At 44.2% G+C, this 72,089-nt stretch overlaps 1 long non-coding RNA gene across 1 annotated transcript; it reads right to left on the bottom strand.

Moving 5' to 3' along the window:
* Positions 1-17,013: 17,013 nt before the first annotated feature.
* On the bottom strand, positions 17,014-66,382 carry LOC115080398. The gene is made up of 3 exons (XR_003853559.1): positions 66,299-66,382; positions 64,506-64,664; positions 17,014-17,122 (listed from the first exon to the last, which is right to left on the bottom strand). It is a non-coding gene; the product is annotated as an uncharacterized LOC115080398 (long non-coding RNA).
* Positions 66,383-72,089: the final 5,707 nt, after the last annotated feature.

Here is a 72,089-nt window from a genome sequence, read left to right as displayed (position 1 = left end):
CCTTCACACAATGTGCACGGCTCCTTCCAAGCTAGCATTCCTCTTGGTGATTGCATGTACCCCGACTCAGTTGCACCCTACTATACCTAGGTAGGGTATGTATAAATGATAATGTGCAAATGGTGAGGGCCTTGCCTTTGGTGATGTCATGTAGGTCACATATTATTCTCATGGAGCCTACACCCGGATGCACGTAGGATTCTGTGAAGGCAGGATTGGCAATCATATAGTGTCCTGCCTTCTCTTGTGTTTTCTTATCACCGGCTGCCTGAAAGGGGTGCCGCCTCCTCTTTCGGAGAGGTATACTCCCTTTCCTCACTCTCCGTCCTGCTCCCCTCTCCCATCCCTTCTTCCCCCTCCGCCCCTGCCCTGACAACTCACCTCCCTTCTGCCCTCTCTGAGTATCCCTAGCCTGCTGTCCTCCTCCCTCCATACTCACCTACCTATCACCTTCCCCTACCCCCTCCTCCTATCCCTTCCATCCTGCCTATCCCTACTTCTGCTCTTACACCTACTCCTCCTTCCCCTGGCACTCCTGCTCTCCTTCACCCACCTCTTCTCCTGCCTCCTCCCCTCCTGTCCTCATGGCTCTTCTCGCCTTTCTTCCAACACCTGTCACGCTCCATCCTCTCACAAACCCCACTCCTCTCCACACCTCTGCACTCCTCCACACACAACTCCTGCACACATACACACGCCTCGTGCACACCCATATATGCCTCCTCCTCTACCACCACCACTCCTTTTCCACCACCACTCCTCCACACAAAATGACAGACAGGCAAACTGTACTAACAAACACTTTCACTCCAACAAATAACACAAACAACAAAGTTTAAGGGAAACAGATGACAACAGAAAACAAGACAATTTCCATCTGTAATCGCAAATTGCTCTTCTAAACTCCTCTACTAACATTAACCTCCTCTCCGCTCACTCCAACACCTGACAACCCCTGAAAGAGGTACGTGCAGGAAGCCAGTATATATTCAGGGAAAAATTAATGCAGCATGCAATATTTAATGCTTGCCGCGATGGAGCAATGTCGCGCAGGATGGCACAATGCTGCATGCATTATTTTGCTATGCTATGCAGCAGGTTGCTCATTATCATAAACACACCCCTTTTTATTTATTACGGGTGCTATTTCTGCTATTTTTATAGCAGTTTGATGAATACGCCAAAATTAGGTGCCAAATCCTTTGAAAATGGACTCCTAAGTCTATAGTTGTTATGATGTTTTAGTGTACATATTAAAGCCTTTTGGGTTTTAATGAATCAATCCCTAAATGTACTAATGGAAGGGTGATGTTAAAGAGTACTTTTCTGAAGTATGGATACCATGGCAACACTCTGCTGACCAAAGGCCAACCTAGGAAATAATTTATTAAGCTTGATGCCACCCATATTTTGTAGTTACTAGCTGTTGAGCAGTTAGATAGGGCAGGAACTATAGTCTCTAATTTGTAAGCTTTACCTACCATATGCTAAACTTATTTTATTTTTACATGACCTATAATATTTTTCAGATCTTTTTATTTTATATTTCTCCTGTCACATTCATAAGCCATTCATTATGCATATGTAACATTTAAACAACACAATAGCGTTTACAAATAAAACAAGACTATTCCACTTCAATTCTACATATTCCATAATATTTCTTTAAAATTATGTATAAAATCTGTGACATAGAGATTCCAGATTTCAGTATACAAGAACTATTTGTTCTTAATATAGAGAAAAAGTAGCAGCAGCAACAAAGCTTGATCCAACAAAAATATTTTCAGGATTCATTTCTGAATTTAATTTATCTGTTATATATCTTAAAGTTACAAGAAAATGAAGTCTGCTATATAACTTCTGAACCTTTGAGAAATGCAATAAAAAAAATACTGCTTTTACTAATAACAAATATAAACAAACTAAATTGTAGACATTTATTAAAGTGTTCTGGTATATATTTATCTTCGGTGGGTAGAATCATCTTACTTGTCTTGATATTACTATGAAAAGTCATCAAGCCTTCTTATATGAATGTATCAATTTATTGTGCTTCTTTTACCTGTATTTACCCAGTGCTGTATATTTTTTAAATTTTTTATTTCTTAATATTATAGAGATCAATATTCTATGCTACTTAGTTGAATAAGTAAGGAGTAGCTTATCCAGTTAACATAGTTGGATAAACAGCAATATTCAACCTTATCTAGCTTTATTAACTGGATAAGTTAGGCCTGCTCAATAGCCACAAAAGACTGAACAGGTGCCCCTTTGTTTCTGAGACTTAAAGTCCCAGCTGAAGGCAAAGGTGGCAAGAAGGGGAGGTATGAAATGGAGACAGGAGGAGCATTGTGCCCCATAATCCTGATGGCAATGGAGCAGCAGCTGATTAAACAACTGGAGCCTGATGTTTTGAGAACATGAAAGAGATTTTGGACAGTGCACAAGAACTCATAGGTAAGCTTCACAAATACATACAGGAATATTTGGGATACCAGATAAGAATGTTTTCATAGGATGATCAGATTTGGAGCTCTATATGTGAATCTTATGGAAAAATAACTGTTATCTATAATATTAGATACTTATGCATCCTTTTATTATTTTTCATAGACCCTGGCACTCACTCAGGCCCCAGGTTTGAGAATCTGGCAGAAGCAACTCCAAGAATCAGAGCATACTTCAGAGGAGGAAGACAAAGATGTGCAGAGGCATGCACTCGACAGAGGAGAAACATCCCAGACCTTGAGAGGAGCCACAAGATGATGAGGAGGTTGAGTTTGTGGAGCCCCTACTACTGGTCCCTCCTTAAACCTGGCCACATTAATAGATAATAATGGCATTCAGTGGTCTGACGTAGAGACAGAGGAACCACTAACTGGTAGCAACCACAAGACATAGTGTAGTCAACCTAGAAGCATCCCTGAGGCCATCTGGAGTGGTGACCCAGGTAACACCCCCACCAGATGCTGGAGCACAGCTGGCATCTGATGTAGTTACCATCCATGGGTTGCTAGATAAACTTGCGGGACATCATGCTGTTCAAATGTGAAATATCTGGGAAGAGCTTATTCAGCTGAGTTGGAACCAGCAGAAGCAGATACAAGCCATTAGACAGCAGACCTTCAGAATCTCAGAAGGTTTCAATTTCATGGCAGCAACCCTTAACCATATCAGTATGACTCTAATGCAGGTGTTGCAGTCATCCTAGCAGGCAGCCCCAAGACCAGCTTCTTCTCAGACCTTCTCAACATTTAGAAGCAGTCCATGTCTGCGAGGAAAAACCAGGGGCCATGGCAGAGGGGAGATACCACCACCTAGTAAAAAATATCAAGGAGTGAAAAGGCACCTGAAGGCCTAACTAGTGATATGTAACAACATTGGTTGCCCAGAAAGTCACCATTCAGCTAGGTCTGTTCTGACTGAAGAGTCCCTATGCCAGTCATATGGAAGACTGCCTGAACTGAAGAGTCCCTGTCCTGGTCAGAGAGGAGGCTGTCTGCTGGGCTGGTTCAGGCTGAAGAGACCCTGTGCTGGGGTACTGCCTTGTACTCTTAACCTTCAGAGTGTTCAGTCCTTCCTGATGCTGCTGCTGAGGGTAAATACATCTAATGTATGTATATCACATCAATGTATGGGGTGTTACTATAGAAACAGAAGGTTTCCATTCTCTAAATGGCCTAACCTTATGTCTGCTGTAATTGGCCTTCTACTTAATGCCTCCAGCCTCTTGCCTGCTGTCTTCAGTCATCGGGCTCCTATCTCCAGCCTCTTGGCAGCTGTATTTAGCCTTCATTTAAAATTGACTGCCTGCTCCCCTTCAGTGTACATTAGCAACATGAATTATCTTGGGTCTTGAAAGACTTTGCTGCCTGCTGTCCTTCAGTGAACTTCTCAAAATGGATTATCATAGGTCTTTAAAGACAGTGCTTCATGGCCCAGCTTCAGTGTATTTTGCCAACATGTACTGTCTTCGGCCTTGATAGACAGTAATGCTTGCTCCCCTTCAGAGTACTTTCTCAACATGAATTGTCTTAGACCTTGAAAGACAGTGCTGCCAGGCCCAGCTTCAGTGCACTTTCTCAACATGGACTGTCTAAGGCCTTACACTGCAGAGTTTTTAACTTTCCTTTTCTGAGGGATTGTTATATAGGTTGCCACTTCCACAGTCTGTGCACTTTGCTGTAATCACTAGTTTGAATAAGGATAACATATTCTGAATGCCTAGGTACATGTGCCTTTTATGATATTGGGGGTTTTTTATGTTTTTTATAAAGACAATAAATGTCACTTTTGTATAACTTCTAAAATATTTTGTCCTTGTAATATTGTGATTAGCAAAAATGCACTCATTGTATCATCTGTCCAACTACAAGTTGATGCATATATATATATATATATATATATATATATATATATATTGTGATGGCTCACCGTCCGTGAGGCCTCGAGCACCACTCTTCCGTCTCCAGTCCTGAGTCGCCACCAGTTGCCCCGGTTCCTGGAGTTCGATATGTTCACATAACTCCCTGAGTCCGTGCCTCTGCTGGCCCTGGTTTCGCTGGGCTTTTGGGTACCTTTCAGGCAGGGTTGGGGGTACACAGTCCCCCCAATCCCCAGAGACAACACAAAGAGCAGGATAGTTCCTTCAAAGCAGTTTAATAAGTAACAACTGGAGGCATTACATGGGGTTTGTCCCCTCCAGCCCTCTGATTCCCTTATAAGCAGTGCTAGTTCAGAGCACTCATTTACCTCCTCTGTTCAACCCTATTACAAGCCCTAACCCCACAGGCTCCTTTAGGGGAAAGAGTATCCCTCACCCAGCCACCTGGATTACCCCGTATCCATGCCTGAACTGGAGGACTCCTCTATCCCTGAACCTACCTCCATCTCCTCCTCCTCTGACTCTGAAGCGCTGGCTTTTTGTGGCCAGTCCCACCAAGGGGGCACGCCCTCTTCCTCCACCTCCATGGACTCATCGGTGTCTGCCTCATTAGCGTCTATGCCCTTCACCTGTTCGCCTTCAGGCTTTCCTCCCCTGTCTGGTGGTGTTTCAGGGAAGCTGGGATTCGTAGTTCTTCTCTTCTTCCCTTGTGCCCCCTGCTGTCTGGCTCTGGTACTCTTGCTGCTCTTATGGCAGCTTGTCAGCTCCTGCCTGCGGCCGGGCTGCGCTACATCACACACACCCCCCCCTTTTAAAAACCCTGGAACTCTTGGGTACAGGAGTTCCAGCTCCCTCCCCCAGGCGCGAAAGAAAGTCCGCATTCACGTGTTCCCTGCCCGCCCTGTGACGAACCTCAAAACAGTACGGCTGTAGCGCCAAGTACCATCTGGTCAGCCGTGCGTTGGATTCTTTCATGACATGGAGCCATTTCAAGGGCGCGTGATCCGTAACTAGGACAAAGGGACGCCCAGCCAAATAATACTTCAGTGAATCAATCGCCCACTTCACCGCCAAGCATTCTTTTTCAATGGTGGCGTATTTGCGTTCATGCTCATGCAGCCTACGACTAAGGTACAATACCGGGTGTTCTTCCCCGTATTCACTTTGTGAGAGAACGGCCCCTAATCCCGTCCCGGATGCATCTGTCTGCAATATGAAGGGCAGGGCAAAATCAACGGCTTTTAATACCGGATCCCGGCATAGGGCTCTCTTAAGGTACTCGAATGTGGCAGCCGCGGGGTGCGCCCAGCCTAACTGATTCGGCGTTCCTTTCCTGAGCATGTCATTTAGGGGACATGCTAGGTCAGCGAACCGTGGTATGAAGCGTCTGTAATAGCCTACCAGACCCAGGAAGGCCCTCAACTGCTTCTGCGTCTCAGGTCTAGGGTAGTCCTGAATACACTGGACCTTGTCCAGCAAGGGTTTAACCACCCCCTTCCCCACTACATGCCCCAAGTACTTGACCTCTCTTTGGGCCAGGCGACATTTCGCTGGGTTGACCGTCAAACCGGCTTCCCGTAACGATTGGAGGACCGCTTTGACTTTAACGAGATGGGAGGCCCAATCAATAGAGTGAATTATGACATCATCCATGTACGCAGCGGCATAGTTCATGTGGGGACGTAGCACTATATTCAAAAGGCGGTGACAGCTGGCAGCAGCGCCCTGCAACCCAAAAGGCATGCGCACGAATTGATACAGGCCCGCCGGGGTGGCAAATGCTGTTTTTTCCCGTGACTCCTGATCTAAAGGTATTTGCCAATACCCTTTTGTGAGGTCCAGGGTGGTTAGGTAGTGGGCTGTCCCCAGCCTTTCCACTAGCTTGTCCACTCGGGGCATAGGGTATGCGTCAAAACTAGAGATGGCATTTACGAGTCTAAAATCTATGCAGAAGCGCAAGGTCCCATCGGGCTTGGGTACCAGGACTATGGGGCTACACCATGCGCTGCTAGATTCCTCAATAACCCCTAACTGCAACATCTCCTCTACTTGCTTTGTGACCTCTGCCTGCATAGCCTCAGGCAACCGATAAGGCCTCCTCCTGACCACCTTCCCCGTTTGAGTTTGTATGGTGTGGGTGACTAATGTTGTACGGCCTGGTAATGGGGAAAACACATCCCCCGCCTGGCTCACTATCTTCTCCATTTGGGCCCTTTGTAATGGGGTCAAGTCTACCCCTATTTTTACTCCCTCCTTAAGATCCAGATCCCGTACCTGGGGGCCCAGCTCGCCTTCATCCTCGGGTACCCGACCTGCTGACAGACTCTCCCTCTCTATCCAGGGCTTGAGCAAATTGACGTGATAGACCTGCGGGCGTTTGTGACCAACCCTGACCTGATAGTTCAGGGGTCCCAAACGTCTTACTATGACCCCTGGGCCTTTCCACTTGGCAAGGAGCTTATTGGGGGACGTGGGTACCAGTATCAGGACTTGATCCCCTTCCTGGAATTCCCGCTCCCTTGCTCCTCGGTCATAGTATTGCTTCTGCTTCTCTTGGGCTTGCCTTAAGTTATCTCGAGCCATACGTAAAGCAACCTCTGCATGCTGCCTCAAACCATCTACGTAACTTATTACGTCTTGGGGCTCTGCCTCTTCCCCACTCCATTTCTCCTGAACGACATCCAACATACCCCTGGGTTGTCGCCCAAAGATTAGTTCAAATGGGGAGAACCCAGTAGAGGCCTGGGGTACCTCCCGCGAGGCGAACAATAAGAAGGGGATAAGCCTGTCCCAATCCCCCAAATCCCTCTCCAAACAAGCCCGCATCATAGCTTTCAAAGTTTGATTATATCGTTCAACCAAGCCATCAGTCTGGGGATGATATGCAGCGGTGCGCGTGTGCTTTATGCCAAACTGGTTCCACAAGTTCGCCAACTCCCGGGACATAAAGTTAGTTCCTCGATCTGTTAATACTTCCCTGGGAAACCCAAACTCACAGAAGATTTTTACTAGCTCGGGTGCCACCACTGAGGCTCTTGTGGACCTCAAGGGGACGGCCCAGGGATACCTGGTTGCGTAATCCAGCACCACTAGAATGTACTGGTGTCCCCTCTTGGTCTTTTCTAACGGTCCGATCATGTCTACCGCTATGCGGTCCATGGGTGCCTGAACTGTGGGGAGGGGTACCAGTGGTGTGCGAGCCGGAGCTCTTGTTGAGACCCATTGGCATTGGGGACATGAAGAACAATATTTCCTAACGTTCCTGTATATGCCCGGCCAAAAGAACCTCCTCTTAAGCCAAGCTAGAGTACTATGTATGCCCAAATGGCCCGCCAGGGGATGTTCGTGGGCTAGGGCCAGAACATCGTTCTGGAAGCACAGGGGCACCAAAAGCTGTTTGTGAGCACCCTGCCCTACCAGTCCTTCTTCTACCCTATAGAGTAAACCTTTTTCCACCATGAAATAAGGGTACAATGTATTTCCTTTATTAGTAATAGGAGGAGTGGGCATTTTTGCCTGTTTCCACGCCTCCTTAAGGGCCTGATCCTGGAGCTGTTCCTCCCTGAATTCTGGAAACCGTCCCAGCAATGTCCCCACTATCTGATTCGTGCGGGGCTCCTCTTCTCCCTCCCAAAAGTCTATCTGCCCTCGTTTTTCCTTCTTTCTCTCAGCGCGGGGTTTGCGACTCGGTCCTGGTTCCTCCACTACTCCCGCCTCCCCGAAGGGAAAAACCTCCCCAATCCCGGGTTCAGCGTCCGAGGCGCCCTGCACCTGGGTCTCGGCTCTAGTAGTCACCAGTGCTTGTTTGTCGGCTAATACCTCTGCAAGAGGCTTCCAGTCACGCCCCAATAGGAGGGGTACGGGTAATGCTTCGGCCCGGGCGACTTCCAACATATCCTCATAAGGGCCCCACTGTAAAAGGACCTCATACACCGGATGCGTTCTTACGTCCCCATGTACGCAACGTACCTGAGCTTCTCCCTTTGGGACCCGCGATGTATTCACCCCCACTTGCGCTGCGGTTCTCCCCGAAATTAAGGACTGACTTGTGCCGGTGTCTAGGAGAGCTTGCACTCTATGCCCATTGACCCTAACCCATTGAAAATAGGGGGTCGTTTCCCTGGAGGTTTCCCCTCCACCTGACTTCGGGGGTTGCACATAGCCTACTGTCACGTGAGGGCATTCCCTCTGGAAGTGCCCCGGTTCCCCACACTTGAAGCACTTGAGGGTCCCTGACCTCCTAGGAGGTTCCCAGCCTCGGCCTTGCCCCTTAAGCGGACGGGCTGCCCCCTCTGGCTTCGGGGATCGGTTTCGCCCAGCTACAGGGCCCACCAAGCCTTCTCCCTTTTCCCACGCTAACTCCCTAGAGGCTTTTATTTTTGTTAAGGCGGGGCTGGCGGCCACTGTGGCTTCGGCCTCTAAGTACCTCTCTGCGTTCACAATGGCCTTCTCGAGCCCCGTTACCCCTTGACGTACCACCCAACTCCTCATCTGGGCAGGTAACGCTTCTATATAACGCTCTAGAATAATCATTTCTATAATCTTTGTTACAGTCTTACCCTCGGGCTCTAGCCACCTATAGGCCAAGTCCTTCAGGTGCTGAGCCAGGGCCCGAGGTCGATCCCTGGGTTGAAAACACGTAGCCCTGAATTGCCGGCGATACCAGTCTTGTGTCACTCCCAGCCTGTCCAATATAGCAGCCTTCAAGACCGAGTAATTGACCGCTTGTTCCGGTGCCAGTGCCCTGTAGGCCGCCTGGGCTGCTCCTGTTAAACAGGGTGCTAATCGGGCAGTCCACTGTTCGCGGGGCCAACCCGCAATGCTGGCCACCCTCTCAAAAGTCACGAGAAAGGCCTCAGGATCATCCCCAGGCCCCATCTTTTCTAAGTGAATGTTCCAGGGGGCTTCAGTCCGTGCAAGCCCCATAGCTCCTGGAACGTGCTGGGAGGTACCTGAGGGTCCTGCGGTAAGCTGGGCCGCCCACAGCTGAGTGACCTTCCGTTGCTCCTCCAGAAGTTGTAGCAGGGGTCGTTGTTGCTGCTGCTGTTGTTCCATCATCTGTTTCATCAGTTGCTGCATGCCCTCCTGCTGCTGCTGCATCTGTGCCGTTAGCCACTTTAAGACCTCCTCCGACGCCATCTCTGTAAGACAACAACAGCGAGACCCAAGTGTGGCCGCTCAACACTCAAGCCCCCCCAGTCCCCAAGCAGGGCGAGACCACAGGAAAACAGCCAGGTGAAGAGAATGAGAGAGAACAAAACACAAATTTTTTTTTTTTTTTTTTTTTAGTGCTGCCGAGGTACTTTTACCTTCCCCCAGGCCAATGAATGCCTTGGTATGTCCAGCCGCTCCTTCCAGGTCCTCTGGACAGCGAGTTCCACCGATCCCACTGCTGCCACCATGTGTGATGGCTCACCGTCCGTGAGGCCTCGAGCGCCACTCTTCCGTCTCCAGTCCTGAGTCGCCACCAGTTGCCCCGGTCCCTGGAGTTCGATATGTTCACATAACTCCCTGAGTCCGTGCCTCTGCTGGCCCTGGTTTCGCTGGGCTTTTGGGTACCTTTCCGGCAGGGTTGGGGGTACACAGTCCCCCCAATCCCCAGAGACAATACAAAGAGCAGGATAGTTCCTTCAAAGCAGTTTAATAAGTAACAACTGGAGGCATTACTTGGGGTTTGTCCCCTCCAGCCCTCTGATTCCCTTATAAGCAGTGCTAGTTCAGAGCACTCATTTACCTCCTCTGTTCAACCCTATTACAAGCCCTAACCCCACAAGCTCCTTTAGGGGAAAGAGTATCCCTCACCCAGCCACCTGGATTACCCCGTATCCATGCCTGAACTGGAGGACTCCTCTATCCATGAACCTACCTCCATCTCCTCCTCCTCTGACTCTGAAGCGCTGGCTTTTTGTGGCCAGTCCCACCAAGGGGGCACGCCCTCTTCCTCCACCTCCATGGACTCATCGGTGTCTGCCTCATTAGCGTCTATGCCCTTCACCTGTTCGCCTTCAGGCTTTCCTCCCCTGTCTGGTGGTGTTTCAGGGAAGCTGGGATTCATAGTTCTTCTCTTCTTCCCTTGCGCCCCCTGCTGTCTGGCTCTGGTACTCTTGCTGCTCTTATGGCAGCTTGTCAGCTCCTGCCTGCGGCCGGGCTGCGCTACATCACAATATATATATATATATATATACATATATATAGGGCAGGATTTTCAAAGCTCTACATGAGTAGAGTGGCTTATGCATGCTGGGCCTATTTTCAAAAGGCCCGGTGATGTGCGTAAAGCTCCAGCACACATCTATTAGGGATGTGCAGACCAAAAGTTTAAGTTCATAAGTCCATAAGTCGAAAGGGGGACCCATTTGCGGTCAATATGGACATATGGAGAATTCCATAAGTTGAGTCTATGTCCATATGTGCAAATAAAAATTTAAACCCCTCACCCGCTTTAATCCCCCCCCCCCCCCAGACTTACCAAAACTCCCTGGTGGTCCAGCGGGGTCAGGACGCCATTCCTGAACTCCTTTGCAAGGAGCACGTGACGTCGGCGTCACGTCGGAGTGACGCGGCGTCACGTGATTCCCCTCGGGTTCGCTCCCGGACCCCTCGTTGGGCTCAAAAGGCACTTTTGGCCAACTTGGGGGGGCCTCCTGACCCCCCCAAGCTGGCCAAAAGTGCCTTTTGGGCCCAACGAGGGTTCCGGGAGCGGACCCGAGGGGAATCACGTGACGTCGGCGTCACGTCGGAGTGACGCGGCATCACGTGATTCCCCTCGGGTTCGCTCCCGGACCCCTCGTTGGGCTCAAAAGGAACTTTTGGCCAACTTGGGGGGGCCTCCTGACCCCCCCAAGCTGGCCAAAAGTGCCTTTTGGGCCCAACGAGGGTTCCGGGAGTGGACCCGAGGGGAATCACGTGACGTCGGAGTGACGCGGCGTCACGTGATTCCCCTCAGGTTCGCTCCGGGACCCCTCGTTGGGCTCAAAAGGAACTTTTGGCCAGCTTGGGGAGTTTTGGTAAGTCTTGGGGGGGGGGATTAAGGAGGGTGAGGGGTTTAAATTTTTATTTAGATCAACAATCGCGATTTCCAACGTATTCAACATAGCTATGTTGAATAAGCTGGAAATCCGATCGTTTACGCCTCATCATTTTTTTAAGTTAAAAAAAAATAATAAGTTGCGTTTTCCATTTAAGTTCAAAACGAATGCACACCCCTAACGTCTATGTCTCGGGGCTTTACTAAAGGGGCAGTCTGGGGACAGGCAGGGGTAGGGTGGGGCAATCTGGATTGGGGCAGAGGTGGAGTCAGAGGCCTCCGACACAGCAACCATTTGCCACTGTGCTGGGGATCGTGTGCCGGCAGTTGAAACAGAAGAAAAAAAAGAAAAATGTAGGGGAAAAGGGTGGGGGAGGTAGGGGAAGGGAAATGAAGGTGGAGTGGAGGGTAGGGAATGGGGGAAGGCAGCACGGCTCGGCGTGCGCAAGATGCACAATTGTGCACCCCCTTGCGCACCAACCCTCGATTTTATAACATGCGCACGCCTCATAGTGTTCTTCTGGCAGAAAATAAAATTCAAATCAGTGGTAACCAAAAGGGACCTAATCCATATGTCGTGTTTAAAATAAATGATTCAAATCACAATCATGGATATGTGACATTGAGATGAAAACATTGTTAAAAGAATGATGAAAAATTTTATTTATTTATTTATTTATTTATTCGGGTGTTTTTGTATACCGGGATACGTTGGGAACATCATCTCGGTTAACATGTTATACCTGTATGCCATTGAAGCACATGAAATCTGGTAGCACAGTCATGCAGTATGATTCATCTGAAAGAGTATGTATAGTTATTAGGAAGGAAGAGGACAAGCATGCATAGTTCAGTATAGACTGTCAATTATCCCTTTATATGTTACCCAGGTAGAGAGTCCATCAAGCTAGGTTGAGAGAACATTGCACAAATCTCATCTTTGGGTGAGTTTCTTCACTCCGAATGTCATCAAATCTTCACGAGTGCACTGTTCTGTTCGTACGTCACACTCTGCATGTCAAAGTGGCCCCTAGTTTCTACACTAATACCTGAACCTCACCTCGAGTAGCTAGGTGGGCCTCCTATAGAGATATAAATACCTACCTAGTATGAGGGCCTTATAGCTAGTTTCTCTCTCTCTCCCAGTGGTTGTGCAAAAAAGTTATCGCAGTAATAACTATGCAAAGCACTAAGGGCCTCATTTTCTAAAGTATCGAAGGCCTGCGATACTTTAGAAGATGAGGGGCGGGGGGCCGAAACGGGGGGAGGGACTGCACTAGCCGGCAGCGATCGCACCATCGTGGTGCAATCGCAGCTGGTTTCGCACCCAATAGCGCCACCATAGGAGGTGTAGCTATTGGGAGCAAAAGCTGCCGCGAAAAGGCACTTACCTTTTCGCTGTCCATGGCATCGGCGCAGAGTCGGCCCCGGTGATGCCCCGAGTCCTCCTCTTCCGGGGCCGACTCCGCCCCAACTCCGCCCCATCCTAGTATCGCACGCGATAAGGGACTTTTCACGTGCGAAAGGTCCCTTATCGTGTGCGAGCGGTGTGGAAAATGAGGCCCTAAGATAGCACACTTTGTGATAAATACCCAATTACCATAAAACACACCATTTTTCCTACTGCATGCAATATTTAGTGCATTTTGATAAATCCAGGCCTTATTTAGGAACTGCTTTCTAAAGACACCTGTACCTGAAGCACACCTAACACACAATGTTTTAACTGCAGACTGTAGGCTTCTACCAAATGGGCCTCTTTAAGAGTGGAGGAATGTAAATATGGACCATTTCCCTGGTATACTGTACACAAAATTCACCTTTATTTATATGGGATACGTTCCTTTACTACAGCACACACCCCTTCCTCTACCTAGTAGTCTTTGAAGTTACACAACAGCCATAAATTATTACACAAGTTGCCACAGTAACACTCCTTGAATAGGAAGGCCACAATAAAACCCTCCAAACTAATGTAATGAAAAGGTAGACATCACAAAGGCAGCAATGCAACAATAAAAAAACATTCCAGTCAACTACCTCTTCTCATATTGAGAGGTGCAATGAGAAAGAGAGCTTTCACTGCAACAGATACAAATACCAATGATAAACACACAGGTAACCCCTATGACACTTGACAACCAAAGACAGGCTACATCCTAATAGATCTAAAGTGATAACAACATTGCATGAAAAAAAAAAAATTGAAAGACAATGTGGAAAACTCCCACAATATATAACATATCTGAAATGTTACTGCATTGATGGATTTATCCTATCATTGCATCCAGTGCATAACTTATTCTAATGATGTTCCAGCCGCATTACTTCAAAATACAGAGATACCTACTTTTTTTCACCTAGCCAGAGAAAATACAATGTTATCTTTCTTTGTGAAATAATGTTCGCAGTAGCTCTAGCTTCACAAAAATATGTTAACAGGTCAAAGGCTATAAAATAAAGCACAAAAGGTCTTTACAGCTACACCAAAGAGTTGTCCTTGTAGAAAGGCATGCAGAAAAATGTCATATAGCTATACATACTGTACATTCATTTTCTTCCTATATGGAAAATATCTTATAGTATCTAATGTATCCTTCATCAGTGTAGTTGTAATCAATGTAATTCAGAACCGGAATTGGTTCTGATTCCGGTTCCGATTCACATCGTGGTTTTTTTTTCGTCCGGCCCAATCGCGGTTTTGTTTATCAGCTGTGCCCGAGCCGATAAACAAAAAACCCACCCCGACCCTTTAAAACTAATCCCTTAGCTTCCCCTACCCTCCCAACCCCCCAAAAATATTTTTACAGGTACCTGGTGGTCCAGAGGGGGTCCCGGGAGCGATCTCCCGTTCTCAGGCCATCGGCTGCCACTAATAAAAATGGTGCCGATGGCCTTTGCCCTTACCATGTGACAGGGTATCCGTGCCATTGGCCGGCCCCTGTCACATGGTAGGAGCACTGGATGGCCCGCGCCATTTTTACGCGTGTATCATAAAATCCGGCGTACTTTTGTTCGCGCCTAGTGCGCGAACAAAAGTACATGCCTGCGCTATGTTTTAAAATGTACCCCAGTAAGTTTATGATGTTTATACTATAAATTTGTGCAGCACTATGACCATGGGATGTCAAGGAGTAAAGCAAAGTAACCACCTGTGGTAATTAGGATGTTAGAGATAAATTTATATTTTATATTTTAATTTTCTTTTATAGAAGTTTTAATGAAGCAACAATTTAAAACAAAATATGGGAAAGTACATGTAATGAAAAACTAATACATTCAATTTGTAGGTATAGATTACAGAACTATATTATTAAACAATAGGGATGTGAATCGTTTTTTGATGATTTAAAATATCATCCGATATATTTTAAATCATCAAAAATCGTTAGGGCCACGATACAATACCAATTCCCCCGATTTATCGTCAAAAAATCGTAAATCGGGGGAAGGGGGAGGGCAGGAAAACCGGCACACTAAAACCCCCTAAAACCCACTCCCGACCCTTTAAATTAAATCCCCCACCCTCCCGAACCCCCCCCCCCAAATGCCTTAAATTACCTGGGGGTCCAGCGGCACACTAAAACCCCCTAAAACCCACCCCGACCCTTTAAATTAAATCCCCCACCCCAAATGCCTTAAATTACCTGGGGGTCCGTAGTGGTGGTCCGTAGCTTAAATTACCCCCGGGTCCGTAGCTAAATCGGGGGAAGGGGGAGAGCAAGAAATCCGGCAAGAAATCGTGGTGTCTTCAGCCGCCGCCATTTTGCAAAATGGCTGCCGCAAAATGGCAGCGGCCATAGACCAATACGATTCGACGCAGGAGGTCGTTCCGGACCCCCGCTGGACTTTTGGCAAGTCTTGTGGGGGTCAGGAGGCCCCCCCAAGCTGGCCAAAAGTTCCTGGGGGTCCAGCGGGGGCCCTGGAGCGATCTCCTGCCGCAAATCATTTCTGTACGGAAAATGGCGCCGGCAGGAGATCGACTGCAGGAGGTCGTTCAGTGGACCCCCAGGAACTTTTGGCCAGCTTGGGGGGGCCTCCTGACCCCCACAAGACTTGCCAAAAGTCCAGCGGGGGTCCGGAACGACCTCCTGCGTCGAATCGTATTGGTCTATGGCCGCCGCCATTTTGCGGTGACCATTTTGCAAAATGGCGCCGGCTGAAGACACCACGATTTAGTGTGCCGGATTTCTTGCTCTCCCCCTTCCCCCGATTTAGCTACGGACCCGGGGGTAATTTAAGCTACGGACCACCGCTACGGACCCCCAGGTAATTTAAGGCATTTGGGGTGGGGGATTTAATTTAAAGGGTCGGGGTGGGTTTTAGTGTGCCGGGGGTGGGTTTTAGGGGGTTTTAGTGTGCCGCTGGACCCCCAGGTAATTTAAGGCATTTGGGGAGGGTGGGGGATTTAATTTAAAGGGTCGGGGGTGGGTTTTAGGGGGTTTTAGTGTGCCGGTTCACAATTTTAACGATTTTAACAATACTCTAAACACCCAAACGGCGACAATACGATTCCCTCCCCCTCCCAGCCGAAATCGATCGTTAAGACGATCGAGGACACGATTCACATCTCTATTAAACAAGTTATTCTGTTATAGGTTTCCAAATAAGATACACTTTTTTTTTTGTTACAGTTGCAAAGCAACTGCAGCCTCATATTTATGTACCATATTTATGGTGAGGGCAACAAAATGGATTAGACGCCACTGGTTGTCTGATTCAGAACTTTAATTGAATGGAGACATATTCTTTATATAATATGCCCGAATCAGGCTGAGTTTCACCCTACATTGGGGCTGCCTCAGGGGCTAAAACACACAAATGGCAAATATAACTAAACAATACAGGACATACAGAATTAAATCATTGAAATCATAAATACATATAAAGTGGTAACAGGTAGAATAAAAGACTTTTTAAGAACACTTAAACTGAAGTGGTAAATGGTACAACAGATCAAGAAAGAAAAAGGAGAATCAATGACAGTATATGATTTTACCTGTATGTAGTTAGTCTTTAATGTATATGAGTAAAACTCAAAACATTAATTCGTTAATTCTTTAATTCTTTAATTCTCTGGTGGTCTGTGAGTTGTGCTTGCAATACTTTAGAAGATAAGGGGGGGGGGGGGGTGCCGAAACGGAGGGCAGGCCTGTGCTAGCCGGCAGCGATTGCACCGACTCTGCCCCCATCCTGGTATCACACATTATAAGGGACTTTTTGCATGTGAAAGGTCCCTTATCGCATACGAGTGGCTTGGAAAATGAGGCCCTTAGTGGCAATGCAGGAGCTCAGCACTAGCACCAAAAACTGTATGCTAACCACGGTACATCTAGAGTCTTTTAAAGTATAATAAAAAAACATAAAAATCATTGAATCAAAAAAGAACTTTATTTCAAAAAAAATAAATTAAAAAGATGTTATTCATAGACTTTTTCTTGTGGCAGTGCAATCACTCCTCGCAGACCCACTAATACAGAGGCTGCTTGACCAGCACTTAAAAATGTTAAAAAAAGAATTACTGCATACCAAAAAAATAATAATTTGCAACTTACTTTTGGTTGGGAGGAACAGCATGTATCATCTCCGCTCAAATCGCAAAATTGACTGTAGAGTCTGAGTGAAGGATTTAAATTCACAAAAACTGCGCCAAAAACACTGTCTCTCAAAGGAGGGGGCGTGACTAACAAATACCCCATATGTGACAGCTACAGGGAGTGAAATAAAAATACAATAAAAGACTAATATAAAATCAGAATGTTAAAAAAGGTTAAAAACTGATTATAATTATTAAAACATATAGAAAATGTAAAATATTTTTAAAAGATTATAATGAAAATAAAAAATTTAAAATTTTAAAAATACTAAGAATATGAATATATGTTAAAAAATGCTAAAAATCGCTATTCTTCAAAAAGCATTTAAAAAGAATTGTGAAGTGAGCCAGACTTGTATGTTTACCGCGATATATCTAGTATAAATAAAATCAGAACAACTTTCTAAAACTTAGATAAAAACTATGAAAGTATCAACAGAACCATGTGACTCACACTTTGTTATTTAGATACATCTTACAGCATGTGCAGTCACCACTCTGTCACAAAAATAAGTATGATTTGAATAAAGAATAAAAACAGTAAAGACATACTAAAATGACTATCAAACAAAACAGGGGCATGATCAATAGATGACAACTAAAAACAACAAAAAAAAATGCAATCTAAATGGTTATAATAGAATTTAAAAAATGTATAACGGAATTACAAAGGTATTAAAACTAAAGGACTGTGAAGCATAAAAATTATTTAAAAATGACATAAAAATCTTTGTCCAAAAAATAATGCATACAGACCATTTAAAAAAGATAATGCTAGGTAAAATCATAAACAATGTGACTGCATCAACCTTGAAGGGATTTACAAAAAAACAGAGTAGTCTATTTCCAAATTGAGACCTTTGGGTTCCATAGTTTTAAAATAAAAAATGTTTTTCTGTTCTAATTGTAACAGTAGATTATCTAAATCTCCACCATCATTTTCTAAAGTATCGCAGGCCTGTGATACTTTAGGAAATGAGGGGTGGGGGGGCTGAAACGGGGGGGGGGCGGGCCTATGCTAGCCAGCAGCGATCGCACCGTCGTGATGCAATCGCTGCCGGTTTCGCACCCAATAGCGCCACCATAGAAGGTGTAGCTATTGGGCATGAACTCGGACACGAAAAGGGCCTTCCCTTTTCCTCATCCGTGGCGTCTTCGCGGAGTCTGCCCTGGTGACACCCTGACTCCTCCTCTTCCGGGGCCGACTCCGCCCCCATTTTGGTATCGCATGTGATCCGATTAGAAAATGAGGCCCAAAATGTGTAATCATTGAAATTATGATTCATCTGTATTGTATGTGAAACTAAAGGTTTTGACTCTACTTTTCTTTGTATACTGCTCTTGTGTTCTATAATGAGTTTATTAAATTGTCTTATAGTTTTTCCAATATATATTTGTTACAAGGACATAGTACTAAATAGACTACACCTTTGCTTTTGCAGTTAGTGAATGATCTTAATTTAAATTCTTTATTTAATCCTGGAATTTGTAGGCTAGTAACTTTCATATTTACAGAACAGATGGAACAACTGCCACAAGGGCGATGACCCAGAGGTCTTTTATCAACAGGTTTGCTGACTGGTAAAGCGGATGGGGAGACAAATTCTTTAATATTTTTTTCTCTCTTATTAGCTATCAAAACGTCTTTGTCTTTAAAGCAAGGTAATAGTTGTAAAACTGGCCAATATTTCTTAAGAATATTTGTGATCTGGAAAGACATATGTGTATATGTGATGGGGCACACAATACTTTCAATGGATTTCTTGGCTTTGTTAACCAATAATTCACTTCGATTGGCTGCAGATGCTTTTTTGAAATCAGCTTCAATATGTCTTTTGGGGTATGATTTTTCTAGAAACCTTTCACTCATTTGTTTAGATCTTAAATAAAAGGTATCTTCGCCTCCACATAATCTTCTTAATCTCAGAAATTGAGAATATGGTAAATTTTTTTGTAAAGATTTGTTGTGGCAACTAGAATAATGTAAAAGTTTGTTTGTGTCTGTGGGTTTCCTATATATATCTATTTTGAAAGAACCATTGTTAAAACTGACTAAGGGCCTCGTTTTCTAAAGTATCGCAGGCCTGCGATACTTTAGAAGATGAGGGGCGGGGGGCCAAAACGGGGGGAGGGCCTGCACTAGCCGGCAGCGATCGCACCATTGTGGTGCGATCGCTGCTGGTTTCATACCCAATAGCGCCACCATAGGAGGTGCAGCTATTGGGAGTGAAAGCTGCCGCGAAAAGACACTTACCTTTTCACTGTCTGCGGCATCGGCGCACAGTCGGCCCCGGTGACGCCCCGACTCCTCCTCTTCCAGGGCCGACTCCGCCCCGTCTCTTCCCCCATCCTGGTATCGCACGCAATAAGGGACTTTTCGCGTGCGAAAGGTCCCTTATCACGTGCGAGCGTCGTGGAGAAAGAGGCCCTAAAATATCTAAAAATTGAATATTATGATAATTAAAATCCATAGAAAATTTTAGATTACTATCCAAAGTATTTATTTATTTATTTATTTTTATTTTTTTCTATACCGACATTCTTGTAGAGATACAGATCATACTGGTTTACATTTAACTTCAATTTTGCCTTAAAGCGATACAGTAAAACAAGTTAGCGAATTCAACAATTTTAACAGTAAAACTAAATGTAACATTCTGATCTGAACATTGCCTTATAAGATCAATGGAAATTATTTATACATGTCAGACAACCACATCCAAGAATCAGAGGAATTGAGATACTCATCTTAAAGGGATGAGAGTAAGGTTAAATAAGTAAAGAAAATGATGAGGAAAGTGGAGGGAGTAAGAGGCAGTGAGAGGGGTGGGTGAGAGGGATAGTCTGAAGAAAAGCAACTAGAGAGTAATGTTGAATGGAAGATAAGTTAATTGTCCTGAAAGGTATTGATCCATCCGTGAAACAACTTAAGAGAATCAAAATTTCCTTTCCATATAATGAAGATATCATCTATGTAATGTTTACAGAACAAAATATTCTCCTTGAACTTGTGCTCTGATAAATACAATTTTTCGAATCTGGCTACATACAAATTGGCCACAGAGGGTGCCATTTATTATTTTTTTATTTATTTTTAACCTTTCTATACCGACGTTCCTGTATAGCATACATATCATATTGGTTTACAATGAAACTCGAAAATTTGCTCAGGGGCGATACAGACAACAGGGGATACAATTAACAGTGTTGAGGGGTGATAGCTTTAAAAGAACAACTGAGTTGATAACTGGTTAAACAAGTAGCTATGGGTTTGCCATAGCTACTCCTTTTCTGTGAAACTATGGGTTCGCCATAGCTACTCCTTTTCTGTGAAGAAAGAATTTTTTATTAAAAGTAAAAAAAAAGTTTTTCAATGCAATCTGTGCCAATTCTATTATAAACTGATTTGGTATCCACATATGTGTGTTCCGTTCTGCAAGCTGGTGTGAAATTATGTGTAATGCTGCATCTTGGGGAATGTTAGTATATAAAGAATCTATGTCCATTGTTACCATTATGATTTCATCTCTAAGATCTTTAAAATCATTTTAAAAAGTAATAAAATGTGCAGAATCCTGGATGTATGATGGAATCTTCTTGATCTTGAATTTTAAAAATGTATCTATAAAAATGGAGGGGTTCGAGAAGCGAGCCATTTGCCGATATAATCGGTCTACCAGGAGAATCTATAATAGATTTATGAATCTTTGGCAGGACGGAAATAGTGGGTAAGACAGGAAACTCGACTGATAAAAATTCATACTCTTTGGGGTAGATTTTAAAACCCCTGCGCGCGTAAATCCTCCCGGATTTACGCTCGCAGGGCACTCGCGCGCCGGCGCGCCTATTTTGCATAGGCCACCGGCGCGCGCAAAGCCCAAGGAGCGCGTAAGTCCCAGGGCTTCCTAAAAGGGGAGGGAGGGGACATGTCCAGGGCGTGTATCCGGGGGCAGGGGGCAGTCCGGGGCGGGTCCGGGGGCATGGCGACAGTTCGGGGGGGGGGGGCCGGGAGGGCGGTCTCGAGTCCCCCGGCACTGCGGCTTTCAAGCAGGCGTAACTTGCCCAACAAAGGTAGGGGGGGATTTAGGTAGGGCTAGGGGGTGGGGTAGATAGGGGAAGGGAGGGGAAGGTGGGGGGACACGGAAGGAAAGTTCCCTCCGAGGCCGCTTCGATTTCGGAGCGGCCTCGAAGGGAACGGAGGCAGGCTGCGCGGCTCGGCGCGCGCAGGCTGCCGATTTTACGCAGCCTTGCGCGTGCCGACCCCGGATTTTATAAGATACGCGCGTATCTTATAAAATCTGGTGTACTTTTGTTCACGCCAGTGGCACGAACAAAAGTACGCGCGCATGTATTTTTTTAAGATCTTCCTCAGCATTTGTAAGGCAACCACCCTCTTTAGCTATAGATAGTAAATTGTCTATATCTTTTTTAATTTCATTCATAGGGACTTTTTCCAAACTTTTATAAAAAGTTGTATCTGACAGTTGGCGGTCAATTTCCTGTATATAGTTTTTCCTATCCATAATAACTATACTTCCACCCTTATCTGCTGCCTTAATGATGATATCACGATGCCTGCCAACAGTAGTTAATGCAGTCCTTTCCTTATTTATTTATGTATTTAAATTATTTTAATATACCGATGCTCAAGACCAGGTCTTATCGTACCGGTTTACAATAAACTAGGGGGTAAACCAGTTAACATTGAAAGCGAAAGTTACATTACAACAGGGAGTGTGGAACTGGGCTGTTAGAAAAAAGGATAGGTTAACAATTTCTAACTGGAGAGCAGAGCATGTAAGCAGAGAGTAATTGCTTACATGGTAAGAATTATATACAATTTACACAGTGTAGTCGATTAGGCAAGTTATATGAAAGCACAGTTAGCAGAACTTATGATTCATATTATAAAATTTCTTTTAATTCTAATTCTTTTAAATCACATAAAATCAACCTCTCAAACGTTTGGATGGTCAGATTCACAATATTATCTGGGATCCATTTGCTTGGTCTCTTAACTATAGAGATGTCTTGATTCATAGTTACTTTATCAGAGAATGCATCTATAATTTTGAGTTTCCTGGTAAACTTAAATAATTCAATGCATGCTTTGAAGGCATTGTAGGCTCATGTTGGCACAAATGAGAATCCTTTTTGTAGTGCTTTTTCCTAAGTGCTACTTAGAAGACTACTATTTTCCAATTGATAAGTATTATCTGCAGGGAATATGCAATAAGAATATCTAATAATTGCTTCTGATTATTTGTGAGCATGTCATTTATTATGAAAGATCAAAAATGATAAATTTGTAAGAAATGCAAATTGGAATAGAGAAAATCTGGCTGATATAATCCCACGCTTGAATCTAAAAGGGTTGTATCTTGGTATAATCATATAACATATATCGCAGAGTACCTACAGCTAAATTTCAATGCCAACAGATATTGGAGTCATGCAATCCCATTCTATTCAGCTTTACTGGAGTCCAAGGGACATGGTGGTGTAAAAAATATAAGGTTTGAGTTAAATTAGCTGAATGTGAAAGTGTCATTAATATTTTTGCCAATTAAAATGATCATAATTAAGTGATAATTCATTTTCTCAAGTCTTGTCTAACCAGTATACTTAGAAGCAGATTGTTCACTAAAGAATTTATAAAATTGTGATGCTACATACCCATTGATACTAAATTTGAGATGCAATGAATATAATTCTGTGCATTTAGGTAATGTGGCAAGATCAAGGATGGAGTTTTTTATACAGTGATATAGTTGTACCCATCTGTGTGCCTGAGACTGAGTTAGTTGAAATGTTTGTTTTAGTTCCTTAAAGGTTTGTATTCGGTTGCCATCCATGATCTATTTGAGTTGCCAAATTCCCTTCATTTGCCATTCTTTCCAGTTGATAGTCTTTTTATGAACAAGTAAACATGGATTTCAAAAAATTGGAGAGTGCTTGCTAAGATTCCATTCAGTAATTACTGATGTATCTATAGCACATAAAACTAGAAAGGTAGCATTCAAAGCCAGACTTTTTTTTGACAATTTGAAATGCTTTTAAACCAGGTATTGAGTTTAATGGTATTGGTTCCACCAAAGACTTTTCTACTGCTAACCAATTTGGTGTATAATATAAGTCCCTTTAATCTAAAAGCCATTGGGCCCCATAGCGAAGAAGACATTTTTGGTGATATTTTAAAAAATCTGGAAATCCTACCCCTCCCAGTTCTTTTTTTGTTTCAATTTTTGTAAAGCAATATGTGGTGAATTACTCTTCCATAGAAAGAAGTCAATACTCTATCTACTGCAATGTAAAATATTTTAGGTAAGAGGGAGGGAGAAATACTTTAAAAGTAATTTATTTGTGAAGTTAGCACCATTTTGATGGCTTCTAACCTTCTCCACAAGAAGGAAATATTTAGAGGCCTGGAAGCAAGATACCAACTGTACCCAATATAAACATTTTGAAGAAATTAAATTAAATCTTGCAAATATGCAAAAGATATGGGACAGCCATTCTCAAGGATATGATTGGGGGACCATATATCAGCATGCTGCCAACCAGGTCAGTGACAGTCAATGCATCTATGGTCAATCAAAAAATAAATATTAGACTATAGTGAGATTAAGGCTGAAGATTTCCAAGGGACTGACAAGGTCACAATAGAGTTTTCAAACATATGAAAAGCAGTGTATGTTAAGAATAAAATCAAATGAGAATGAAAGCAAGTCATGGTGGAAAGTCAGGAAGTGAGCGTAAGAGGATGGGTTTAGCCAGTGCCTGTTCTAAGGAAAGCCACACTGGAGGAGTCAGGATGATCCAATGCATCCTTAATCCAGGCTAGCCCTTGTAAGATAAATGACATATGATAAATGAAAGTCAGGAAAGTTCACCCCTCCCAACTGTCGAGGTAATTTCAGTATCTGCAAGGAAACATAGAAATGATGGCAGAAGAAGACTAAACGGCCCATCCAGTCTGCCCAGCAAGCCATGTATTTTTTTTTCCTTTCCTCTCTCTCTCATACTTGTTACGCTTAGCTTCTAGTACTCTCTAGTTCTATTTCCCCTCTCTAGTTCTATTTCCCCTCCTCCCCTATTTCCCCTCCTCCTCACCTTCCCCTCCTCCCCACATAGTGAGGGCAAAGGTAGCGCCGGCACCATTTTGAATACTGGCAATATGGCCCGAGTGCAGGAGGTCGCACCCGGACCCCCGCTGGACTTTTGGAAAGTCTTGTGGGGGTCAGGAGGCCCCCCCCAAGCTGGCCAAAAGTCCCTGGGGGTCCAGCAGGGGTCCGGGAGCGATCTCCTGCACTCAGGCCATATTGCCAATATTCAAAATGGCGCCGGCGCTACCTTTGCCCTGTCACATGGTAAGGGCAAAAGGCCATCGGCGCCATTTTTATTAACGCAGCCGATGGCCTGAGAGCGGGAGATCTCTCCCCGCGCTCCTGCTGGACCACCAGATAATTTTAAAAGGTTTTTTGGGGGGGTCATTTTAAAGGGTCGGGTGGGGTTTTTTTTTATCTGGCCATCGGCACCATTTATATTAGTGGCAGCCAAAATGGCGCCGATAGCCCGAGAGCGGGAGATCGCGCTGGGACCCCCCCACTGGACCACCAGGTAATTTAAAACATTTTGGGGGGGGTTCGAGAGGGTGGGGGATTTGTTTTAAAGGGTCGGGGTGGGTTTAGGGGTTGTTTTGGTGTGCCGGTTTTCCCGCCCTCCCTCCTCCCTCCTCCCCCTCCCCCGATTTATGATTTTTCACAATAAATCGGGGGAATTTCTATTGTATCGTGACTCTAATGATTTTGATGATTTAAAAAATATCTGACGATTTTTTTAAATCATCAAAAAACAATTCACATCCCTAATCAGTACTACAAGCATTAATATTTGCAAGCACTGATTATTGTAATGCACTTCTACTAGGTCTTCCATACACCTCACTAAGACCATTGCAGGTTCTGCAAAACTCAGCTGCAAGAATTTTAACTGGCAAAAGTAAAAGAGATCACATCACTGAAACACTGGCTGAATTACACTGGCTTCCCCTTGAACACAGAATACAATACAAAACACTGTGCACCATACATATGTTAATACATAACGAACATGCAGACTGGTTAAATACAGCCCTCCATGTACACATCCCTAACAGAAACCTAAGGTCAGCAAACAAAGCACTCCTAACTATTCCATCAGTCAAAACTGCAAGACTAACACAAGTATGAGAGAGAGAACTATTATTGGCAGGACCCATACTATGGAATTCCATGCCCCTAGATTTAAGATTACAAAGAGACAGCAAAACCTTTAGAAAAGGTTTAAAAACCTGGCTCTTTAAACAAGCTTTTCAGAAAGAGAAGGGTGAATAGAAACCAGGGACGAGCAAAGCACGAACAATAAAACACCCCCACACTGCTGTATTCACTAAATGTGTAGTTTTTTAAAAGACAGTCACAATTTTAAAGTTAATTCTGTAATCAAAACCGAGATAGAGAGACCTGGACAAGATTCATTACATTTAACATTTAATATTGATCACTAACTATGTTACCGAACCTTATGGCACTTTTGTAATTGGACAAATTGCAGCATTATTACTTTTATGTGCCTTAATGTAAACCGTTGTGAAGGTCCCCACCAAACGACGGTATAGAAAAGATTTAAAATAAAATAAATAAAATAAATATTATCCAATTGTCTAACCAAACTATCAGTAAAGAAGTTGGAAACCACAATTCCTCTGCTGTGTGTTTATTGGATGCTGAGATTGTATAATCATTGATACTGGGAACTAAGGACAGAAACAGGGCTTAATTTCAAAGAAGCAGGGTATAAGAGCTATTGTTCATCCACACTTATTGGAACTCTGGGACTCAGATGAAAGCTATCCGGTCAGAGAAGGAGTCATATAAAGACTGAGAGGAATTGTGCAGAAAGGGTCCATCTCTACCTTTACTTCTATGTGCCTCTGTGTGCCAAGTAAAGGATTCATCCCACCCAGGGGTTACCAAAATACTCATAGTTTCAAGTATTTTGTAATGAAAGTGACATGTGCCTTAAATTCATTTTGCAGCATCAGGAGCCAGGAGTCAGCACCCAGGAGGCATAAGCTTTCAAGTCACAGAGGCAGTTTCTCTGCATGAAGAGGAAGAACAATTTTATGAGGTCATATATTTCCAGAAGCTATTCAATGTAAGTGGGCTCGCCAGGATTCTAGCAAATTCCACTGAGAAGCTAGGCAGCAGCACTTCCCAATATGGTGCTACAGAGTTGCTATAAGAGACAGTGGAGACTGAGCAATCAACAAGAACTGGTCCATCACACACTAAAGCTGAAGGGAGTAAAGAGATGGTTGCCCATCTGCCACCACTACTACCACCACCACCTCCATCTCCACCCCAGTATCAAGCGATTGATTTGTTAGCCTTCAGGCACAGCTGCAGCACCAGAGTTCTAGACAACACCAAGACATCCACCACGGACAAAATTAATGAGGATCTACAGTGCCCAGAGCCTACAAATCCAGGCTGTCCAGCAACAAATGGTAATCTTCTCCCAAGGATTAACAACCTTAAAACTACAGTCAATAATATCTACAGCACTCTTACAGGCAGTCTAGATACTTCAGCAGCCAGCACCCGGTTCAGTATCCTCCACCACAGGCACACCATGAAGGAGCTCTAGGCCTTGGGGTTAGGGCCATGGCAGAAGGTCAAAAGATCCCCCAACCATGAAAGTGAGAGGTGGCTGCAATACATGATCATTCACACATGAACATCAGTCTCACGTGCCAGGATAATGCAAGGTGCCCTGCCCTAGCAGAAGATTCCCTGTGCCTGGGTGATGCAAGACCAAAAAGACCAATGACAGAAAATTGATCTCTGTAAGAGGGTGCAGTGTGCAATCTTCAGAATTGTTAATCCCTGGTATTATTATATTGTCAAAGGGTCCTCTATCAGAGAAGGTGACAGTTTACCAATGGAAAAACTCTGGTGCTGTGTGTGCTGTGTACAGCTTCTGCCATGTACTGGCATCCTTCAAAGTATACAGCCATCCCTGATGTTGGAGATAGTGGAAGTGTTCTGTGCAAAGCTCTCTTTGATCCTCTGTTTGGTATCTTGTGTGAAGTTTCGTGTCCAGCCTCCAGCCTCTGGCTTCCTGTCTCCAGCCTTCAGCCTCTGGCCTCCCCTCTTCAGTTTTCAATCTCTGGCCTCCCCTCTTCAGTTTTCAATCTCTGGCCTCCTGTTTCCAGCCTCCTATCTCTGGCCTCTGGCCAATGCTAGGGGTACCACTACCTCTATAAAAAAAGATCACAATTCAAATTCTTTGCTGCCTGGGACATACCACTGCACTTTCACTTCATGGACTCTTTTGGGCTTCATTTGCCATGGCTGCCTGGACTGCACCAGTGCACTTTCACAACATAGACTGTTTTGGGCTTTGTTTGCCATAGATCTCTTTCCTATACCAGTGCACTTTCACAACATGGACTGTTTTGATACAAGCATTGCAGACTTTTGTACTTGTTGCATCTGCTGTTCCTTGCTCTTGGAACTTTTTATATTGGGTTGCCACATCTACATGAATATATGCTCTTTGCTGTATTTACCTCTCTGTATAAAGATAAGATTGTAAAATTTATTATTTATTTAAAAACTTTTCTATACCATTGTTATGATAGGTACAATCACAACGGTTTACAATAAGGCACAGATATTAATGTTGGAAAAAAATCTTGATTTCTATCCACTAAACAGGTGCCAACAATTTACGGTAACTTAGGGGGTCATTTATCAAAATGTGATAAGGCGTTTTTGCATGCGTTAAGGGCTTATCGCATGCGATTGCACCATATCGTATGGTGTGATGCAAATTCAGAAAATAGGAGGAGTTAGCCTGTCTGCAAAGAGCTATCACACAGTTGATTTTAACTACACCTCTTTGGATTGCCATCTCCTGTAAGTCCTATTTCAGGTGAATTGACAGGTCCAGAGCCTTGGATGGAGAGAGAGGGAGGAAGAGAGAGAGAGAGAGAGAGAGAAAGAAAGAGAGAGAGAGAGAGAGAGAGAGAGAGAGAGAGAGAGAGAGACTGGCCATAATGTTATGGCCCATAGGTAGGTATTTGTATCCCTATGGTAGGCCCACCTAGTAAGTCGAGGTGGGGTTTAGGTAAGAGTGTAGGGGGTTAGGGGCCCCTTTGACATTCTACGTGACACCTACGAACAGAACAGTGGTCTCTTGTGAAGATTTGCTGGCCTTCGGAGTGAGGAAACTCACTCCAAGATGAGATTTGGGCAAGGTTCTCTCAACCTAACTTGAGGGACTCTCCCCTACACTCTTACCTAAACCCCACCTCGAGTTACTAGGTGGGCCTACCATAGGGATACAAATACCTACCTATGGGCCATGACATTATGGCCAGGCTCTATCTCTCGTGTCTAGGATCATTAACAATGGTTGAATGAAGGAAATACAACAGGTCTGGCACTTATCACAATTTGCACTAACTTAGCTATTAGCATAAAACATGCCCCTTTTGCTAAATCCACCCCATAGTTTGTTGTACTTACTCATTGGTGGGTGTGATACATCATGTCCATTCTTATCAGTGACAGATTTAAAATAGATAACTTATAGTATCTTATTCTTTGGTGATGAGTGAAAATATATAAAAATAAAATACATACCAGTATAGATTAGGGTAGTGTGCGTGGATATTCTGCAGATCGCCTCCCATTTTCCTTGTGTTCTACTGTCCTTTCTCTTTGTTGTACGCTTGTTTAAATAACCATGTTTTTAAATTTTTTCTGAAGGTTTTGATGTCTCTTTGTAAGCGGATCTCGACAGGCATGTTGTTAGATATGTATAGGTCCTACTAAGGAAAGCGCTCTTTCCCTTACTTGGGTTAGTCTTGCTGTTTTAATAGAGGGAAGGGTTAGTAAAGCTTTATTTGCTGATCTCGGGTTTCTGTGAGGGACATGTACGTGAAGGGCTGTGTTCAGCCATTCAGCTTTTTCATTATGTATTAATTTATGTATGGTACCTAGGGTTTTGTATTGTATTCTTTGCTTGATGGGTAACCAGGGTAGTTCAGCTAGGGTTTCAGTGATATGGTCTCTTTTACTTTTACCAGTCAGAATTCTTGCGGCCGTGTTCTACAGTATTTGGAGTGGTCTAATCGTGGGGTATGGTAAACCAAGTAGAGGGCGTTACAGTAATCAGTGTTAGCGAAAATTAGAGCTTGTAACACTGAATGGAAGTTATTAGTTGTTAGTAGTGGATTTAGTCTTCTAAGAGTCATGAGTTTAGCATATCCTTCTCTTACTTTTAAAGATATGTGTTGTTTAGGGTTAAGCTCTGTGTCAATTATCACTCCAAGGTTTCTTACTTTCTCTGCTAATTCTATTTTTTGGTTGTTTTTTAGTATGATTGGGTTTTGGATGATTTCAATGTTTTTACGTTCCAAATGTAGGAATTCTTTTCTTTGGCTTTTGCTAACTATTAGTGTACCTAAGTCGAGCAGATGTTGTTTCACTGGTGGGGCAGAATGGTTGCACACCATTGGCATTAGATTAGGATGGTACTGTAAAAGGTAATTATATCATTATGTTGTCTGTGTTCTGTGTTTTTATTATCTATTAATTTTTATGTGTTTTTATGTTTGGCATTACTTTGTTTTTATGTTTATTATGTATGTTTGATTGTTCTCTGCTGAGATTTGTGGATCAATGAGTTATACTTTTATAAATAAATAACATAAATTTACATAGGCTCTTTGTGGCATTGATTGTTGCCTATTCACACAAAAAGAAAACCTAAGCTGTCACTTTTGCACATCTGCTTATATATCTTGTCCTTTGTTATTTGTAATGGCAAAGAAGCACATGCTATAACAACTGTGAGACTACATGTTGATGCCAATAAATTGGTCACATATTTAAAAAGTATAGTCTGGTGCCATGTTATTTTTTTAACTTGTAGATCTTTTCAATGGTATAACTTGGTGGAGGGACCTCCTACTTAATATCACAACGATATAAAAGCAGTTTTTTCTGCTTTTCTGTACTTTTTTTTGATGCGCTCAGCTATTAATGCCTGCTCCAGGCAGGCATTAAAAGAAGACAGTTAAATGTGCATCTGAGACACATTTTTTTTTTTTTTGCATCGGAAGTGAATGTCTAATAGACTCATTCACATGCATTTGCATGTGATGAGTGCTATTAGATTCACTCCACGTTAGACGCTCGTTGAATATGCGCTAATCCCCTTATTGCATTAGGAGATTGATTAGCGCCTATTCTACTCATGTCCAACTGCAGGTGAACAGTGTGCTTAGCCGAGCGCACTGTATTACATCGGCCCCTAAGTGTTAAAAGTTGTATAACCAGTGCATCACTGAAAAGTATTGAGTCCAACACCATAAAAGGTCACATGGGTTCTACAACACATACCACAGCTCTACTTTGTGTTATGCCTGTCGATCGCAGATGGCTACAACCACTAATGCTCACCTCTTTCTTTGCTGCCTTGTCATCACTTGGAAGAGTGGTGGTCTCTGCTAACCACCGCCGACCAGTCTGGCATTCCCAAGATGGCGTGGGTGCTGCCGACCGCCATCTTGTTCCAGGAACTACCCAGTCGCGTACGCATGGGCCACCTTTGTACACGTCATGGCAGGAACCTCTGGGTGTCCCCTCCGAATGACGTCATCCATCGGTTGTACTTAAGCTGGCTGGCCCTTTGGTTTGACGAGTTAGCAAGGAGTTCCCTCATTGCTGAATTCCGCTCCATCCTTGGACTTCTGGTTCCAAACTCTACACTTGGCGTGAGACACTCTGGGTACCTGCTCCTCGGGGGCCTTTCCTCATCTCTGGCTATCCCCTCCTCAGAGGGCCTTCTTGCCTTGGACTTCTATCTGTCCTGCTCCCCGGGACATCTCCTGGAACTACCTCCTGTGAGTACCTTACTTCTACGACTTCATCCATATCAAGCCTCATAGTGGGATCCTCTTCAGTGTACCCCGTGCCTCGGGCCACTATCACATCATCCCAGTAGGAATCACTCCAGTATACCCTGCACTGCAGGTCATTACCGAACCACCGCTACAGATCCTCATCGGGATTCCTGCACCTCGGACTATCACCTCATTATCACTACTGTGACATCTCTCCGGCGTACCCCACTCCGCGTGCCACTACCGGATCTGCATGTCCGAGGTATTTCTACACTACTGAGAGACTTCCTGGTGTACCCCACTCTGCGGGCCACTACCAGATCTTCACATCTGAGGTATCACACTTGGGTATACCCCTCTGCTCAGAACTATATTTATACTGCATCTCCCACTCCGTGGGCTGTGCCTTTCTCTTCTCTTAATAAAGACAGCTGTGTCTGACACCTCTGAGACCGCGCCTACCGATGGTGAGGCTCATAGGGCTCCTCCCAGTGGGCAGAACACTTCTCACCTCGGCCCAGGGTTCACACTCTTACAAGTCATAACATTTTGTGTTCGTCTACACATTAGAGGAAAATGAAACGCCACATGAACACTTGCATTAAAGGATATTCTTCAGACATCTGTCCTTGAAAGTGTAATCAAGCAAATCTTTCTGTGCTCTTTTTTGTTGTGTTTATTTCTCTATGAGCTACCTTTAATTGTCTATACTATATTTTTCACCTGAGTAATGCACGGATGCAAAGACTAATTGCTACTTTGTGTTTCTGCCTCCTCAACTGTTTTTAAGCCTTCTACATGTGCTGACAAGAAAAGCATTTAGGTAGGGGTCTGTCATCCCTCAGAGTACAACTGTTTATACAAACCACAAGGAACTGTGCTCAAATAATAATATATCTTGTCACTTAATAATAATAATAATAATAATAATAACAATAATAATAATAATAATAATAATAATAATATATCTGACATGCGAGTCCCCTTTTCGCTTAGCATCAATGCAAAGTAACAAATCTTGGTCTATAATGTTCAAGCATATGAAAGCAGGATCCAGATGGATACTCAGCAGGAGGTTTTGCACCATTCATCATGCACATGGTAAAAGGTAGGGGTGTGCATTCGTTTTGAACTTAAATGTAAAACGCTACTTATTTTTTTTTTTTACTTAAAAAAGTGATGAGGCGAAAACGATCGGATTTCCAACTTATTCAACATAGCTATGTTTAATACGTTGGAAATCGCGATTGTTGATCCAAAATAAAAATTTAAACCCCTCACCTTCCTTAATCCCCCCCAAAGACTTACCACAACTCCCTGGTGGTCCAGCGAGGAGTCAGGACGCCATTTCTGAACTCCTTTGCGAGGAGCACGTGACGTCGGCGCCATGTCGGAGTGACGCGACGTCTCGTGATTCCCCGCGGGTTCGCTCCGGCCAGCTTGGGGGCCCCCCAAGCTGGCCAAAAGTTCCTTTTGGGTCGAACGAGGGTCCCGGAGCGAACCCGCGGGGAATCACGTGACGCCGCGTCACTCCGACGTGGCGCCGACGTCACGTGATTCCCCGCGGGTTCGCTCCGGGACCCTCGTTCGACCCAAAAGGAACTTTTGGCCAGCTTGGGGGTGTCAGGAGGCCCCCCCCAAGCTGGCCAAAAGTTCCTTTTGGGTCAAACGAGGGTCCCGGAGCGAACGCGCGGGGAATCACGTGACGCCGCGTCACTCCGACGTGACGCCGATGTCACATGCTCCTTGCAAAGGAGTTCAGAAATGGCGTCCTGACCCCGCTGGACCACCAGGGAGTTTTGGTAAGTCTTGGGGGGGGGGGGGTTAAGGAGGGTGAGGAGTTTAAATTTTTATTTGCACATATGGACATAGACTCAACTTATGGAATTCTCCATATGTCCATATTGACCGCAAATGACCCCCCTTTTCGACTTATGGACTTATGAACATAAACTTTTGGTCTGCACATCCCTAGCAAAAGGTGTACTCAGAAAAAAGAAAAAACACACATAGCTCTCATGTATGCAGATGACTTACAGTTTTTCTTTCCTTTGCACTCTACTTGGTCTGCCACCCTTCAATTTGCATCTCTTTGTCTTCACTCAATTAATTCCTGGCTATGCAATAATAAGCTCTTCCTTAACCTTATTAAAACTGAGATCATTGTCCTTGGCTGCCAACCTGCTGTCATCATTCCTGATTATTTTCAGATTGCAGGTGTTAATAGCTCTCTTGTCCAGAAAGCCTGTAATCTTGGCATTATCCTAGATCCAAAACTTACCAATGATTCCTCAGATCAAAGCTGCCAGAAACTTAGGACCTTTAACGCTCGCAGTAAATAGTACAACACATGTTAGTATGCAAATGTGACATTTCACATACAAGTGGGAGACGGTTCGGTTGAATTAATGGAAATGAGCAGCTCCTAACAACAAATGTTATAGGTTTTAACTACACCATTTTTCTGTGTGTTGTTCCCGCAATACCTGTGTGTTACCGGGAAAAGATTTTTATTATGAGAAGGAAAAAGAGAGAGAGAGAGAAAGAGAATCAACCTTTACATAGGCATCATTATGTCACTCTCTATTTATACCACATGGAGTGGGGTTTGGGTGGCGTGGGGTAGTTTTAGGAGGGGGTGGTTTTACATAAACAGTAGGAGGTATGAATAGGAAAATACACATCACTGAAAATGTTTTGTCATTTCAACTGATGAAAGATACAAGAGGAGTGGATGTTTACAATGCACTCTCTACCTAACTTGTTGCACTCTCAACCTAACTTGTTAGAAGCTAGGTAGAGAGTGCATTGTACAAATCCACTCCTTTTGTACCTTTCATCAACTAAAATGATAGAAAGTCTTCAGTGTTATGTACATATACAGTACTTTCTACTGTACATGTAAAACCACCCCACCAAAACTACCCAACCCCACCCAAACCCCACTCAGATTTAAAAGTGCCCCTCCATACAGAGATAAAAATAGGGAGTGTAAAATCTCTCTCTCGCTGAAATTAGCCTAGCCACACCCCCTTTTTATCACAGGAACTATTTCTGCTATATTTATAGCATTTTGATAAATCTATTTTATTTATTTATCAAAGTTTGTGTACCGATGTTTGGTGTTAACCTTCATACCAGTTTACAGTTTCTTATAAAAAGATAAAATCAAATTACAGTCTTAAAAAATACCAATCTATGGGTTAGAATGCTATGTCATTTAAAGCCCATTCTAGAACCCACAAACATTTGTACTGTCCTCCATGCTTTAATCTTTCTATCAATAGACTACTGCAACTCTTTGTATTCTGGCCTTCCTCAACACACTTTAAGGCCTTTGAAAACTATAAAAAATTTCTGCTGCTCACTTACTCACTGGTACACCTATCTGCGATCATATCACTCCTATTCTGAAAGATCTACATTGGTTACCCATCTCTGCATGTGTCAAGTTCAAAGTTGCCATCATTACTTATTATCCATTAAGGGGGACAATAAGTAAATCTGCAGCTCCAACACTAAACTTTCAAAAGGGAAACAATGATAAAATGAGGAAAATAGAAAAAAACTGAAAGGTGCAGCTGCAAAGGTTAAAAGTGTTCAACAGGCATGGACATTGTTTAAAAATATAATCCTAGAGGCGCAGTCCATATGTATTCCACACATTAAGAAAGGTGGAAGGAAGGCAAAACGATTACTGTCATGGTTAAAAGGTGAGGTTAAAGAGGCTATTTTAGCCAAAAAGACATCCTTCAAAAATTGGAAGAAAGATCCATCTGAAGAAAATAGGATAAAACATAAGCATTGTCAAGTTAACGGTAAAACATTGATAAGACATGCAAAGAGAGAATTTGAAATGAAGTTGGCCATAGAGGCAAAAACTCATAATAAAAACTTTTTCAAATATATGTGAAGCAAGAAACCGGTGAGGGAGTCAGTTGGACCATTAGATGACCGGAGGGTTAAAGGGGCTCCTAAAGAAGATAAGGCCATTGCAGAAAAACTAAATGAATTCTTTGCTTCCGTGTTTACTAATGAGGATGTTGGGGAGATACCAGTTCCAGAGATAGTTTTCAGGGGTGATGAGTAAGACAAACTGAACAAAATCACTGTGAACCTGGAAGATGTAGTAGGCCAGATTGACAAACTAAAGAGTGGCAAATCACCTGGACCAGATGGTATGCATCCTAGGGTTCTGAAGGAACTCAAAAATGAAATTTCTGATCTATTAGTTAAAATTTGTAACCTATCATTAAAATCATCCATTGTACCTGAAAACTATAAGGTGGCCAATGTAACCCCAATATTTGAAAAAGGCTCCAGGGGCGATCCAGGTAACTATAGACCAGTGAGCCTGACTTCAGTGCCAGGAAAAATAGTGGAAACTATTCTCAAGATCAAAATCGTAGAACATATAGGAAGACATGCTTTAATGGAACACAATCAACATGGATTTACCCAAGGGAAGTCTTGCCTAACACATCTGCTTCATTTTCTGAAGGGGTTAATAAACATGTGGATAAAGGTGAACCAGTAGATGTAGTGTATTTGGATTTTCAGAAGGCATTTGACAAAGTCCCTCATGAGAGGCTTCTAAGAAAACTAAAAAGTCATGGGATTGGAGGCAATGTTCTTTCGTGGATTACAAACTGGTTAAAAGACAGGAAACAGAGAATAGGAATAAATGGTCAATTTTCTCAGTGGAAAAAGGTAAACAGTGGAGTGCCTCAGGGATTTGTTCTTGGACCGGTGCTTTTCAATATATATGTAAATGATCTGGAAAGGAATATGACGAGTGAGGTTATCAAATTTGCGGATGATACAAAATTATTCAGAGTAGTTAAATCACAAGCGGATTCTGATACTTTACAGGAAGACCTTGCAAGACTGGAAGATTGAGCATCCAAATGGCAGATGAAATTTAATTTGACAAGTGCAAGGTGTTGCATATAGGGAAAAATAACTCTTGCTGTAGTTACACGATGTTAGGTTCCATATTAGGAGCTACCACCCAGGAAAAAGATCTAGGCATCATAGTGGATAATACTTTAAAATTGTCAGCTCAGTGTGCTGCAGTAGTGAAAAAGTAAACAGAATGTTTGAAATTATTAGGAAGGGAATGGTTAATAAAACAGAAAATGTGATAATGCCTCTGTAATAGGGACATGAATCATTTTTATAATGAATAGAAATATCACACAATATTTCTTATTTTGTTATATATCAGGTAAAAAGAGAAACAAACCCTTTTTCCTCCAAATTTTCCTAAAAATCGTTTTTTGGGTTAGTGCGCGCTAACGTCCATTAGCGCTCACTAACAAACAATGTTTATTTTTGTTATTTTTTGTTACTTTTTGTTATTTTTGGTTAGTGCATGCTAACTCCCATGAGCGCACTAAAAAAAAAAAAGCCAATCCGCGGAAAAACAAGATTTTCCCACTGCCACATGAACCCGAAAGCACAAATGATCGGACACCTGATGCATATCCCTACTCTGAATGGCTTCATGGTGAGACTGCACCTTGAATACTGTGTACAATTCTGGTTGCCATATCAAAAAAAAGATAAAGTTGTGATAGAGAAGGTACAGAGAAGGGCAACCAAAATTATAAAGGGGATTGGACAGCTCCCCTATGTGGAAAGGCTGAAGAGATTAGGACTATTCAGCTTGGAGTAGAGACGGCTGAGGGGGGATATGATAGATGTCTTAAAGATCATGAAAGGTCTTGAACGAGTAGATGTGAATCGGTTATTTACAGTTTTGGATAATAGAAGGACCAGAGGGCATTCCATGAAGTTAGCAAGTAGCATATTTAAGACTAGTCAGAAAAAATTCTTTTTCACTCAGTGCACAATTAAGCTCTGGAATTTGTTGCCAGAGGATGTGGTTAATGTATTTAGTGTAGCTGGGTTCAAAAAAGGTTTGGATAAGTTCTTTAAGGAGAAGTCCATTAATTGTTAGTAATCAAGTTTACTTAGGGAATAGCCACTGCTATTAATTGCATCAGTAGCATGGGTTCTTCTTAGTATTTGGGTAATTGCCTGGTTCTTGTGGCCTGGTTTGGCCTCTGTTGGAAACAGAATGCTGGGCTTGATGGATCCTTCGTCTGACCCAGCATGGCAATTTCTTCTGTTCTTCTGAGAGACAAATTGAGGAAGGTTTTGGGAAGGGCAGTGTTACATTGGTCTGCCTAGGGCACAAGGGTTTGTAGACCCTTGTAACACTGTTCCCACCTGAAAAAAAAAAAAAACCTACCCTGAGTTGACAGTGCCCCTCTTACAGTGGGAGATATATAAAGTGTCAAATTGTCTCTTTAAAAGTCTTTTTCTCTCTCTCTCTCTCTCTCTCTCTGTCTGTCTGTCACTTGTGAGTATACATGTAAAGGCTCAAACATATATGCACAGTAGAGATATTTTAAATAGTATGCATGTACTTGCATACAGAATATAAAATTGTGCATGTTTATGGGGACACGCACCTTTCGAAATTTACTTGTAAGCTCTTACTATTGATGGCAGTTAAAATAGCAGTCCCAATAATTTATCAAAACTTAGTCCCAGATTTGTTTGTTCCTAAATCCTCTTGAATCAGTTAACACCTTAGGCAGGACTGAGTGGGTACCTTACTCCCTTTTGTTAATACTTCATACTAGAGATGTGAATCGTGTGATCGATCGTCTTAACGATCGATTTTGGCTGGGGGGGGGAGGGAATCTGATCATCGCGGTTTTGTTTTTTTTTTTTTTAATCGTTTAAATGGTAAATTGGGGGAGGGCAGGAAAAACGGCACACTAAAACAACCCTAAAACCCACCCCGACCCTTTAAAATAAATCCCCCACCCTCCCGGACCCCCCCCCAAAATGTTTTAAATTACCTGGGGTCCAGTGGGGGGGTCCCGGTGTGATCTTCCACTCTCGGGCCACGGCTGCGTTAATAGAAATGGCGCCGGCGCTACCTTTGACCTACCTTTGACCTACCTTTGACCCGGCGCCATTTTCCGTATGGAAAAACGATTTGCAGTAGGAGATCGTTCCGGACCCCCGCTGGACTTTTGGCAAGTCTTGTGGGGGTCAGGAGGCCCCCCCAAGCTGGCCAAAAGTCCCTGCGGGTCTGGGAGCAATCTCCTACGCTCCTGCCATCGGGGGACAAAAAAAAAACAAAATGGCGCCGGCGCTACCTTTGCCCTTTGACAGGTCAAAGGTAGCGCCGGCGCCATTTTGTTTCTACAGACCACGGAGGTCCGAGGTCCGAGAGTAAAAGATCACACCGGGACCCTTCCTCTGGACCCCAGGTAATTTAAGGCATTTTGGGGGGGGGGGGTTCGGGAGGGTGGGGGATTTATTTTAAAGGGTCGGGTGGGTTTTAGGGTTGTTTTAGTGTGCCGGTTTTCCCGCCCTCCCCTTCCCCTCCCCCTTCCCCCAATTTACAATTTTTTAACGATAAATCGGGGGAATTGTTATTGTATCGCGGCTCTAACGATTTTTGACGATTTAAAATATATTGGACGATATTTTAAATCGTCTAAAAACGATTCACATCCCTAGTCATTATTCCTCACAGCTTTTCTCTTCGAACTTGCTCCATTCCCAGTTGGTTTGGTTCTTCCCAATCATGGCTTCAGTGATTTAAAACCAAAGTCTTAGATTTTTGTCTGTGTGTCTTGTCATTCTGTTTTGATAAGATTTGTAACCTCCAAGGAGCAGGGACAGTCTCTTATGTGTCTCTGTATAGCACTGCATATGCCTGGTAGCACTATACAAATGAATAAAAACAATAAGAGAAGTAGAGGCTGTAGCATTTCACATGTTAAACATTATGTTCTAGTTGCTTTAAGCAAATGAAAAATATGCAATTTAATGAGACACTGGAATATGTTTTCTTCCATTAGATTTAGTTATTATATTTTTAATAAATGAATTGAGGTTGTATAGTAAGATATTGTTTTATTAGAGATTTTGGTGATAATTATGATTTATAAAATATACTTAGAACTGTTACACTGTTTAACATTCAAGAAGAAATATGTATTAGGAAATTCCTCTAAAGAATAAATTGATGTTGAATAGAGAAAATTATGTTAATTCTTCTTACTTGAAAGCTGTTAATTTTACGTTGTTGCTCATATTTAAATATGAAAGCGATATCAATTCATTGTAAAAGGTACTACGTTTTTAATAACATTTTTGGAAATCTTGTGATTAAACTGCTTTAAATGTTTCTTTTTGAAAGTAATTTGAAATTCTTAATTGTTGATTGCAATATAGTGATAAGACACATTTTGAATTGGAATGTGAAATTTGCTAGTCTGTAAAAGTTCTTTATTGAAAATTGGGGGTAATTAAGAAGTGAGTGGAATGCCTTCATACTGTTTTTTTGAAAGGTTTCACTTTTTTTTAGAGTGGCCCAGCAGTTTGCTCCTATTACTTTGGAATTCCAAGGCAAGTGGCTTTATATTCTGCTGGGGCAACAGTGCTAGCAGCCTTCATTCACATTTATCTTGGCTTTCTCCCCTACCCTCAATCTTTTCTTTTAAACTCATTTTGCCCTCTTATCTAGATCTGTCATCACAGTAACAGTCTTGGCATCCTCTGGAACCTGTGGCATGTTCACCTGCCATCCAGACACTTGGGGGCAGATTCACTAAATTGCATGCTAAAAAGGGCATAATTGCGTTTTGCGTGGGCCAGCCAGTGAGGCATGGTTGCTTTCTTCTCCCCTTTAACTTACACATGGCTGCCAATGGGGGAAGACAGGGGTAGTGTTGTGGATTGGGGAGAAAGAGGGAGGGAGACAGGAGGTTTTAGTGTGCCCAGTTTGGGGGACCCCTACTTGGTCTTCAGTAAAACTAAAGGTTGGAAGATAAGTATGATGTATGGGGGGGGGGGGGGGGCGGGGTGGTGGGTATCAGAATTCTTATATCTAATTTTGGATACATAACTTCTATCTCAATAGATCACTCATCATCTCAAGACTTTATTCATTGAATAGAGATTGTGATCTGGTAATATTTTTTTTAAAACAAATATGACAAAAACAGAAGTGTAGGATTTCAAAGTCAATAATCTAAGTTTATCTTTAAAATTTCATTTTAATCTTTTATGTATTATATATTCCTGTTTTTTATTTATTTATGTCATATTTGATTTAAATTGGGGAGATGGTGCTCCCCAATTTATTTTAATATGCAGTGGGATAGTTTTTAACTTTAAAGATTTATTTTGACCCTTTAGGAATATACTCTCCTCCCACCCCTAAAGAAGACACAGATGTGGAGAACATGGCCAATGATGGGTTTCCTTGGGTGGCATCTTCATGATAACTGGTTAAATATTGTTGCACTACAATGGAAGGGAGCGCTAGGGGTGCTCCCCAGTGCAGGATGAGTGGTGTGTGCCCTTGCAGAGAGATGGATCCATGTCTGGGAATGGAGCAGCCCAAGCCCCTGCTGACCTGCACAGCCTCAGTGAGACCAACCACGCAAGGTTTGGTCTCTGAGTGGTCCTCCAACCACTCCAAGCCCTTCTGGACCTGCCGCTGGGTAACAGCAAGAAGTGGCAGGCTGGGCAGAAGTCAAGAGTGGAAGGACACATCTGGCACAGGACGGATGTGGAACTTAAGGTCAGACGAAGACAAGAACCTGGAATTGAAGATCAGGAGAGATTAAGATTTGGAACTGAAGATCAGGAGAAGACGAGGCCTGAAGATCAGACTTGGACGAGACGAGGTTCAAAGCAAGCTAAGACTCAGCATGAGAAGGAATCCAGGCGACACCTGTAGCAACCTCCATCTTGGACTGAGCATCGTAGGCCTGGCCAAACAGGCCAGAGAAGTTGGACTGAGGACAGAAGGAAGCTAGGAGTTAAATCCGGAACCAAAGCATTTGGAACAGGTTAAAACATCAGGCATCCTCGACGAAGGCTCCAGACATCCATTTCAGACTCCCAGGACACTCAGTTAAGGGCAGCGAGGAAGAGCGAGCAAGACATCTTGAAGACTCCAGACTTCGGAGGTGACAAGGACAAAGAGATCTTCGGCTCCACTCGATGGAGAAGATCTATCAGTGCCCTACACACCCCAATAGGGATGGTCGCGGACCACTGGGCCGCAGCGGCTCTACACAGCCCAGCTGGGCTGGTCGCGGACCATGCTAAGATGGACCATGGTGGAGCTTGAAGACACCTGGACAGGACGAACATCAGAACATGAAGACGAGACCGAGGTACATCAGGACTGGAATAGAACATCAGGACTGGAACAGAACATCAGGACAGAACAGAACATCAAGAAGAGACCAGGAACGAATTGGGATCCCAAGAGAAATGTGCCAGGCTGGAGCCGAAGATGAGGCATCCTGGAGAAGGACTGGCTCCTTGCGAAGGCAGGTTGGAAGTGACAGCAGGAGCCTTTTGTAGGCAGAAGAGAACTACAACCGAGGAGGAGCTTACTGGTAGACCACACCTCCCTCTCCCTTTAAGAAGGGGAGAGAGGCGCAGCCTCACCCCTTAGGAGGAGCAGGAAGAGGAAGTCCAGGACCCTGGACAGCAACTTCCCTGCCGCTGCCCTGCAGGAGGAGGAGTTAGGCCTCAGAGCAGGCTCCGTCGAGGGAGGCGGCTCCTTGCCACTGAAGAGGCCTCCGGGAGTAGCACCATGCTGCAAGAAATGCTGAGGACTGCGGCCTCCGGGCTGTGAAGAGGGAAGCTGGCTTGTGGCAGTTCCTGCCACATTGGAGGGTCTTATAGCGGCCTGGATGGTGGCAGCCTGAGCCAGGAAGATGGCAGCTCCTGCAGCATGTGAGTCCGAGGACTGTGGCCTCTGGGCCATAGTAACGATGATGTCAGCGGCCCCAGCGGCAAAGGAAGGAGCAGCGTTGCCGCTCCCTGCCGCTCTGGAAGGAGGCAGGCTGTGGCTTACAGTGGCTTCTGCCGCTCTGAAAGGTCCGGGCTTCAGGGCATCCACAAGGACGCGAAGGTATGAGCCTGCTCATGGCCCTGCCGCAAGCGGGATCACAACAAATATGAGTTTTCATTATTAATATAGATTAGACTCATATTTAATCACAATGTTTCTTCAAAGTAAAAGGCTTATTTTATCACTGCATATCAAGACATTTCAATGATTAACACTTTTACTTATTTAAAACCTTTGATACTAATTATCTAAACCATAACAATTTAAACTCACATCAACAGCAACATGCATAAAAATAATAAAACAAATACAACTGAGTCAACGTTCAGCCTTCACCCATTCTTTTTATGCCACTCATAAAATTGACCATATCTTTGTGACTAAGCATCCCTGGGAACAACCACATCATCACTTTCTTTCTAAACATTCAGGTCAATATTCAAAGCCATTTAGCTGGATAACTTATTCCCTTAATGTTTTTCCAGATAAAAGTTAGCTGGATAAGACATTATCCATCTAATATTTATCCAAATAAGAAAGGGGAATGTTGAGTATGTTCTGGGTTACGATTTAATGGAAATCTTTTTCTTCTTTATCTGATACCAGTATTAGCCCAATCGGTTTATCCAGGGTCAGAAATGAGGGTATCTTCCCCAGGCATCCAAACAATTCCAAAAGAAACACTTACGGGCTAATGCAATACAGCGCACTCAGCCAAGTGCACTGTATAACCCTGCAGTTGGATGCAGGTTGTATAAGTGCTAATTAATCCCCTTGTGCAATAAGGGGCTTAGCGCCTCTACAACGCCCATCCAAATGCATATGATTGAGGATATTAGCATGTGTGTCTAGGTCACACATTTAGTGATCAAAAATTAATGCCTGCCTGGAGCAGGTGTTAATTGCTGAGCGCTCCTTAAACCAGTACAGAAAAGCAGAAAAAAAACTGCTTTTCTTTACTGCCTCCTACTTAATATCGTTGCAATATTAAGTAGGAGGAAAAGGTAAACAAATTTTAACCGAAAAAAAAAAAAGTTAAAAAAAATGCTGGCAGTTGGGTGCAGGAAATGGACGCTCAATTGAGAAGCATCTGTTTCCTGAACCCCTTGGCTGTGTGGTGTTTAGGAAAACCGATGCCGATAAACTCGGCGTCAATTTTCCTAACCAGCGGATGGCTGACACACTCAGGCTCTTGTTAGCAAGGAGGTGCTATGGGCACACAAGCAACCCTAGCACCTCCTTGCTAATGTGACCCCCTAATTTAAATATTGCATGGTGCCCCCAGGAGGGCTCCTGGGGGTGCGTTAATAAAGCGGGCGCTGACTGTTCAGTGCCAAAGAATTGCATCGTCCCCTTATTGTGAAGCATTCAAGGATTCTTTACTTGGGAAACTGGGACAGAAAATGATAAACATGAGGTCAGTATTCAGGGTTGTGTGATTCATCTTTGGAATAGTTTGTATGTTGTAATATGCCTTCTGCCTTTGGTTAATATTCAAAAGGCATTTAGACAGATAACTTAAACTTATCCATCTAAATAGAAAGGATTTAATATTCGGCCCCTTATCCTGAAAGATTTTAGCTGGATAAGTCATTAACCCACTGAAATCTAGCTGGATAATAAAAAATAGGCATTTCAGGGGAGGAATTAAGTTATCTGGCTCATTTGGCCAATTTTAATCTATAACTGGCTAAAGCTTTTAGCCACTAAGCTGCAAAGTTTTATCATGGGAAGGGACCCGCTATCGCGGGGAGGTGTTGCTGTAGCTCTATGACACATTTTTTTGACTCACAGCCAAACACTACAGGACAAAAGAACATGCCTAGCAGTCCTTTAATGCAATGGTGGACTCAATCTCAAGGAACCGCCATCGCCTTCAAGGACCGCTGCCCCTCCCCAAAAAAAAGAATCATGGGGAAACAGGGAGGATGAGTGGGAGTTAGGGTTGACCCTTGTCTCAACCCTCCAAAGATAAAAATTAGTATAAATGCAGCCATGCAGTGATGGTCCCATCCCCCCACCCCCATGCCCCCCAAATTGTTGTATCCCCTCTTCGCTTCAAATAGTAGCAATGATCAGTAGTCCCCCAGCCCCCTTCCCACAAATACAAATGTAGGCCATCCCAGCCCCACACCCCCTAAAGTCCAATAATACTATATCCCTGGCCCTCCCCCAAGAGCTAAAAGAAAGGGTCCCGAGCCCATCTCCCCTTTCCCATTCCATCCTCACTCCCCTCTTGCACCCACCAGAACTGTACATTCATGTAGCGGCTCCCACATTGAGGCCAGGGCACCTGGCCTGGTCTGAGCCATTTTCCAAAATGGTGCCAACCTGGCCTTGCCCCAGCCATGGGATTGGGGCAAGGTCCAGGAATCAGATTCAGGCCACATGGAACTGCTGCTTTCATTTAAGTGCCTGGGGGGTGCGGGAGGGTGGTAAGTATGGGAAGGGGAGCTGGGGAGTATGGTATTGTTGGACTTTAGGGGGTGGGAGGTTGGGAGGCTACATTTGAATTAACCATTTTGGAGGAGATGGGGGCCAGGGGGCTACTGATTAATGCTATTTGGGGGGATGGGGTGGAGGGGACTGGAATGTTGCTGCATGGCTGTATTTACACTAATTATTTCTTTGGGAGAGTTGGGGCCGCCACTTGAAGTGACTCCAGATTTAGATGGGAGTCAGCCCTGACCCCTGCAAAAATTCCCTGTTTAGTTGTGTACCTTTATTTTATTTTATTTTTTTACAGCTCTTTAAATGTGAAGTGGGAGCCTCGGAACCCATATTAGGATCTCAGGCCTCCCGCCTCACATTTATCACTTTTCAAAAAGATGTAGGTATTTTATTGTGGCTGACTACCTTCTTGGTTGGCCATGATAAAATATTTCCATCAAATTGCCTAGTAATGACCTCCTTTGCATGTATTTGCATTATCCATGCATGCAAATCAAATGCAAGGAAGGTCATTACAATAGGGGAGGGAACCTGGGTAGGGAGATGCAAAATATTGCATATATCATATCATGCGATATCAACACGGTAGTGCTCTGTTGCTCCATATATGCTGTTTAATGCACATTGGAGTACTTCTGCGGCTTGATGCATCCCCCCGTAAGTTAGCCGGATAACTTTATACCTGTTTCAGAGCAGACCTAAATCTATCCATCCTTATGTGGCCAGATAACTTGCTACTTACCGGATATCTTCAAAAGATATTTGGGTAAATAGCATGCCTTTAAAAAAAAAATTGTTGAGGGCCTTCCAACCCCCCACTGCAAAAGACTCAGCCTATCAGCTGACCAGGACAACAACCCCTTGAAAAATGATAGAGACCAGTGCTGCTGGGCTCAAACCTACAGCCATCCTGTCTCCCTCCCACTTCCCGCTAAATATAAATCAAATTCTCTCTTTCTTCCCCCCAAATATCTTCCCCCCAAATATCTTCCCCCCAATCTGCCACCCTTCCCCCCAAAGCCCAACAACCACCCTGTACCTGAATCGGACTCCCCTGCTTGAATGCCAGGATCACAGTACAATGCGATCCAGGCTGCTTCTAGCATTACTCTGGCAATATCACTGGAAATGTATATTATCTCTGATAGAGTACACGTCTGACTTTTATTACCAGAGTAATACTAGAAGTGGCCAGAGTCACATTGCACCACGATCCCGGCATACAAAGAGGGGGACCCCGGTTCAGGTACTTGGTGGGAGGAGGGGTCTTCTGAGGGAGACTGGTGGGATGGGGGAAGGTGTTGGGGGGAGAAGGAGAGATTTCAATTTATATTTAGCAAGAACTGAAGAGGAGGGATGGAAGTCAGGCCTGGTGATGCTGATCTCTCTTAATTTAGATTTTTCAAGGGGTTGGGGGGTGGGGTGGGGGGTGTCCTGGCCAGCAGGCGGGTTGAGATTTTTTCAGTATCTTTTGAAGATATCTGGATAAGTAGGAAGTTATCTGATCACACAAAGCTAGATAATTTAAAACCCTAAAAGACTATATTGAGACATAGTCGGTTAGGTTTAAAGTTATCTGTCTGTATGTAAATGGATATTTTTAGGATAGTATACTCATCCCATTCCACCCACTCACCCCTGTCCCCTCTCCTCCAGTTCCCTCACTCAGTGATCCCCTCCAGTCCTATCCCCTCTCCACCCCCCCCCCTCCACACACACACTCACACACACATTCTCATTTTCGTTTTCTTATTGCTTTCCTTCTCTTTCCTCACACCCAATCTACCCACTCGGTCTTCTTCTACCCCTCAGGCATGTTGCCATCCCAAGCCACTGCAGGGTCCTCTTCCTGCCAGCGGGGGGGGGGGGGGGAGGGAACCCCATGGGTGGGTCATCTTTTTGTGGTGGCACTGTGACAGCAGCTGGTATTTTCTTTTTTTTCCATTCAACGTTTTATTAGTACATTTTTCAAATATACATCTAGACAGCAAAAAATATAAGAATAAGCATCAGCAACAAATAATATGAAAAGAAAACCATTAATCATTTTTCACTTGCTATCAATCCACAGTCTGTACAACATTTGTTGCGCTCGCCAGCTGCGGAGGTACGCAGCCGGCGTCTCTCACCCCTAGCAGCAAGAGGCCTGCTCCTACCCCATCCCTGGTCGCACCATCCCACCGCTGCTCCCATGCGCCTCAGGCCTGCTAGTCAGGCGCTGCCTCTGCAGACACCGCCTCACCAACCTGCCCATTGGCCCTTCTAGGCACATGTGCGCGGCTCTCCAGTGATTTAAAGGGCCAGTGGCGGAAAAGCTTCCTGTGGCCCTAGCTGATGACGTCAGGCTGGAGGACTATTTAAGCCCTACCTGGCTGCCTTCCCTTGCCTCAGCAACAAGTCCCACTCTGCAAGAGTAGCTGGTAGCTCCAGACTCCTTCTTCCAGTTCCAGACTCCATCTTCCAATTCCTGACTCTGTCTTCCAGTTCCTGACCGTGTTCCAGCTCCTGCTCCATCCTCCTGGTTCCTGATCCTATCCTCCAACCCTGTGACTGCTTCTCTGGTTCTGACCTTGGTACATTCTTGGATTTCACCTTAGCTGTTGCCTGCCTCGACCTCCTGCCTGTTCCTCAGTTCTTTTTGCCTGCTGCCTGTCCCAACCTCTGGCCTCCACCTGGATTCCCTTGCAAGTCCAGCCGGCTCCGTTAACTAAGGGCTCAATCTGCGAGAAACAAGAGCTGGTATTTGTGAAGGTCCTATTGGGTCTCCGCATACCTGCCTCCCGACAATGTGGACCTTCAGGATGTTCCCTCCTGTAGGTGGTATAAACCTCATCTCAACTCATGGGTCCGCCAACCAACAGTTTGCTGAGGCCATGGACCCGGCGGATCTTCCTGGTCTGCAGGCCATCCCAGGCCTAACCCAAAAGTTACAGCAGCAGCAGCAGCAACAATGGCTCGAGATGCTGGCTGGCACTGTAGAACACCATGCGGATCATTTGGACGCTACTACCCCTGCTAGTTCCACTGGTCCCACTACTCAGGATCCACCCACACCTCCAGCAGTGACAATGACACTCTGTCTTCTGGGTCCTCTTCGGTATGCTGGAGATCAAAAGCAATGTTGGGGTTTCCTCAACCAATGCTTTATGCATTTGTCCCTCCAGCCAGTTCAATTCTCCAAACCACAGTGGCAACACTACTTTTATCCTCTCCCTGCTGGATGGGAAGGCCTTGGCCTGGGCCTCTCCCTTGTGGGAACAAGGAGACCCATTGCTGCAGGATCTGCAGCACTTCATACAGACCTTCAAACAGGTCTTTCACGAGCCTGGACGTCTGGCTGCTGCTGGTTCCAACATACTCCATCTCCGGTAGGGCTCCAGGATGTTAGTGGAATATGCCATTGAGTTCCATACACTGGCTACCAAGCTAGGCTGGCAGGAGGATAGACTCTGAAGCATCTTCCTGGAGGGCCTATATCCTCAGGTCAAAGATGAGCTCATGGCCTAGGATCTCCCTGAGAACTTGGATGCCCTTATAGACTTTGCGGGGAGAATTGACCATCGCCTTAAGCAATGGCTTCGGGAATCCTGAGCACCCCGCCGACCGGTAGTTCTCACCCCATCTTTCTCGCGCCACCTTCTGGACCAACTCCAATCCATTTATGTTCTTTTGAAGTTGCGGTCTCCTGAATTGTACACCGTATTCCAAATGAAGTCTCACCAGGGACCTATACAGGGGCAATATCAGCTCCCATTTTCTACTTTCCATTCCTGTTCCTATGTAGCCAAGCATGTTGGGCTTGATGGACCCTTGGTATGGCCCAGTATGGCATGCTTTTATGTTCCTATGTTCACCTGTTTGGCCAACTTAAGATCATCAGATACAATTACCCCCATATCCCATTCTTCTTTGGTGCTGAGAAGAATTGTGTTTCCAATGCTTTATCTCTTCCTTAGGTTTTTGCAGCCTAAACACATTACTTTGCATTTTTTTAAAGCATTAAATCATAGCTGTCACTCTCTAGATCATTCCTTGAACTTTGCTAGATCACTCCTCATATTATCCATACCTTCCTTGCTATGTACCCTTTTGCAGATTTTGGTCTCATTGGCAAAAAGACAAAACTTTCCCAAAAATCCTTCCATGATGTCGCTCTCAAAAATTGTATAAAGATCCAGTTCCAGGATCACCCCCTCCTCACAGAAAATTCCATTTACCTCTGTTTTTTGTCTTCTTCCACGCATTCAGTTTCTAACTCAGTCAGTTACTCTAGGTTCCATACCAAGTCATCTGAGGGGATCTATGTCAAAGGCCTTACTGAAATCCAGGTACACTATGTCTAGCACTCTCCCTGGATCCAACTCTCTGATCACCAAATCCAAGAAATTGATCAGATTCATCTAACAAACTTTACCTCTAGTAAAACCATGCTGCCTCAGATCATGCAATCCACCATGCAATTTGAGGCGACATGGTCTGAAAACTGTACTGTTCTCTCTTTTAGCAGCAATTACATTAATTAGCTCACCAGAGAGGTCAGATTAATTAGACTTTAGTTCCCAGCCTCCTTCTTATTTCATGTTTGTGTATAGGAACCATATATGCCTCTCTCCAGTCCTCCAAACCTACTCTGGACTCTAAAGAAGCACTGAAAAGGTCAGCCATTTGAGCTGCCAGGATTTCTCTAAGTTTCCTCAATACCCTCAGATGTATCCCATCCAGACCCATCGCCTTATCTATTTTAAGTTTAATTAGCTCCTCATAAACTCACTGTTCTGAAAATTGATATTTACTTCACGTCTAATCTTATTTGTGGGGGTATTTTTGTGTGGTCCTGCTTCAGACCCTTCCACAGTGAACACTTAACAGAAATATTTGTTAATCAATTTTGCTTTTTCCTCATCAGCCTCTACATATTCCTCCCCTTCATCTCTGAGTCTCACAATGCCACTTTTAAACTTCCTTTTATCGCTAACATATCTCAAAATACATTTTGTCCCTCTGTTTTGCCGTATTTACTATTATTTCTTTCATTTGAATTTTTACATTTCTGACTACTTTCCTGGCTTCTCGTAGCTTTTCCATATATTGCTGCCTGTCTTCTCTTGTAATTTTTGAATGCTAAACTTCTTAACCTTCCACTACTTCTCTGGAAATAGCCCCTATTTCCTCTTTCCTTTATTTACTTTCCTAACAAAAATATTACTTACCCAAATAGTATCTCCTTTTAGTTTTGCCCACTTCTCTCCTATTTCCCATAAATTTTCCCAGTCAGCTAAATACTTCTTGAAGTACTCCCCAATTTTAATAACATTAATTTTCCTGAAGTTTAGGACCCTTACCTTAGAATCAACCATCAATTATTTTGCTCTAATATTGAACTACACTGGATCCCGGATTGCCATCCACTACGACATCAGAGATACTGTCCTCATTGGTAAGTAGGAATGTGCAGGAAAAAATATTAATTTTTGTTTTTGGTTTCTTTTCTTGAGCTTTTTTCCCCACACATTTCATTTTGTGGATTGCTTGATTCATTTAATTTGTGAGAAAAAACAAATCAAGCAATTAAAGATAATGAAAAATAAACAAAAATAAAAAATGGGGGCTCCTGTCCACCTGGAAAAATGCTAGTGTCAGAATCACCCCTGGCCTCTACTTCCTCGATCTGGAGAAGATCCGACGGTGAGGCCTAGGCCCAGACTGAAGCCTCAACCTTGTTTAGGCTGAGGTTGCAATGACCTACCAAGCCCTCTCCCTATGCAAGCCCGAGATCTCGATCAAACCCAGGCCAACAATGGGTCCTAGCCTAGAGGCCGGGTCCCAATTCTGAGGACTTGTCCTAGGTCAGAGCCCAAACACAGGCCTGATGCTGTGTCCCAGCCCAGAGGTCATTTCCCGATGCCGGGGCCCCGGTGCAGACAGAAGTCCAATGCCATGACCCAACCCAGAGGCTGGATCCTGACATCTGAACCTCAGCCTAGGCTGGAACCCAGACACAGGTCTGATGCCACAACCTGGCCCAGAGGTCAGGGCCTGACACTGGGGCCTTTTCCAGGACCCAGGCTTGATGCCTTGACTCAACTAGGAGTAGGGATGTGAATCGTTTTAGGACGATTAAAATTATCGTCCGATAATTTTAATATCGTCTTAAACCGTTATGGAACACAATACAATACAGATTCTAACGATTTATCGTTATAAATCGTTAGAATCGTGAGCCGGCACACTAAAACCCCCTAAAACCCACCCCCGACCCTTTAAATTAAATCCCCCACCCTCCCGAACCCCCCCCCCAAATAACTTAAATAACCTGCGGGTCCAGCGGCGGTCCGGAACGGCAGCGGTCCGGAACGGGCTCCTGCTCTGAATCTTGTCGTCTTCAGCCGGCGCCATTTTCCAAAATGGCGCCGAAAAATGGCGGTGGCCATAGACGAAAAAGATTGGACGGCAGGAGGTCCTTCCGGACCCCCGCTGGACTTTTGGCAAGTCTCGTGGGGGTCAGGAGGCCCCCCACAAGCTGGCCAAAAGTTCCTGGAGGTCCAGCGGGGGTCAGGGAGCGATTTCCCGCCGCGAATCGTTTTCGTACGGAAAATTGCGCCGGCAGGAGATCGACTGCAGGAGGTCGTTCAGCGAGGGTTCCGGCGCCTCGCTGAACGACCTCCTGCAGTCGATCTCCTGCCGGCGCCATTTTCCGTACGAAAACGATTCGCGGCGGGAAATCGCTCCCTGACCCCCGCTGGACCTCCAGGAACTTTTGGCCAGCTTGTGGGGGGCCTCCTGACCCCCACGAGACTTGCCAAAAGTCCAGCGGGGGTCCGGAAGGACCTCCTGCCATCCAATCTTTTTCGTCTATGGCCGCCGCCATTTTTCGGCGCCATTTTGGAAAATGGCGCCGGCTGAAGACGACAAGATTCAGAGCAGGAGCCCGTTCCGGACCGCTGCCGTTCCGGACCGCCGCTGGACCCGCAGGTTATTTAAGTTATTTGGGGGGGGTTCGGGAGGGTGGGGGATTTAATTTAAAGGGTCGGGGGTGGGTTTTAGGGGGTTTTAATGTGCCGGTTTTTCGATTTTTCGATTTTTTCGATTTTTAACGATTTTTTCACGATTTTTCACAATATTTTACCCCCCCAAACGGCAACAATACGATTCCCTCCCCCTCCCAGCCGAAATCGATCGTTAAGACGATCGAGGACACGATTCACATCCCTAACTAGGAGGCCAGGCCCCAATTCCTGGGCTTTGGCCTAGGCCATAGCCTAGAGCCAGGCCTGATGCTGGACATAGAAACATAGAAATGATGGCAGAAAAAGACCAATCGGCACATCTAGTCTGCCCAGCAAGCTCCCACACTTATTTTTCCATACATATCTGTTTCATCAACCACCAAGTTCAGGGCCCTTGTTGGTAACTGTTTGATTCAAATTTCCTGCCATCCCCTGTCATTGATGCAGAGAGTAATGTTGGAATTGCATCAAAGGTGAGCATAAGGCTTAATGGTTAAGGGTAGTAACTGTCGCATCAACCAAATTATCCCGATGCTTGTTTACCCAGACTGCACAGATCAATGCCTTGTTGGATGTTGTCTGAATGTAAATCCTGTTTTCCACATTTCCCCTTGCCGTTGAAGCAGAGAGCAACACTGTATATGCATTCAAAGTGATGTATCAGGCTTAATTGGTTTAGGGTAGTAACCGCCATAATAAGCAAGCTATCCCCATGCTTATTTGTTTACCCAGATTGTGAAGTTCAGTCCTTGTTGGTTGTTATCTGAATACAACTCCTCTTTTCCACATTTCCCCTTGCCATTGAAGTAGAGAGCAATGTTGGAGTTGCATTAACCGTGCGAAGGCTTGGACCTTGGACCTGGCAAGGAGGCCAGGTCCTGATGCCAAGGTCTAGGCCTGGACCTAGGCCAGATGCCAGGGCCTTGCTTGGCCAGGTTCTGATACATAGGCATTGGCCTTAAGTCAGGCCTAGGCCCAGAGCCCAAAACTCACAGTGCTCTCTCATTGTCCTTTCTTCTCATGCTGTCCACTGGGGTTGCACCAGAGGTAATTAACTCCAGCACATTCACCTCACTGGCAGTACCATTTCGATATAAGGCATTGCTGTACAATTGCCGAACATCAAAATTGTTCTGGGCAGTGGGGTGAATGCGCTGGAGATAATTAACTCTGGCACATCCCTAATGGATGGCATCAGAAGAAAGAAGAGGATGATGAGGGAGAAGTGCAAGGCATGGTTTCTGAGCCAGGGCCTGACCTGAGACCGAGGCCCAGGAATTAAGCCTGGGTCCGAGCCTGGGTCCAGGCTAAAGTCCCTGCATTGGGACCTGACCTCCTGGCTGGGTCGTGGCAATGGGCCTGGGTCCAGGTTCTGGGTCCAAGTTCTGAACTAGATTGAGGCCCAGACATTGGGACTTTGTCTCTGGGTCATGTCACGGCTTTGGGCCTGGGTCCGGGCCAAGGCCCCTGCATTGGGAAATGACCTCCGGGCCGAGTCATGGTATCAGGCCTGAGTCCGGGCTTCAGCCTAGGCTGAGGCCTCGGCATCGAGATCTGGCCTACAGACTGCATTGCGGTGTCAGGCCTAGGTCCAGCTGCAGCCTAGGCTGAGGTCCGGGCATCGGGACCCGCTCTTCGGGCCGGGTTGCAGCATCAGGCCTAGGCCCGGGCGCAGGTCTAGGCCCAGACTTCAGGACATGAAGCCCAGCCTTACCATCGGATACCCCCTATGGATCAGGTAAGAGACCCTGTGGTCACACTCAGGCATGGACCGTGGCCCCCACTTTGGGCCTTGGACTTTGCCCTAGGTGAGGCATTGGCATCGAGCGTAGACTTAGGCCCAATACATTAATTTCAAATTAACGCAACAAATAAGGTTTGTTTCATTCCGTGGGCCCTACTGGAAAGCACCAGGTTTGTGTGGATTCTGTTACAAGTGTTCAGAACAAATCTCCTTGCACAGAATCCAAGATTTCCTTGCTTCTAGAAGACACTGCAGCTGGGATGTCCCAATCAACAACCAGAAGATTGAAATCTCCTAACAATACACTTACCCTTTCATAGCAATTTTGTGAAAATCCTCCATTAAATCTGACTTTATCCATCTCTTCTGTCTGTAATGGAGGTCTGTATATTACACCATTCCCTCTTTCCAAAGTAACCTATAGTGCCTCTTCCTTATTTGTAGTCCCTGCAATTATGTTGTTTTAATATAATTTTTTTATATATATAATGCCATGCCTCCTCCCTTCCTTCCAATCTGGTCCTTCCTAAATAGATTGTATCCCGATATAACTATATTCCAGTCATGGATTTCTGTTTATATACAAATTGCATCTTATTAAAAAAAATTTAAAAAATCCTTTGTTGATACTACAATAAATAACCTAAAAAAGGGGGTAAAAATTCCTTACCAGCTATATCAAATGTCCAATATTTTCTAATTAGGCATCTGCCATAAATTGGGCTATGCCTCACCTAGTTTTACATACTGTCTCAATTATTTTTTTTACATTTTTTGTTTTGTTTTTTTCAAATACAAGTAAAACTGTCAGAAAGCTTATTATGTGTCCACATACCCTCTCTATTCGAGCTCCCATTCACCCACATATTCAAGCTTCCATTCTCACCCACATACACACCCAGGCTCCAGTTTTCACCCACACACACTCCCATTCTCATCCACACATACACATTCAAGCACGTGCACAGCTTCCGCTTCCTCCCCCCAAAGCAGGAAGATCAGCTGCCTCTCCTGCTGCCACTGGCCTCCTGCTATCTTCAGGCGTCGGGCCGTACTGCCCGCCGAGCTTCCTGTCGGGGGGGGGGAGCGGAAGCGCAGCGCACAACGTCCGCTTCCTCCCTCCTCCTCCCCCCCCCCAAGCAGGAAGATCGGCGGGCCATACGGCCCGTCGCCCGAAGATAGCAGGAGGCCGGTGGCAGCAGGAGAGACAGCAGATCTTCCTGCATTGGGGGGAGGAAGCGGAAGCTGCGCGCGGCGCTTCCACTCCCCCCCGAACAGGAAGACCGGTTGGCCATACGGCCGCAGCAGCACTTCCCCATGTGTGCCGTGATGGCGCGCGAGGCGTGGGTTCTCTTGTTCGCTGTCGTGGGGATGGGATCCCGCGACAGCCTTGCAGTTCCGGTGCCAGTTGGGTGGGCCTGGGTCTAAGTTGGGTGGGCACCTGCCCACCCAGGCCCACCCGTGGCTACGCCACTGAGCAGAACTAGTGCACTTGGTTGTGGCACACACTCTCTCCCAGTTTACTATGCCTATGTAATATGCTAAAGTACAATAGTGGAAAACCCAGTAACTCTCACAGTGTGTACAAAAATTTCTCTCTCACACACATGCACACACTGTGTATGTGATGACTCTTTTATGTGCACAAACAGTGTGAGAAAGTGAAGAAACAGACAAGGCTCAGGCTGCTTCTCACTGTAATCTGAGTAGGGAGCTACACTGAGCAGAGTGAACCAGAGAGACACTTTAACTCACTACAAAAGTGAGCCAATAAAATGGCAGTGTCTCTGTCTGTCTACATCTCACTAATTGAGAACATCATTGAAGAACAAAGCCTTTTGCTAAAATTCACTCTCTCCTTTTCAAAATCTTTTTTTCAAATATATTTCTTTAGTTAAGACAGAGCTTCAGAAACATGCAACCTTTCTCTTTGTGATCAGCAGAGAACCAAATCTGACCTTGAAATGCTATGTGGCTAACCCATGCCAAAATAAATAATGAATCAAAGACTTATGATGAGAGGCTGAAGGATCTAAACATGTATACCCTGGAAGAGAGGAGATTCAGGGTAGATTTGATACTGACCTTCAGATACCTGAAATATTTTAATGATGCAAGTGCCAGTTAGGATAGGCTACTTAAAAAATGCTGAACCTTGATTGGCCCTACTTTGCTCCTTCTTCCTGCCCTGGATCCAGTTAGACAGGGATACTGTGGCATCACTGGTTGGTTGCTAAGTTAACTTGAGCAGAAAAAAACAAGCTGGCAACTACAATTTAACTTGGCCTATAGGCATCAATAGAAAATGAAAACAAATGGAAATGCAAACTTTTGTCATTTTTGGTGGGACCCTTAATTCATTTCAGTGGAGCATAAAATAAATTGGCCATTTAACCCACTTGTTTCAAACAAATGTACATTTTTACTTTCTCTGAATAAAGCAGCCTAGCAGACATTGCAGACATGATTGCCTTCATCCTTTTACTAAATGGATGTATATTATTTGACAGGTAACAGAACTGTGTTGCCTAAATGAGAAGGCACACCAGACATTCCTGCCTCCTTAATCAGGGATTGTTTTCTACATAACAAACAGGAAGTAGAGTAGGTGGGTGGTAGGGAACATCTACTAGAAAATAAGGGGTAGATTTTAAAAGCAGCACGCGCAGCCTACATGTGTGCGCGCTCCCTGCACGTGCACATATAACGCACATATAAGGTTATAACATGATCGCGCAGGTGAGCGCATGTTATAAAATACGGGTTCGTGCGCGCAAGCTGCTGCGCTGCCTTCCTCCCTCCATTCCCTTCCACCTAACTTGACTTTCTCACTCCTTCCCCTAACCTTCCCCCCCCCCCCCCAGCCCTACTCTAAACCCCCTGTCCTTTGTCTTACCTTTTGCGCTTGCCTCTGGGCAGGTGCAAGTTGCGCGTGCCGGCAGGCTGCTGGCATGCAATCCTTCGACAGAGCGGCAATGGCCACTCTGTCGGAGGCCTCTGGTCCTGTCCCATCCCACCCCGAACTGCCCCTTTTGTAAAGCCCCAGGACTTACACGCATCCCGGAGCTTTACGTGCATTGCCAGGCCTTTTTTAAATAGGCCTGGCGAGCGTAACCTTTTGAAAATCCGGCCCTAAGTGTTTATTTGCAGAATCTGATAAAAACCAAAATATTCATTGAAATCTCAGCAATTTAATTTTCATCCTTCCCTTCCAATAAAGTGAAGCACAAATTATCTCACAGAAACTAAAGAAGAAAACAAAGTGGGAACAAAACTATATAAACTGAAGCAAATCTAAAAAGGAAATTTGGAGGAAAGGAAGTAGAATGATTCTGTTTACTGCTATAATGTATAATATTTAACTAGATTGTTGATAGAATAGTTGTCACCTGATCCATTAAGTACTGTACTTATTCAATAGTATTGACAGATTTTACACGATAAAGGTACATTATTTGTGCTAAGTAATAAGCAATCCTTTTTAGTTGTACAGAAAAATTTTCTTTGAGGCGATTTTTGGTATTGAATGGGGTGTTGGCTCTGATTAAGCCTGAACCTTCTCCCATCCATCGACCCCGGCTCTGCAAGGCTTACCTTGGATAACAATAACATGAATCTATTTTGGTTCTGCTTCAGTGTTATATCTTATAAAGGTGTGAACCCCTGGGCCGAGGTGAGAGGTGTCTCCGCCCATAGGGAGGAGCCCAGTGAACCTCACCGTCAGTAGGCGCGGTCTCAGCGAAGTCAGACACAGCTGTGGAACAGAGTCTTTTATTGATAGAAGAGAAAGGCATAACCCATGGAGCGGGAAATGCAGTAAAGTTCTGAGTAGAGGGCTATACCCAAGGGTGATACCTCAGATGTGAAGATCTGGTAGTGGCCCGCAGAGTGGGGTATGCCAGGAAATCTTGCAGTAGTGTAGAAATACCTCAGATGTACAGATCCAGTAGTGGCCCGTGGAGCGGGGTACGCCAGAGTTGTGTCTCTGTGGTGGTAATGAGAAGGTAGTCCGAGGTTCAGGAACCCCGATGAGGTAATGAACTGCAGGCAGTGTATACCGGAGTGATTTCTCCTGGAAAGAAACGGTAGTGGCCCGAGGCACAGGGTACACCATAGAGGATCCCACAATGAGGCTTGGAAGTTGAAGCCCCTAGAATTAGATACTCACAGGAAGTAGTTCCAGCAGAGGTCCTGGGGAGCAGGACAGATATCAGTCCAAGGTGGAAAGGTCCTCTGAGGAGCAGATAACCCTAGATGAAGTAGGGCCCCTGAGGAGCAGGTACCCAGAGTGTCTCATGCCAAACGTAGAATCTGGAACCAGAAGTCCAAGGATGGAGCGGAATTCAGCAAGAGGGATCTCCTTGCTAAGTCATCAACATGAAGGACCAGCCAGCTTAAGTACAGGAGATGGGTGACGTCATCCGGAGGGGATGCCCCCGAGGTTCCCGCCATGACATGTACAAGTGTGGCCCATGTGCACGCGCGCCTAAGTAATTCCTGGGAAAAGATGGTGGTTGGCAGTGCCCACGCTGTCCCAGGAATGCCAGGCTGGTTAGCGGTGGTTGGTGGAGGCTGCCATTCTCCCAATGGATAATAATGCAGCAAAGAAAGAGGTGAGCATTAGTGGTCACAGCCATCTGCGACTGACGGGCTTAACAGTACCCCCCTTCTTAGGGCCCCTCCCCGGAGATTTTGGTTTCCTAGGATGAGAAATGTGGAATTGTCTGATCAACTCCTTGTTGAGGATGTTGCTTGCAGGTTTCCAACTATTCTCTTTGGGACCAAATCCTTCCCATGAAATGAGATACTCCCAGCGCCTTCCACATTTTCTTACATCCAATATATCCTCAACCTGATAAGTGATGTCCTCTTCTGCAGTAAGAGGTTCAGGTTCAGGTGTTCTCTTCAAAAATTCCAAGAAAATGAGTGGTTTTAGAAGGGAGATGTGGAAGGTGTTGTGGATTCTAAGAGAAGAGGGCAACTGAAGGGTGTAAGTGACTGGATGCAGGAAGCGAAGTACAGAGAAAAGCCCAATGTATCTGGGTGCAAATTGAGCAGAAGGCAGCTTTAAATGGATAAAACTGGTGCTGAGCCACATCTTGTCACCGGGATGCAATTGCAAAGCTGCATGATGGTGAGCATCATAAAACCTCTTAGCCTTTTGTCCAGCCTTTTGGAGGAGATGCTTGGTATGCTCCCAGAGTTGGTGCAGTTCTTGCACTGAAGCCTGTGCTGCGGGGACGATACCGACAAAGGTACTGTGGTAGGAGGTAGAGGTTGATGTCCGTAGACAATTTGGAAAGGTGAAGATCCGTTTGAAGCAGACTAGTGTGAATTTAATGCAAATTTGGCCCAGGGAATTAATTTGGATCAGTCACTCTGTCTGGAGTTAACGTATGCCCGGAGAAACTGTTTTAGCGTGCGGTTCATCCATTCAGTCTGGCCATTGGCCTGAGGATGCTGATGAGTAAGCTGAGGATGCTGATGAGTAAGCTGATGTGAGATCCAGGGAGATGTCACATTTTTTGCATAGGGATCTCCAGAATTTTGCTGTAAATTGGACTGCTCAAACAGAGAGGATGAGTCTTGGCAGGCCATGAAGACGAAAGACATGGCGAATGAAAAGCTTCACCAATTCAGGATCAGAAGGTAACCCAGGTAATGCCACAAAATGAGCCATCTTTGAAAAGCGGTCCACAGTGACACAGATGGTATTTTTGCCATTGGATATGGGTAAGTCAACAATGAAATCCGTGGCTATATGTGTCCACGGTTTGCTAGGCGCGGGGAGAGGCTTAAGAAGACCCCAAGGATTACCAACCGGTGTTTTTTGTCAAGCGCACGTTGGACAAGACTCTACATAGGTCTGAACATCTTTCTTCATGGTGGGCTACCAGTAGAATCTTTGTAGAGTGGAAAGTGTTCTGGCTTTTCCAGGATGACCTGTGAGCAGAGAGTCATGTGCCATTCTGAGGATCTTTTTTCTGAGTGTTTGGGGAACCACTGTCTTCCCGGCTGGAACCATGTGAGTAGCAGAGAGAAGTACTCTTGTAGGATCAATGATGTGACGTGGAATATCAGGTACAACTTCCGTGGTAAAAAAATGGGAGAGTGTGTCAGCACGGTTATTCTTGTCCATGGGATGGTATCACAAGAGGAAGTCGAAATGATTCAAAAATAAAGACCAGCGGGCCTGCCTTTGGATCAGGCGTTGCGCATGGCATAAGTATTCGAGATTTTTGTGGTGGGTGTAAACTGTGATTTGATGTTGTGCATCTCGAGCAATGGACGCAATTCCTTGAATGCCAATTTAATCGCCAATAACTCTTTGTCTCCAATCCCGTAGTTCCGCTCGGCAGGGGAGAAGCATCGAGAAAAAAAATGAGCAGGGATGTAAGGTGTGGTTGTCATTATGTTGGCTGAGGATGGCACCAACCCCAACGTTGGAAGCATCCACCTCTATGATGAAGGATTGTAAAAGATCTGGGTGGCATAAGCAAGGCTCTTGGAGAAATGCCTCTTTAAGTTCCTGAAAGGCAGTCACGGCTTCTGGAGACCAATGAGAGGGATTGGCTCCCTTTCGAGTCATGACTGTAAGAGGCATGGTCAACGTAGAATAATGGTGAATGAATGATCTGTAGTAGTTAGTGAACCCTAGGAATCTTTGCAGAGCCTTGAGGTCAGTGGGTTGTGCCCAGTTCCGAATATTCTTGTTTTTTTGCGGATCCATCTGGAACCCTTTGCTGGATACCACATAGCCTAAAAAGGGAACAGACTCCTGGGGAAAGGAGCATTTTTCCAGTTTGGCATATAGGTGTTGTCTCATAATCTCTGCAGAACGTTAATGACATCTAGTTGATGGCTTTGGAGATCTTGAGAGAAGACCAATATGTCGTCTAGGTATACTACTACACAGCTGTAAAGCATGTCACTGAAGATTTCATTCATCATGTTTTGAAAAACAGCCGGGGCGTTGCAAAGGCCAAAGGACATGACTAAATATTCAAAATGACCATCATGGATATTAAATCCGGTCTTCCATTTGTCACCCTGGCATATCCGGACAAAGTTGTACACCCCTCTGAGGTCCAATTTAGTGAATATTTTGGCCCCTTGGAGCCTATCAAAGAATTAAGAGATCAATGGCAATGGGTAGTGGTCCTTCATGGTGATCTAATTTAAGCCGCAGTAGTCCATGCATGGGCGAAGGGATCCATCCTTCTTTCCCACAAAAAAGAACCCGGCTCCAGCAGGAGACTTAGAAGGTCAAGTAAAACCCTTTGCCAAGTTTTCTTGAATATAATCTGGCATTGCCTTAGTTTCTGTCAAAGAAAGTGGGTACACCCTTCCTCTGGGGGGTTCAGTGTTAGGTAATAAATTTATGCCGCAGTCAAAAGACCTGTGAGGTAGCAAGTGTCCGCCATTTTCTTAGAGAATATGTCTTGATAAAAGGAGTACTGCGGAGGTAAACCCAGAAGAGATGTGGTGGTGGTCAGGCAAGGCATAAGAGTTACAGTCTCTAAGCACTTGCCATGGCAGGACTTACCCCATTGAGACAATGGCAGGGTACTCCAGTCGAATTGGGGTGTGTGCATTTGTAACCATGGCAGTCCGAGTACCACCAGGTGTTTTCCTTATCTAAGACCAAGAAGGAAATGGTCTCCGTGTGCAGAGATCCAGTACGGAGTCTGATAGGTTGCGTGGAATAGGTGACTTCACCAGGCAATGGCTCACCATGAATTGATGATAATAGCAGAGATGTAGGTGTCCGAACGGTGGGGATTTGTAGGTGCCTCATGAGTTGTTTGAGCATAAAGTTCCCTCCAGTACCGGAGTCCACCACGGCTAAAGTATGGAAATCAAGGGTGTCCGAGTTAATGGAGACTGGAAGTATCAATGAAGGAGATGGAGAAGTGAGACTTAAGAGGAGTCCTCCGGTGGATCCTAGGTCTGAGAGTTTCCCGAACAGATAGGACAAGAGGACACAGCATGTCCTGGCTGACTGCAGTACATGCAGAGGCCTAATCTTTGCCGGTGACGTTTCTCTTTAGCAGATAGGTGGCTGCGGCCCATTTGCATGGGTTCTTCCTCCTTGATACTAGATGTGGGAGTAACCTGGGTGACCGGTGTTGGATGAGGGCACGGAACCCCTGAGTCTCAGGGAGCTCACGTGTAGCTAATTTGTCTTTTATGCATGCATTGAGACCTTCCAGGAATATAGTACATAGGCATCCCAGATCCAAATGTAGTTCCGAGGACAGGGTTTTAAACTCAATCACGTACTCAGTTAAAGGTCTGGTACCTTGTTGTAGATGCAGGAGTGCAGATCCAGCGACAGTCTTGCGAGAGGGGGTCGTCAAAAATAGAAAGAAATAGGGCAAGGAAACCTGTCAAATCTTTGAGTATTGGATCCATTCTCTCCCAAAGAGGTGATGCCCAGGCCAGGGCTTTCCCATCCAAAAGGGACAGGATGTATGTAGTTTTGGACACTACATCTGGAAAATAGGTAGGTTGCAGCGAAAAGTGCATACAGCATTAATTCAGCAAGCCCCTACATAACAGGAAATCACCTGTAAAACGAGTAGGTGCTGGCAAAGGCACAGAAAGCTGGACAGGCAGCATCTGTGAAGTGGAGGTGGGCTTGACAGGCATCGAGGCGGAGTCCAGCCGAGAGCTTAACCAATTGATGGCATTAGCCAAAGTCTCTAATACCTTTAGTTTCTCTGAGATCCATTTGGCCAGGCCAGGGATGGCCTGGATGGCTGAGGCCTGAGCCAGGTCCATGGAGTTAGCAATCTGTTGTATCTTGTAAAGGTGTGAACCCCTGGGCCAAGGTAAGAGGGGTCTCCACCCACAGGGATGAGCCCTGTGAGCCTCACCATCGGTAGGCGCGGTCTCAGCGAAGTCAGACACAGCTGTGGAACAGAGTCTTTTATTGATTGAAGAGAAAGGAACAACCCGCAGAGCAGGAGAAGCAGTAAAGTATAGTTCTGAGTAGAGGGGTATACCCAAGTGTGATACCTCAGATGTGAAGATACGGTAGTGGCCCAAGGTGCGGGGTATGCCAGGAAGTCTTGCAGTAGTGTAGAAATACCTCAGATATGCAGATCCAGTAGTGGCCCGCAGAGTGGGGTACGCCAGAGATGTGTCTCTGTGGTGGTAATGAGAAGGTAGTCCGAGGTGCAGGAACCCCAATGAGGTTCCTGTAGCGGTGGTGCGGTAATGACCTGCAGCCAGGGTTTACCCGGAGTGGTTCCTTCTGGAAAGAAACGGTAGTGATCCGAGGCACAGGGTACACCGTAGAAGATCCCACAATGAGACTTGGTAGTTGAAGTCCATAGAATTAGTTACTCACAGGAAGTAGTTCCAGGAGAAGTCCTGGGGAGCGGGACAGATAGCAGTCCAAGGTGGAAAGGTCCTCCGAGGAGTGGATATCCAGAGAAGAAGTAGGGCCCCCGAGGAGCAGGTACCCAGAGTGTCTCACGCCAAACATAGAATCTAGAACTGGAAGTCCAAGGATGGAGTGGAATTCAGCAAGAGGGAACTCCTTGCTAACTCGTCAATGTGAAGGGCCAGCCAGCTTAAGTTCAGGAGATGGGAGACGTCATCCGGAGGGGACGCCCCCGAGGTTCCCGCGATGACGTGTACAAGAGTGGCCCATGCGCCCGTGTGCCTAAGTAATTCCTGGGAAAAGATGGTGGTCGGCAGCGCCCACGCCATCCCGGGAACGCCAGGCTGGTCGGCGGTGGTTGGTGGAGGCCGCCATTCTCCCAATGGATGACAATGGAGCAAAGAAAGAAACATAGAAACATAGAAATGATGGCAGAAGAAGACCAAACGGCCCATCCAGTCTGCCCAGCAAGCCATGTATTTTATTTATTTTTGTTTTCCTTTCCTCTCTCTCTCATACTTGTTACGCTTGGTTTCTAGTACTCTCTAGTTCTAGTTCCCCTCTCTAGTTCTATTTCCCCTCCTCCCCACTATCAATGTAGAGAGCAGCGCTGGAACTGCATCAAGTGAATATCCGGCTCAATTAGGGGTAGTAATCGCTGCAATAAGCAGGCCACACCCCTGCCCCTGTCCACCCAGACTATCCAATCCACATACAGATCCTCCCTTCCTCATTCCCCCTGCCGTTGAAGCAGAGAGCTACGCTGGACATGCATTGAAAGTAAAGTATCTGCCCAGCTACACCTCGCTTCCCTGTGAATATAATTTTTTTTTTATACTGGTGAGGTCATAGGCTATAGGTATTGCCAATTACTAGGCTTGTTCAATATTTGTTTGTTAATGTGGCTCGTGGAAATGGGGGCTACTACCTGGAGATAATATCCTTGTTCAGTGTACATACACACGGTTGTGACTCCATCATTGCTCTGGGCTTCAACGGCAAGAGGTAATGTGGAAGAAAAAAAAAAAAAGAGGTGAGCATTAGTGGTCGCAGCCATCTGCGACCGATGGGCGTAACATTCAGATTTAGTTTCAACCTCTTTAAGTCAATATTTTGCTTTCCATTGAATGATGATGAGGCTAAAGGTAAAATGTACCCTTTGTTCTCTGAAAACACAGCAAAAATTTGTAAAGTTAGCATAATAAGGAAGAATTTTCAGGCAAACCTTTCTTGCTTCTCAATTCATATAAAACTTCTCAGTTCAATGACTATCAGAGGAATTAAAACAAGGATGCAAGTTATTTATCTAGCTGTTATTCATATAAGCATGCTTGAAGTAAACTAATATTACTAAAACATTTTATGTTTTCCCCTCAATGCATTATTTTACTGAATATGTGTAAGAAGCAGAAAATGATCACATTTTACAAAATAAAGATGCTAAATTCAATTAATATTTAAATTACTTTTTACAGCTTTATTGATAACTGCACTAGAGTCTTAAATGCCACTAAACAAACTAAAAATTGCCAGTAGAAAATATTTTGCCAAAGATTCAGAAAGCACATAGTATTTAGGCCATATCTAATAAATGTCTCAGGAAGCAATATAATGAAAACAATTTTTCATATGACACCCATAGCATGTCTAAATAGTTATTTAGCTTCTAGGCTTCTGGGCATATGGACTTGATTATGCATAAGAAGAAAAGTATAACTGCATTAAAGAAAATATAAGTTCCCAATTGTATACATTTCTTGTTTGACATACCGTAGTGATGGAACATGTACTGTATAATTACATTTCAAAATTTACATTTCCTCTTTAGAACTCATAGAGTCAAAAAAGATGAGTTATACAATATTTGACATTAAAAGAAGATTATATACTATTAACACATGAAAAAAGATGTATAGTAAAATATAAAAATGTTTGCACATAATACAAAATAAAACACTATCCAAAAATGTTATCAGCTAGTAGCCAATGTTGCTATGCTATTTTTAATCAATCTTAACATGTACTATACATACCAGTGTTTTTGAAGTGCTAAGATATTTGCAGCAGAATTCCCCCATGAGCTGTCAATGTTGCACTTTGTGTTGATGAAAGGAGTATGTGAATGAGTTCTTGTATTGCTCACCAACATTTTTTGATCCATGGCAAGGAAAATGATTGGAGATCTTGTCCACCTATATAGGTGAGCGAGAGAGAGAGAGAGAGAGAGAGAGAGAGACTATTTATAAGGCTCTCATACTAGTTTAAGTATTTATATTGCTATAGGAGGGCCACCTGAAAGGTCAAGGAGGTTTTACTGGTGGTAGAGGGTTTAGGGGCCAGTTTCGCATGAAGAATGAGATGTACAAACAGCATAGTACAACTTGGTGAAGATTTGGCATCATTTGGAGTGAGGAAAATCTTAAAAAGCTGAAATTTCTACTATGTTCTCTTACCATAAGAACATAAGAAATTGCCATGCTGGGTCATACCAAGGGTCCATGAAGCCCAGCATCCTGTTTCCAACAGAGGCCAAACCAGGCCACAAGAACCTGGCAATTACCCAAACACTAAGAAGATCCCATGCTACTGATGCAATTAATAGTGGTGGCTATTCCCTAAGTAAACTTGATTAATAGCCATTAATGGACTTATTTTCCAAGAAAGTATCCAAACCTTTTTTGAACCCAGCTACACTAACTGCACTAACCACATCCTCTGGCAACAAATTCCAGAGCTTTATTGTGCGTTGAGTGAAAATGAATTTTCTCCGATTAGTCTTAAACGTGCCACTTGCTAACTTCATGGAATGCCCCCTAGTCCTTCTATTATTTGAAAGTGTAAATAACCGAGTCACATCTACTCGTTCAAGACCTCTCATGATCTTAAAGACTTCTATCATATCCCCCCTCAGCCGTCTCTTCTCCAAGCTGAACAGCCCTAACTTCTTCAGCCTTTCTATCCCCTTTATCATTTTGGTTGCCCTTCTCTGTACCTTCTCCATCACAACTATATCTTTTTTGAGATGCGGCGACCAGAATTATACACAGTATTCAAGGTGCGGTCTCACCATGGAGCAATATAGAGGCATTATGACATTTTCCGTTCTATTAACCATTCCCTTCCTAATAATTCCTAACATTCTATTTGCTTTTTTGACTGCTGCAGCACACTGAGCCGATGATTTTAAAGTATTATCCACTATGATACCTAGATCTTTTTCCTGGGTGGTAGCTCCTAATATGGAACCTAACATCGTGTAACTACAGCAAGAGTTATTTTTCCCTATATGCAACACCTTGCACTTTATTTATTTATTTAGCATTTTTTTTATACCGTCGCTCAGGTTCCATCGAAATGGTTCACAACAGGTTAAAATAACATTTTCCTAGTACCTAAAATACATTGTAAACTTCTAAAAAATACATAACAAAATAGCAGCATTTCTTAACTAAAACTATAAAACTATGACATACCTAAAATCAGACATAGATTCATCTCATAAAATCCTTCGGATAGTACATTAGAATCCTATCCTAATTAAAATTAACTAAGACGAAACAATCTAAAATGACTTTTCAAATAAAAACTAAAAGTCAGCACTGTAAAATAACTTTCCATATAAGAACTAAAAGTAATTACAAATCTGGTACCTTAAAATTCATTACAGGCGGTCTAAGGTGACTTAAGATTGAATCGAATAAGCTATGCTAAAAAAACAGGTCTTAAGCTCTCGTTTAAACTTTTTTAGGTTTGGCTCTAACCTCAATTCTCCTGGGAGCGTATTCCAAATTCCCGGGCCTGCTAACGATAGTGCTCTATCCCTCACCTGGTTCAGATGGGCCGAGTGAACACTTGTCCACATTAAATTTCATCTGCCATTTGGATGCCCAGTCTTCCAGTCTTGCAAGATCCTCCTGTAATGTATCACAGTCTGCTTGTGATTTAAGTACTCTGAATAATTTTGTATCATCCGCAAATTTGATAACCTCACTCGTCGTATTCCTTTCCAAATCATTTATATATATATTGAAAAGCACTGGTCCAAGTACAGATCCCTGAGCCACTCCACTGTTTACCCTTTTCCACTGAGAAAATTGACCTTTTAATCCTATTCTCTGTTTCCCGTCTTTTAACCAGTTTGTAATCCACGAAAGGACATCGCCTCCTATCCCATGACTTTTTAGTTTTCGTAGAAGCCTCTCATGAGGGACTTTGTCAAACGCCTTCTGAAAATCCAAATACACTATATCTACCGGTTCACCTTTACCCACATGTTTATTAACCCCTTCAAAAAAATGAAGCAGCTTTGTTAGGCAAGACTTCCCTTGGGTAATTCCATGTTGACTGTGCTCCATTAAATCATGTCTTTCGGTATGCTCTATGATTTTGATCTTGAGAATAGTTTCCACTATTTTTCCCGGCACTGAAGTCAGGCTCACTGGTCTATAGTTACCCGAATCACCCCTGGAGCCTTTTTTAAATATTGGGGTTACATTGGCCACCCTTCAGTCTTCAGGTACAATGGATGATTTTAATGATAGGTTACAAATTTTAACTAATAGATCAGAAATTTCATTTTTTAGTTTCTTCAGTACCCTAGGATGCATACCATCTGGTCCAGGTGATTTGCCACTCTTTAGTTTGTCAATCTGGCCTACTACATCTTCCAGGTTTGCAGTGATTTTGTTCCGTTCGTCTGACTCATCACCCCTGAAAACCATCCCCGGAACTGGTATCTCCCCAACATCCTCATTAGTAAACACGGAGGCAAAGAATTCATTTAGTCTTTCTGCAATGGCCTTATCTTTCCTAAGAGCCCCTTTAATCCCTCGGTCCTCTAATGGTCCAACCAACTCTCTCACAGGTTTCTTGCTTTGGATATATTTTAAAAAGTTTCTATTATGAGTTTTTGCCTCTGTGGCCAACTTCATTTCAAATTCTCTCTTCGCCTGTCTTATCAATGTTTTACACTTACCTTGACAATGCTTATGTTTTATCCTGTTTTCTTCAGATGGATCCTTCTTCCAATTTTTTTTTGCTAAAATAGCCTTTTTCCCCTCACCTTTTAACCATGATAGTAATCATTTTGCCTTCCTTCCACCTTTCTTAATGCGTGGAATACATATGGACTGCGACTCTAGGATTGTATTGTTAAACAATGTCCAAGCCTGTTGAACACTTTTAACCTTTGCAGCTGCACCTTTCAGTTTTTTTCTAACTATTTTCCTCATTTTATCAGTCTCCCTTTTGAAAGTTTAGTGTTAGAGCTGCAGATTTACTTATTGTCCCCCTTCCAGTTATTAGTTTAAATTTGATCATGTTATGATCACTGTTGCCAAGTGGCCCCACCACCGTTACCTTTCTCACCAAATCCTGCATTCCACTAAGAATTAAATCTAAAATAGCTCCCTTTCTTGTTAGTTCCTGAACCAATTGCTCAATGAAGCAATCATTTATTACATCCAGGAACTTTATGTCTCTAGCAAGTCCTGATGTTACATTTACCCAGTCAATATTGGGGTAATTGAAATCCCCCATTATTATTGCACTGCCAAATTAGTTTGCTTCCCTGATTTCTCTTAGCATTTCATCATCTGTCTGACCATTTTGTCCAGTTGGATGGTGGTATACTCCTATCACTATACTCTTACCCAACACACATGGGATTTCTACCCATATAGATTCTACTGAGCATTTAGTCTCTTGTATGATCTTTATCCTGTTGGATTCTATACCCTCCCGGACATAAAGGGCCACACCCCCACCAAGTTGATCCTCCCTATCATTGCGATATAATTTGTACCCTGATATAGCACTGTCCCATTGGTTATCCTCCTTCCACCAATTCTCTGTGATGCCAATTATGTCAATCTCATCATTTGCTGCTATACACTCTAACTCTCCAATCTTACTTCTTAGACTTCTGGCATTGGCATACAGACATTTCAAAGTGGTAACTCACGATCTCCGTACCTGCGATAACATCTTAGACTGAAGGGAGCCTTAGCAATTAGGAACAATGGCCCTCGTGGAGTGAGTACCGGTTCCTGTCTGTAATAGGGCTCACTGTGTTCACTGTGTTCACGTCTGCAATCGCCTCCAGGCAGTAGGAGTCTTCTGAGTCTTTGGGAATGTAGGGCCTCGAGGAGTGAGTACCGGATCCCGTCCAACAATCTGAAATCAAGAATAGAGAGAGCGGAGCCCCCGAGGAGCGGGTACTCCTGGTAAGTTTGAAAAGGCCGAGCAGTGGAGAATTCCCCTTGCTGACTCGGAGCGTAGTTGCAAGTAGCATGGACTGCCGAAGCAAGTCCCGTTGGAGTTCCTTGCTAACTCGTTTATAGTTAGCAAACAAAGACCTTTTAAATTGAAAATGGATGATGTCAGTATGGAGGGACGCCCCCGAGGTTCGCGCCCTTGCTGGTACAAAGTCTGGAGTACACTTGCGTGCACACCCTTACATCTTCAGGAACACGGCGGATCTGTAGCATCAAGCTAGCCCAGGGACACCGGGACCAAGAGGTGGAGAGAAGCCGCGGCTGCATCTGTCCATCTGAGCTGAAGGGAGTCGCCACAAAGGTAGAGAGGGTGGAGCGAGGGCGAGACATAGGCACGAACGCAACCCTTGCCAGGTTATTGTGGCCTGGTTTGGCCTCTATTGGAAACAGAATGCTGGGCTTGATTATCCTTGGTCTGACCCATGGCAATTTCTTATATTCTTAACAGGATAAAGGCTGGATATAGCAGATAAGCCATTTAGATGGATAACTATTATGTTATCTATCTAAATGGCTTTTGAATATAGACCTCATGAATTATAGGATAGTATTTTATCATATGTAATTGTTGTTTAGTATAATTTAATGTGTTTGTCATTGATTTTTACTGTAATATGTGTTTTATTTTTGTAAACTGCTGAGGATAGCTGATATTATGATTGGTGTAATATAGATGTTTTTAAATGACATTTAATTTAAGAGGTCATTAATTAAAAGCCATTTAGATGAAAAAAATAAAAAGTTATCCATTTAAATATCTAGGCTGAGATAGTTAGTGCCATATGCACCTTAATTCTAGGTGCACATCTTGTGCACCTAGAATTAAGGCACATAAGTCAGAGGCATTCCGGGGGAAGGCAGAAGGCATTTTGGGGTAGGCCAGAGCCACATAAGTGCCAGGTTCTTATGGCCTGGATTGGCTACTGTTGGAGACAGGATGCTGGGCTTGATGGACCCTTGGTCTGACCCAGTATGGCATGTTCTTAAGTTATGTGGCTAGCTCCAATATCGGTTAACCACTTAATCAATGTGGCTAATGTGGCTAAATCTGGTTAGCACATAGGGCTTCCTAAATTTTGCCAGTTCGATATAACTGGCTAACTTTAAGATAACCAGGGATATTCAGTAGCATGGGCGTGCCACTGAATATCCCCATTTACCTAACCAAATAGCTATATCCAGCTAACTTAACTAGTCACTCTGTGGCTGTATATCAGCCTCTAAATGACCATGTAACCCCTCTTCTCAAGTCATGTCATTGCCTCCCTATCTGCTTCTCTTACTCACCTACTGTACTCATCTAGGAGAGATAAGGGACAGTACTAAATGCATCCCCAGCCCAAGACTGTGGAATTCTATGCCAGAGTCTTTAAGATTAATGAGAATTTAAGATGATCAATAAACCCCTAAAGATCTAGATCTTCAGGATGGCATTTGATATCAAATCTTCCTGTGTCTATTTTACGATCTAGAGTTTTCACATTGTACTATTTCAGTTTTTTCTTTGTGAATGATATATTATAGATGTTTTTAATTGTAAACCACTCCAATCTCCTTTATCTGGAGGGTTTGTATATAAATGACTTTAAATAAATAAAGGCATTCACTCTGCAGCTCTTCATTACCTATCATCTCTCTCTTTACAGCTCGTGAACTCTATTGAAGAAAATAGGAAAAAGTATAAGCATTGGCTAGTTAAATGCAAAACATTGATAAGACAGGTTATGAGAAAATTTGAAAAGAAGTTGGCTGAAGAGGAAAAATCTCATAATAAAAACTTTTAAAAAGGGTTTTGGGAGAGGAACCAAGATGGCGGCGAGAGCGGATTCTCAGTAAAACGCTCCTCGAAAGTTGTTTCCTCTGAAAAGATGCCTGCAAAAAGAAAAGGCAAAATGCGGGTTTTTCCTACCGTCCCGCTGCAGCCTGATCCTCAGAAGCGAATTACTGAATACACAGCCGCATTGATGGCGAAAACGGGGAACGGAGTCCCCGCTGCGGTCGCTGAGGAGGGAGCCTCGGCGCTGCCTGGGGAGGTCAGCTTGAGTCCCCCGGATTACTGACCCCCACCGGCGCCTGGGCAGCAGGCAATTCCCCGACAACAGGCGCCTAGTGATGACATCACTCCGTCATCGGGGGGAGGACGCCAAGAGGGAGTTGAGACGCCGACCCCAAGGTTCTCCTCGAGTTTGCTGGAAACAGTAACACAACCGGGCCAAGAAGATCGGGAGATATTGGTATCTCCAGTATACCCGTGTGAGGAGGCAAGGAGATTGTCGGAGATTTCTACCGGAGGGACTTCCATACAGCCAAGGGAACAGGGAAGGGGTGAGTTGATTATCCCTTCCAAACCACCCACGGTAACAATGGATATATTGTGGGAATTAATGGCTGGTATTGGACAGTTTGTTAAGGAAGCTGATGTGAGATATAGGAAAATGGATAACGATATGCAAAACCTGAAGTCTGAAATGGAGGATCAAATAAGAAATAACAGAAATAGGATGAAAGTCTTAGAGGAAAAAATCCTACAAGTTCAAATGGTGGATGTTAAAATGATAAAAGATTTGGCATACCAGTCCAAGAGATTGGAAGCACTGGAAAACTATAACAGACACTTGAACTTAAGATTCTTGAACTTCCCTTCTGCTCTAGGAGAAGAGGTTCAAAGTACTTTGAAAAGATATTTCCTGGAAATATTGAAAATTCAAGAATCTAAACTGCCTATTATAAACAAGGCCTATTTCCTTACTAAAATTGAAAGGAAAAATGAGGGAGATCAATTGGCTATTTTTGCAAATGTAACTGAATATATTGAAAGTTCTGGTTTAGAGATACTAGGCAGAGGTACATTACTTGTATCGTTTGTCATAGAAAAAGATGTCAGCAATGTTATGAAAGCATACTTTCAAAATTCTTCTGCAATGTTTTTTGGCCAATTGGTCAAGATTTTTCCCGACTTTGCTAGACCCACCCAGTTAAGGCGACAGGAATTTCTAAAACTAAAACCCCAGGTTGTGGCCTTAGGCTACACTTTTCTACTTAGATATCCCTTTAGATGTCTAATTAAGGGTAAGGGAGAAAGTTTTGCATTTACGGTTATTGAACAGCTGAAATCTTTTTTGAAAGCAAGGTTAGTGGCCACAACCCCACAATAAATGTTGGTAATCGATAGTTAAGAGGTAGCCACCAATCGTTAAGCCAGTTACTTTAATTTTTTTCTTCTTTAAATCTCCCCTGTGATTTAACTGGTTTCATTTCTCAATGTTTCCTAAGAGAATATGTAATTTCTTTGTTTAAATGTATTTTTGATGTTATCTTTATATTTGGTATGTATTTCTCATA

This window comes from Rhinatrema bivittatum, chromosome 1, assembly GCF_901001135.1.
Source record: "Rhinatrema bivittatum chromosome 1, aRhiBiv1.1, whole genome shotgun sequence".
NCBI lineage: Eukaryota > Metazoa > Chordata > Amphibia > Gymnophiona > Rhinatrematidae > Rhinatrema > Rhinatrema bivittatum.
The sequence above is the reverse complement of the archived record's forward strand: the minus strand, read 5'-3'. Positions and strand labels throughout refer to the sequence as shown.